The sequence below is a fragment of the Ascaphus truei genome, unplaced genomic scaffold (assembly GCF_040206685.1).
Source record: "Ascaphus truei isolate aAscTru1 unplaced genomic scaffold, aAscTru1.hap1 HAP1_SCAFFOLD_361, whole genome shotgun sequence".
Lineage (NCBI taxonomy): Eukaryota > Metazoa > Chordata > Amphibia > Anura > Ascaphidae > Ascaphus > Ascaphus truei.
The window spans coordinates 277777-340000 of NW_027456629.1; the positions used below are offsets into that span (position 1 = coordinate 277777).

The window sequence follows — 62224 nt, forward strand, 5'->3', positions numbered from 1 at the left end:
AATGAACGACCTACTGCTCAGACTACCGGACACTAAAAAAGCTATAGAAAAGGCTATACAGGACTACTTCGCAATAAATGACAACGGGCAAATCAGCGACTGTACACTATGGGCGGCGCATAAAGCTACGCTCAGAGGCAAGATAATTAGTATTGCCTCCCATAGGAAAAAGGAGAAAAACAAAAAGATAAATAAACTAAACAATAGTATTAGAGAAAACGAGGAGACCTACCAACAAAGCCCAACGGACAAAGTTAGAGCAGCGATAGATAAGGATAGATTGGAACTTAAAAATATACTGATTGAAGATACTGAAAAAGCAATGAGGTGGACAAACCAGATCTTTTATGAAAAAAGCAATAAGGCAGACAGGCAATTGGCGGCAAAACTCCGCAATAAAACAGCAAACCTCAATATATACAGCATAAAAACCAAACAAGATAGCCTAACACTCAATCCGGTTGAAATCAATAAAGAGTTTGTCCAGTACTATAGTAACTTATACAACTTGACAAACCCCGACAAAGCTAATAAGAGGCTCGAAGCAAAGTTAGACGAATATATAAAAAACACAAAACTATCCAAACTAGACGAGTCAGAATCAGCCCAACTAGGAACCCCGATAACAGCAGAGGAGGTCACAGCAGCCATTAAATCCCTCAAGAACTCCAAAGCCCCGGGCCCAGACGGGTTTACTAATTTCTATTACAAGAAATTCGAACACACGTTGAAGCCATATCTGATCCGCTGGTTCAATAAGATCCTAGACGGAGAAGCACCACCAAAAGAGTCCCTAAAGGCCTCTATCATTGTAATACCAAAGGAAGGAAAGGACCCGACGTTATGCTCCAGTTATAGGCCCATCTCTCTGATAAACACAGACATAAAACTATTCGCCAAAATTATAGCAACCAGGTTGAACAGAGTATTAAATTCCTTGGTACACCCCGATCAAGTGGGGTTTACCCCAGAACGGCAGGCCTCTGATAACATCAGGAGAGTGATCAACATTATCCACAACAGTAACAAAAACCAACGCCCTACCCTGATTCCAGGGTTAGATGCTGAGAAAGCTTTTGACCGGGTGGCCTGGCCCTTTATGTTCCAGGTATTCAGAGAGATGGGCCTACATGGAAACTTTATTAAAGGCATTAAGGCGCTATAGTCCAACCCAATAGCCACAGTTCGCACCTCAGGCTACACATCAGAACCATTCGCAGTTTCAAACGGTACCAGGCAAGGGTGTCCACTCTCCCCAATGCTATTCGCTCTGTGCATAGAGGTATTAGCCTCAAGAATACGAGAGAACCAAGGGATAGAGGGTGTCCCAATAGGAAACAACATATATAAAGTGTCGCTATTTGCGGACGACACTTTACTCTCCCTGACTAACCCAGATACTTCATTAAAAAACCTATTTGACACACTAGACGAATTTGGCACACTCTCAAACTTCAAAGTGAACAACACAAAATCAGAGGCTATAGGCCTGCACATACCTCCAGAACTAGAAAGCGCACTAAAGAAAAAATTCCCAATAAAATGGATGCCAGACAAGATGAGATATCTAGGAATATATATAACGAGAACATACGATGAAATGTACAGAGCAAACTACCCGAATCTTATCAAAAACTTGAAAAAAGACCTGGAATCTTGGTCAAGATACCAGATATCGTGGACGGGTAAAATAATATCAGTGAAAATGAACCTACTACCTAGAATACTTTATCTATTCCAAGTGCTCCCCATTACGGTTCCAACCTATGTAATAAGAGATTTGGAAAAAGAGATAACCAAATTTATATGGAACGGCAGAAAACCTAGGATAAAGAAAAAACTGATGGCTCTCTCCCAGGCAAGAGGAGGCCTAGGCCAACCAGACTTAACAAAGTACTATGAAGCGGATAGACTAAGTCCGCTAATCTATTGGTCCGCAGCCCCAGGGAAAAAGCCGTGGGTGGATATAGAGAGAGTGGAAGCAGGGACAAAGGAGTTAGCGTCTCTTCTATGGGTAAAAAAGGGGAACAGACAAACAGCCTATAGAGCCCACCCAGTTTTACTGCACTCTCTAGACATCTGGGATAAAAACTGCAAACACAGGCAAATCTCTTCCATCCCCTCATCCCTAACACCTATTGGAGCCAATCCCGAATTTACACCAGCTCACAACTCAAACATTTTTAAGCAATGGGATGAGAAAGGGCTCTCTAGGTTAGGAGACATGCAACAGGGAGGGAAAGTTAAATCATTCATGGGAATAAGAGAGGGATATAACATCCCAACCACACAAATATTCCAATACATACAACTGGCCCACTATGTTTCCTCAATCCAACCAAGCGACACTTGGAATAGGCCACTCACCAACTTTGAGAGCCTATACCAAAGAGGTCACTACAATAAAGGAACGATTGCCCAACTCTATCAGGTACTTTTAAAACAATATGATGACCAAACAAGCAAAAACATTCTAGACTGGGAGCACGACATAGGAAACTCCCTGGAGGAAGAGGACTGGGCAGAAATCCACGAAAGGACAGACAAAGCTTCCCAATGCTCCCTAATCAGGGAAACCAACCTGAAAGTCCTACACAGATGGTATTACACACCAGCCCGCCTCCATTCCTTTTTCCCGCTAACCTCCCCAATGTGCTGGCGCAACTGCGGCCAAATAGGCACATTTAAACATATATGGTGGACCTGCCCCAAAATCATCCTATTCTGGGGAAGAGTCAGACGCCTAATAGAAGAAACAACAGGGGTAGAGCTAACATGGGACATAGAAACAGTGCTCTTACTAAAACCGACAGAAGGACTTGAGAGAAAAATAGACTTTTTGATAACGCAGATCCTCTCCGCAGCCAAAAATCTAATAGCAAGACATTGGAAAAAGAACGACCCACCCCCGATCAATGAGGTACTGCACAAAATAAACTACATAATGACGATGGAGAGACTTACAAGCCTAATACACGACAGACATAACTCCTTCCTGACAATATGGGACCCCTGGGAGACCTACATATGGAAGAACCCAATAGGAACCATAAAATAGTAAGGAAACCAGTAATAACTACTAAAGGTTAGGTAGATCTAGACCTAGCATAGGATGTGACAAGTATCATAGAATGTTTGCTTCTTGCATGAAGCCAGTGATGGATGCTACTCCACTGCCCTATCCCCCCCCCCACCCCATAACCCTTTTATTTTCTGTACCCCCTCCCCCCCACTCCCTTCCCCCCTTTATATGTTACTATGTTTTTTGAAAAAATAAAAATATATACGTTAAAAAAAAATATATACAATTTCCACCCGATTGCCCTATCATTTCGGGCATTCAGTCTTTAACACCTCATTTATCCCAGTACATTGATAGACAGTTACAACAGTATGTTATTCAACTACCTTCATATCTAAGGGACACTACCCACATACTGCAGACCCTACAGGACATTCAGTGGCAACCTCATTATTATTTTGTAACAGCGGACATTAATTCTTTATACACAATCATAAACCATGAACAAGGATGCGAAGCCGTTTTGAATACTTTAAATAATGATCCGTCTATTTCTAGGGAACATAATGATTTTCTTATTTTAGGTATTAAATTTATACTGTCTCACAATTTCTTTTATTTTAATAAATCATATTATTTACAGGTATGTGGCACCGCCATGGGCACCAAATTTGCACCTAGCTATGCTAATTTATTTATGGGCAGCTGGGAGGAACAACATATATGGTCCGGCTGTCCATATGGTGCAAGTTTGGTGCTCTGGCGGCGCTACATCGACGATATTATTTTTATTTGGTCAGGCACATTAGCAGAGTTACACGAATTCCAAATATATATGAATAACAACAATAATAATCTCAAATTTACATTTGTCACTAGCCCCACTAAAATAGAATACCTAGATTTGGAAATAACAGTTGTAGATAATTGTATTCACACTAGCACATATTTTAAACCTGTACAATCTAATAATTACCTTCACGCACAAAGTCATCATAACCCTACATGGGTCAGAAATATACCGAAGGGTCAATTTATTCGATTAAAAAGAAATAGTTCACATTTTAGACACGTTCAATTCTTAAGCAGAGGATCTTAAAAACAAATTCATTGAAAGGAAGTATTCCCCACAGGATTTAGAAAAAGTGATCACTGAAGTTGCAGCGATGGACAGAACCAGTCTTTTGAAATATAAAAAGAAAAATATTAATAAAACAACCAATCTGGCATTTATAACTCAGTTTAACCAAATGGCACCCAATATACATAAGATTTTCAAAAAGTATTGGCCGATACTAAAAAAGATAAAGAATTAGAAGGTATATTACCAGAACATCTCATACTATATTCACCAAAGCCCCTAATATAGGACAAAGACTGGCACCAAGCTGTCCATCGCTGCAACCTATTCATCATAAGATTGCCCCCTGTGGGGGATACTTCACCTGCAATAGATGTACTGCTTGTAAGTACAGTATAAGAAAATCAGAATTTACATCCAATAACACTTAAAAAAATTATAAAATAAAACAACACATCACGTGTAATAGTTTTTTCGTTATTTATTTGCTTGAATGTCCATGTGGTCTGCAGTATGTGGGTATGACCACCAGATCTGTCAAAAGACGTCTGTATGAACATATATATAATATTAAAACTGGTTTAGCAACACACAGTGTGTCGAATCATTTTCTTCAAAAAAAATATCAAACCAACAATGTCACGATACTTGGATTTCCAGAGTTACAAAGAGTGAAGGATTGCTTAAAAATGTAAGCCAGTCATTTTATTGACCCTAGGAATGCTGAAATTGGTTATCGATGACAGAAGAAAGAATCGATTGAGTAGATTATCCATTATTTGTCAATGTAATAATCTATGTCACCATTGAGGCCATATGTTACCACTGTGACAATGATTGGATTTCTAGGTTAATGTACATTAGTCATGTAATGTAGGATTTATTGTATGCAAATGTTTACCCAAAAATCCACACCAAATTCAAAATGACATTAAATTGTAATATGCATTTTGGGATACAGTACTAGTGCTTGTCCATTTGTGCATGTGGGATTGGGGATCAATGGGGAACATGGGGATACTTACACCGGCTATTTTCCGGGGCTGATTAATTCATTATTTACCATAGTGCTTAATAACTGCAAATGGCATCAACTGATTAGTGACGACAAGCTAGTCATGAGCAAGACATTTGGGGTTACTGAAAAGAGGAAGACGCCCTTAATCCAGGCAGGTGTAACAAATTTAAACTTTTCATAAACCATTGCTGGCTAATGTTTGATATAATATGCACATCTGGAGCATAGAGATTTTGACCATTCCTGTGTGGGTGACTAAAGCTAGTTGTTTCCCCAGTGTGGATGTATATGGCATGCGAGTGGGACTTTAACCCCTTAATGACATCACAAGTTTTAACTGCGAAGGTAACATAGAGGTTAATACCTCCCAGTCAAACTATCCACCCACCCTTATGAACGGAAACCTTCATCCACCCCCTATATAGCCCCCCAAATTGTCCACTGATATTTAACCCCTTAATAATCTAAGCAGTGAGCCACTAAGGTCAAGAAGCTGGATGTGAATATTTAGTTTAACACCTACTTTTCAAGACCAGGGACCTAGAACTAGAAAGCAATATGTCTCAGCTGCAAAGACTCCAGGCTTAAATACTTTGTAGAAAACATACCCTTTTTTTTAAAGTCCTCCCATAAATCCCATCTCACCAGTGTGTGTGGTGCGACAAACTGGCAGGAGGCATAAACTTTGGCAGGGGAGGGGTTAAGTGACTCTCGGCAGGGACTGTGACCAGAGAGGGATTTAGTGACGCTCTGCAGGGCCTATGGAAGGGGAGGGGTTTGCCTGTGTGTTTGCGGTACTCTGTGTTCATGGTCTGTGTACATGCGTGTGTATGTAGGGGCCGGTGTGCGTATATATGTAGGTGTCTGCATGTTTGTGTGTGTGCATATACAGGCAAGAAACGTTGAGACATAATCCCCTTGAGAGAGATCGTAGGTAAGTTACTGTCACGGGAGACCAGGCATTTTCACTTTATGCTGGGATCATATCACTGAACAAAACCAAATAGTAAAACAAATTGTCATGTATTCTATTGAAAGTACAAATACAAACCAGCGCCCACAGGGATTGATAATGTCCAATGAGTCCAAAAGAGGGGGGGGGGGGAAAGTCCAGTAGGTCCAAAGGAATGTGAAATCTCCAATCAATGGGTCTGTGACATGTGGACAGAAACAGAAGAAATTATCACAGTGTATACGGTTAAACAGAGACTACATGAAACAATTAAAACAAAGTACAAACAACATGAAATACATATAACACAGAAGCTGAAAAATAAAACTATTTATTCAAACAAAGGAGCCTGCTGCAGTGGGTCATCAAGGGGTTAAAACCCAAAACCCTACTTACAGCAGGGCTAGATACAACGAGCGTGTGCAACCAAACAGGAACGGATGCCAGGTGCAGAGAAAGTCCTCCTTAGGCGCTTAGGTGTGTGGGGTGGTGACTCAGACTCCCTCCGATGTGAATCTCAACACCGGATTGGCTGCTGGGTTTCTTATAGTGTTTCAACTTCATTCATGAAATACTCCAGCCAATCCGAGCATGGTAGAAATCCTTACCAGCCAATCAGAGCGTTGCCAGTCTATCTAAGCCGGGAAAGCATGGATCGGATTCTGACAAGGGAATGCGCCAACTTGGCACCTCTGCCACTTGTCAGTCAGAAGCCACCCACTGAGTTAGGGTCCTCACAGTCTGAAAAGTACAGGGAAAGGGGGGAAAGGAAAATGAACAGGGCGCTTCTTAGGAGTGAATGTGAAAACAGTGTTAAAAGGAATGGATAATACATCACAAATGTGAATCACTTATAAACAATTAGGAAATACCCTTCACCAGTCAGTGATGAATAACTATTAAAAATACATATTGTGATGAGCAGCTGAACGTCCTCAAATAGGACTGTTCCAAGTCCCAAGATGTACAGTTTCTTTTCTTCTGGGGGAGGAGCGCAGTCTGACTTGGGGCAAATGGTGGTCTGGGACCGCCATTCATCCCAGGACGTGGGCACTTGAGCATAACTCCGGTGCCCAAATGGCTTTCACACCGTGGGAACCTCTGAGGCTTTCATGCCCCGACCCCGAGCAGACGATGGCACCAAGCTTGGTAGCCAATGGTCTCTCTGATCCATGGACCTGGAAGTCCCCAGCTCATACAGTATACTGTGTAAAAGCATAATATAAGCATTTAAACATACCTGCTTAATAAAATATACCTTACACTTTTATTCCATCTAAGTCCTTTGGTTATGAGGGGTAGAATGAGACTCTTTACGTTTATTCCCACAAGCCATATCCCTCACGCACTATGGGCTATTAAACATTATGAAACAGAAATATTTTTCGCACTTTCCCCACCCCCTGAGAGATGTGTGGCTATGGTGTGTATATGGTGCAATACATGTGATGCACATGAGATCTGAGTCTCTGCTACGGGGAACCTGGGGTATACCTGAGTTGATGTTCGGTCGGTAGCGCTTCCACCTGTACAGGATTCTGTGATGTAGAATAACCCCGCTACAGGACCCGCATACCCTCCAATGTTATCCTCCCCCACCCAAGGTGTGAGTGACAGCGCTGCCCCACTATAGTGTTTGAGTTGGTGCACTGATGCATTGGGTACCTGCCGGGTGATGCCACACCCGGGTGCGCTGATGCCACGATGCTGGGATCCACGGATCCGATGCTGATACTCTCTTTGTTCGGTGGCTCCCTCATGGATTGTACCACTGTAAACAATGTCTTTATTAATGTAGGGCGATCTGTGTCCTGAACCACAGGCCGCCGCCACCGTGCGGCATCTCTGTAAGGAATCCACTCCTGGCTTTGATTATAACTTTTGCAGACTTCTGCAGTTGCAAAAGTTTCCTCTGGCAATCTATGGCACATGTGTTGCTTCTCATTGCAGCTTCTGCCCTGTGTTACATCATTGGAGGAATACTCACACACCCTCCTCCTGTGATTGGATCTCCGCCCTTTATATCCTGGGCGTTGGCACTGAAAAAGTGCCAAGCATAATTTTCTACCAGGACGTTACTGTCTCTGCCACAAACCGCCCCAGGCCTCTCTCCTAGCGTTCTTACCTTCCAAGTTCCTGAGTATCCAGAGGCCTGTTCTTTCTCCTGTGCTGTAGCATGTTGCCAGAACAGGTACCTGCTGCATTCCCTCCTAGCAGTGGCTACCCTTCCTTGCCTGCGGCCTGCTGCTATCCCCTTGCAGTGGCCTGCCTTGGACTTCTGCGCTGAAGCGTTGGTTCTCCCCGACGCTGCCCTGCGGTGAACTTTGGCCAGCCTGCTGTCTCCTTCTGCTGAGATCGGCATCATGGGCCGAGGCCGCTTCTCGCGCAGAAGCCACTCCCGCGCTCACGCTCCTAAGCTGAAGCGGGGAACTCCTGTCTGCTTGTTGCCGATTCCTTGCTACGACTACGACCACCCGGATGTCTTCTATCCTGACCCTGCTTCGGCCATCGATTGTCCTGTCTTCTCCTACCCCGACTTTGGCTTCAATAACGACGATGCTGCCTTCTCCAATCCTGACCCTGCGATGTACGACTATGAACGGCGCACTCCGGATCAGTCTGCGCGGACTAAGGTCGGTGATAATGTAACCCCACCTCAGCCCCGCGGTCCGGTCCCGGTTTGTGGCGAGCATCGGCGTAACAATCTCCCTGTGTCTGTAAGACTAATATTGCTAAGCAGGGCAGGGTCCCTATCTGAGGTGCAAGTCCCTATCGCAGCCACAAATTATGTGGGAGTCGGGGGCCTAGCTGGGGCATAATAGGGGGTATCTAGCATAGTGCAGATGCCACTGTCATCTGCACATGTAGGGATGTGTTAGTTTGCCTTCCCTTTGCTGCAGCGCGTCTCCAGAGGGAGTGTTGTAAGGTTCCGAGGCAGCCCGACAGTATAGGGCGCCGCCATGTTGTTGCGCAATAGTAAGGGGCACTGTCAGAGCAGAGAGAGGTCGCGCATGCGCAGTGCAAGCACGCGAACGGCTGGCCAATAAGAGAGAGGCTCAGCCAGTAACTACAACACCCAGGAGCCTTAGCGGAGTCACCTGACACCAGGGAGCAAATGGGATGGCCGGATTCGCGGGAGGCAGGAAAGGGAAGCGTGGGGGAGAGACCACGCTAGCCAGAGGGCACCGGAGGAGCAAGGGAAGAAGTGGTGTGGGTGCAGGGGATCCGTGACCCACCTGCATAGGTTAGATCTTCCCTGTAGGCCCTAAGAGATTCCCTGAGTCACCATAGGTTGTGGTGCTGCAGGGACACCCTGTAGTGATAGCAACATCATCCCTTACTGTATACCAGATAGGGACAAAGTGTGCAGAGCTGCGATTGCTGCTAGTCGTCTGGGACCAGGCGGTTGAGCATCGTGACATCGGAAAGACTGCGCTGGATCGGCGGATCCTTTTTGAAGCTATTAGCGGTCACCACATTGACCGGAAGGTATTTACTAAAAGTGCACCAACACCGGTCAACAGGTGCTGATCCTGCCTTAGGGAACACTTTTTGAGGACACTAAGTGGAGTAGCCAAAGGACTGAGCCTAAATACATATTACAGTACATGGACACGGTGTGGGGGCACGCGGTGATGGGACAGAGACATTACTCCTTACGAGAGTGGCCGAGCCACTAGCCTTATAAGAATAGTATAAGATATGAATGTATGATATGTGTTCTCGCTACGATTAAGTAATAAGGGTTTACTCTTGCGTTCCAGTAAACAGTTCCAAGCATATGTGTGTTGCTATTGTTCTTACCAGGGGAATCTTATGCAATGGGGATCCTGGGTAAGTGGAGGCGCTGCCAATAAGATACTTAGTACCCCAGGCTCCCAGTTAGCGGAGGCTCATCTCCTGGAGCCCATAGGTGTGTGCAGTACCCGTAGTCACTCTAGAGCGTAGGAAAGAGGGCTACATTTGGAGGCGCTGCTGAGATCTCAGACCTGGGGTGCCCTATATATTTTTTCCCAACTGTGCTCTGTTGTTTTTTTCTCCTCCATGTTTGTGCCCTCACAGCCCGAGGTGCGTAAGTGGGCCCAGCGGTACCAGATTCCCTTTGCCTGTGCCATTGCCATTGGACACGTCCCTGCCGCTACCTCCCTGGGCACGGTGACTGATCAAGTAAGGAAACTTCCGTTCCTGGACACTGCCCGAGTGGTAGACCATTATTGATATATGACATATATACATATATGACGGGGAGCATAACTGGCGTAAAATATTATTCGCTACAGACCGGGACATATGCCCCGAAGCCATTCGCTCCATATTAATCCTGCCCAATGCTCCAGGCATTCATTGCTCGCTAGTACAGGTGGGCGTAGCCAAACCCCTGGCTGTATCCACGTCACAGAAGGAGTACCCTGGCCCGTCAAGCACAGCAACGACCAATCCCTTCCGTACCCCTGAGAGCAGTATGAACCCTCACTGGCCCGCTGCAATGGGTTTAGGCGCTTCTTTCACCCCCTCCACCATTCGGCCGTCGCTAAGTAGAAGCAGTATGTCTAGACTTGATGCCTATGCCCCTGCCGGGAATAGCATGCCTGATAATGTGTCCCTTCCTGTGCTAGCAGAAGCCATACATCAATCCACACAGTCTCATCAATACCGGAAGCTAAAGGCATTTTCTGGCGACAAACCAACCCCTCTGGGAGAAGTCGGCTTTGATGAATGGTTGGATCATGCTGAACAGGTACTCCATGAATGGTCCTGCACTGATGCCGTATGGAGGCAGCGCATAATCGAATGCCTGCGACCCCCAGCTTCCCACATGGTGCACTGTTACCGGGACGACCACCCTGATGCCGATACAGCCGGCATCATTCACGCCCTCACCAAAGCCTATGGGATTTCAGTGGATGCGTTTGCCCTGATGGCCAAGTTTCACGCTTTGACTCAGAAGGAGGGAGAGATGGTATCTGATTTTCTTAGGCGTCTGCACTTGGATCTGTGGACCCTGGTGAGGAGGCAGGTAGTGCAGAAGGTGGATGCCGACGGACTGCGAACCACGCAACTGCTGAGGGGACTTCTTCCGCTGCATCCGTTGTCCGTACGAGTCAGTGGTTGTCTGGTGCCGGGACAAGCCCTGATATTCGATGACCTGATGGACCGAGTGCAGGCACATGAGACCGTGCTGTTGGGACGTGATTTGACCCCGGGAAAGAAGACGGGAGTGGTTGCCAAAGAAGCTAAAAAGTCATAGGCTTAAGTTGAAGCGGCTGGGGATGTGAACCCGAAGAAAGAGGACTTTGAGGAACTTACGGCTGCCCGGGCATGCACTGCTTTGGGACGAACCTCCCCGAACTTCCGAGATAGCCCCTCCCACAGCCACCTTCAGTGTTACGCCTGTGGAAAGATGGGGCACTTCTGAGAGCACTGTCCCTCACCCCGAAGAACGGCGTCACGACCAGCCAAGTCTATGTTGTGTACTCCTCAAGCCAGTGAAGCGGCGGGCCAATCTCCGATGAACAGCCGATTTGGACCAGCAGCCATCGTCAAGGTGGTTATTGAAGGTATCTATGCCTCCGCGCTCATGAACACTGGATCCCAGGTGACCATAGTGTATCGACCCTTCTACGACCAACATCTGCATCGGTTGCCGCTACTATCTGCCGACTCCCTGAGGTTGAGAGGGCTAAGCCATGAAGACTACCCTATCGATGGAGTGGTGAAAGTACACCTGGATATTCCCCAGTTGAAAACCGGCAAGCATCACCCCATGGAGGTGGAAGCGTTAGTGTGCCCGGAACCCCGGGATCATCCCAGCTCCCCTATAATCATGGGAACCAATACGGACATTGTACAAGCTGTGATCCGCATGTACTTGCAGGAAGCAGGTGAACTACCGTTATTGGCTCTAGCTGCATGCCCCGCGTTACAAGAGGCCTGCGGTAGGATTGCAACTTAAGAAGAACACGGGATGTTGTATAATCAGGAGTGCGGGTTGACCGAGATTTCTCCCGGGAAGGAAGAATGATGGTTGCAATGTGCCAATATCCCGCCAGACATCCGGAGGATCGACTATTCTCATTGGAGAGCACGGTACTTGAAGACCAGCGACTCGGCTACAAGGTGTTGGCCTCAGTAAAGAAGTGGACTGGAAAAATCCCGTCCCGAACTCGGGTATATGTGAGAAACCTTTCCCCTTACCTCATGTGCATTGATCACCGGCAGCCGCTGGGTCGAATCTTTCCGGTGACCCCTGAGAAGAGGGCCGAAGGTAGCTGCCCGGTCGCCACCGTTCAGGCCGTAACTCCACAGTTGGCGTTTGATTTTGGAGACTCGCCGTTGACAGAGGAATGGAAGGAGAGACTGCAGACCAAGTTGGAAACTCGGCGGGGGGTGTTTTCCATAAGTGATATGGACGTGGGGTGCACTCGCAGTGCCCGCCATACCATTCGACTGAATTACACAACGCCGTTCCGCGAACGGTCCCGACGCATAGCATCTCGAGATGTGGAAGAGGTGAGGAGGCTACTAGCCGAAATGGAGGAGTCCGATATCGTTCAAGTATCCCAAAGCCCCTACGCCTCGCCTATCGTAGTAGTACGCAAGAAGAATGGGACCGTACGTCTATGCGTGGACTACAGGACATTGAAAAATCGCACTGTACCTGATCAGTACACCCTTCCGCGAATCGAGGACCTCCTGAATGCCTTGTCCGGGAGTAAGTGGTTCAGCGTACTGGATTTGAGGCCAGGGTACTACCAGGTACCCATGGACTTGGAGGATCAAGAAAAAACGGCTTTCATCTGCCCGTAAGGTTTCTACCAGTTCACGCGTATGCCTCAAGGGATATGTGGAGCACCGGCCACCTTACAGCGGCTGATGGAGAAGACACTGGGGGACATGAACCCGCGAGAATGCCTGGTGTACCTGGACGACATCATAGTGTTTGGGAAGACACTGGAGGAGCATGAGGAGCGGCTGTTGAAGGTGTTGGATCGACTACGCCATGAAGGACTTAAACTGTCCCTGGACAAATGCAAGTTCTGCCACACATCCGTGACATATGTGGGCCATATCGTATCGGCAGAAGGGATATCCACCGATACGGGAAAGATAGAGGCGGTGGTGAATTGGCCAAGACCCAACAACGTCCAGGAACTACCGTCCTTCCTGGGGTTTTGCGGGTACTACCGCCGGTTTGTGGAAGGTTACTCCAGTAAAGCTAAGGTCCTGAATAACCTCTTAAAGATTTACCCTGGAGACACCGGAAGGAAAGCTACCTCTGCACAAACACCCTTTGAGGATAAATGGACCCCTGCTTGTGAACAGGCATTCTTGGGATTAAAGACCAATCTAACGCAAGCCCCAGTGCTGGCCTATGCCGATCCAGACCGGGAATATGTCCTGCATGTGGATGCCAGTTTCAGCAGCTTAGGGGCAGTGTTGCATCAGAAACATGACACCGGATTCAGACCCGTGGCGTATGCTAGTCGAAGATTGACCCTAAGCGAACAGAATTACCCGGTCCACAAGTTGGAGTTTCTAGCCCTCAAGTGGGCTGTAGTGGATAAGTTACATGACTATCTGTATGGTGTCCAGTTCGAAGTCAGGACTGACAACAATCCTATGACTTACATCAATACGTCTGCAAAACTAGATGCGACCGGTCATTGTTGGCTAGCGGCCCTGGCAAACTATCGGTTCAACCTCAAGTACAAACCTGGACCCACCAACATAGGGGCAGATGCACTGTCTCGGAGACCTGGACTTCACCCTACTGCCGATGAAGAAGAGTGGGAGGAAATTCCGGGGCCGGGCATACGTGCCCTGTGTTCTCTTGCTGCAGTGGTCAGCGATCGGGTAGCGTTCTCAGAATTAAGGATAGCAGACTCGCTAGGGTGTCAGTCCAAAGCAGTTCCTAGAACGTACCAACATCCCGAAGGAATGAATATCACAGAGAATAAGATTATTTCATGGAAAGAATTGGTACAGTATCAAATTCAAGATCCATTGGTTGAACTAGCTCGCCAAGTCTTGCAACAGGAGAATCCTTCCATACTTAAGCAAGCTCCCCTAGACCTAGTGAATTTATTAATGAAGGAGTTCGGTAAATTAGAACTGGTCAACTGCCTATTGTACAGGGTCGTACCGTACCACAATCATCCCGACCGGCGAGTTATCCCTGCCCCAGATCCTTAGAGACATGGTACTTCAGGCACTGCATGATGATCATGGTCATCTTGGCGTTGACAAAACGTTTGGGTTACTTCGTGATCGATTCTATTGGCCGAAAATGAGAGAATCGGTTTAGATACATTGCCGGCAGTGCACTCGTTGTATACAGAGGAAGACACTCCCCACCCGGGCAGCCCCCATGGCCCATTTGAAAAGCTTCGGACCCATGGATTTGGTGTGCATGGATTTCTTGTGTATTGAGCCTGACACACAAGGTATCGGGAATGTCCTGGTGATTACAGACCACTATACAAGAAACGCTCAAGCTTTTCCTACCAAGGACCAACGGGCGGTGACAGTGGCTAAAGTGCTGTGGGAGAAATACTTTATTCATTATGGGTTACCGAATAGATTGCATTCTGATCAGGGAAGGGACCAAGTCACGGACTACCCCGTATCATCCGGAAGGGGATGCTACGCCCGAATGTTTCAATCGCACGCTACTCGACATGTTGGGCACTTTGAAAGGCTCTCAGAAGACTGAGTGGAGCAAGCACGTAGAGACGTTGGTGCATGCCTACAACTGTACTCGACATGAGTCTACAGGTTATACCCCGTACTTCTTAATGTTTGGACAAGAGGCTAGGCTGCCCGTGGATGTGTGACTATGGATATCTACCGATGGGGTACCCAATAGGACGCATTTTCGATATGTGCAAAGGTTACAAGATAGTTTGCAGCAGGCTTACAATTTGGTTGAGAAGGCAGCGGCGCAATTAAATGCGAGTCATAAAAGGCACTATGATCACAAGGTGCGACATAAAGAAATCCGCCCCGGGGATACAGTTCTCCTCCGTAACTTGGGCATTCCTGGAAAGCACAAACTGGCCGATCGGTGGAAGGATGGGGTGTATGAAGTGGAATCACAGATGCCTGGCCTCCCGGTATACCGCATCAAGGACTCCGAAGGCCGGGTAAAGGTATGGCATAGAAACCATCTCCTTCCTATACCTCAAGTAGGGGATAACGAATTGGAAGTGCCCACGGTTTCACTCGATGGAGAAACTGATAGTACAGAGGATGGCCCAGAGACTGTAATAAATGCCACCTCTTAGAATCCTATGGAAGGAACCTCTCAAAGGGGCCTTCCGACCGCGGGGGCATCTCCCGAAGGAGCTACGGGTAAGGAGCCCCTTGGTCCAACAACAGATACGCTGACTCCAGTGTGCCAGCCATTAGACCCACAGAGCCCATGCTTTGTGCCCCAAAAAGACTGTGTAGACATGTTGAGCCCTTCAAGGGCAGAGTTTGACTTGCCAAATGAGAATTGTTACTCTCCAGAGGAAGTAATAGAAGAGCAAATTCGCAGAAGCCAAAGAACTATTCAACCTCCAATGAGGATGGCTTACGATCAATTTGGGGCACCCCATTATGAGGCTCAGCAGTGGGCTCGCCACAAAGTGAGATCTGTAATTGGCATGTTCAGTGAAATGTATAACCTCATGTAGAGTATACAGAATAAGCTTTACCAAAATGTGTAAATATGTATGGTTACGTTCCCAAGCGGGTACGTTGGATTCTGCGAGGGGGAGAATGTAGGGATGTGTTAGTTTGCCTTCCCTTTGCTGCAGCGCGTCTCCAGAGAGAGTGTTGTAAGGTTCCGCGGCGGCCTGACAGTATAGGGCACCGCTATGTTGTTGCGCAATAGTAAGGGGCACTGTCAGAGCAGAGAGAGGTCGCGCATGCGCAGTGCAAGCGCGCAAACGGCTGGCCAATAAGAGAGAGGCTCAGCCAGTAACTACAACTCCCAGGAGCCTTAGCGGAGTCACCTGACACCAGGGAGCGAATGGGAGGGCCGGATTCGCGGGAGGCAGGAAAGGGAAGCTTGGGGGAGAGACCACGCTAGCCAGAGGGCACCGGAGGAGCAAGGGAAGAGGTAGTGTGGGTGCAGGGGATCCGTGACCCACCTGCATAGGCCCTGTAGTCCCTAAGAGATTCCCTGAGTCACCGTAGGTCGTGGTGCTGCAGGGACACCCTGTAGTGATAGCAACATCATCCCTTACTGTATACCAGATAGGGACAAAGTGTGCAGAGCTGCGATTGCTGCTAGTCGTCTGGGACCAGTCGGTTGAGCATCGTGACATCGGAAAGACTGCGCTGGATCAGCGGATCCTTTTTGAAGCTATTAGCGGTCACCACAGTGACGGAAGGTATTTACTAAAAGTGCACCAACACCGGTCAACAGGCGCTGATCCCGCCTTAGGGAACACTCTTTGGGGACACTAAGTGGAGTGGCCAAAGGACTGAGCCTAAATACATATTACAGTACATGGACACGGTGTGGGGCACGCGGTGATGGGACAGAGACATTACTCCTTATGAGAGTGGCCAAGCCACTAGCCTTATAAGAATAGTATAAGATATGAATGTATGATACTGTATATGTTCTCGCTATGATTAAGTAATAAGGGTTTACTCTTGCGTTCCAGTAAAACAGTTCCAAGCATATGTGTGTTGCTATTGTTCTTACCCAGGGGAATCTTATGCAATGGGGATCCTGGGTAAGTGGAGGCGCTGCCAATAAGATACTTAGTACCCCAGGCTCCCAGTTAGCGGAGGCTCAGATCTCCTGGAGCCCACAGGTGTGTGCAGTACCCGTAGTTACTCTAGAGCATAGGAAAGAGGGCTACACACATATAACTTACTCCTTCCTTGTCCCAACTCCAACTGCCACTCTTCTAACTGTCAGCTCAGACTTCAAGCACACCCAACGTTCCAATCTCCCCTCAGGAGATTCTAGCAGCCCTATTGGCTGTACTGTGTCATGTGTTGTGCAGCCCCTGGGGCTGCTGGCACCTTAGCATGCGCAAACCTTTTGTGCGCATGCAAGCGCACAAACAAAATGGCGGCACCCTTATCGACTACCCGCCTGCAGTGGAGGTGAGGAGAGCTAAAATTAGGACTTGGCTACGCCCATTTCTTCTAAGTCCCAAAGTAGAATGAAAAGACGCTTAGGTTCATTCCCAGGGCTGTAGCTCAATCCCTTATGGAAAAACAAACTTAGAATGAAAAACAAAACGCTTAGCTTCATTCTCACGGCTGTATCTCATTCCCTTTCTAAAAACTGGACTTCGGTTTCAAAAAAAACCCTTGCAACCTCATAAATGGTTGGAGTATCCCCCAGAACCTCTATACTGGTTCTGGGGAACCAGGCATTTAACTGGGGAGCACTTTGTTACTGGGGGGACCCCGGTACCATTCTGGGGATACCTTATACACCTATGCCCTGCTTACCTTTCTGGTCTGTGCTGGAGCAGGGAGTCCTAGCGGTGAGTCGTGGAAGCATTTTCAAGGGGAGATTTTGCCAGAGCAATGTGTCTCAATGTATCCGAGAATCCATCCTGATTCCCGGGTAAATTATTGGGGTATCCTGCAACTCTGGAACCCTGCTCCCTAGATACATGCTGACAACAATTTCTCTGTAAACCCCCCCTTGAAACTCATAGCCTAGCAATCTTTTTGCTTGCACCCCTGGAAAGGTAAAACACACATAAATTCTTTATTGTTGCACAATTACATACCTTGCATTTACAATAAACAGGTACAAGAGCTGAGAGGTAACCAAATATGGCTCAGATGTAACCAGCCGGGCATAATACCTTTATTGATGGCCTGGTTACCCCCTCACTATCCCAGTTACCTCTTTTACCTATGTTTTTATGGGTTAAATATCACAGTCTCCTGGTTGCAAGATCAGCGCAAACCTAGTACAACCCTTTCCATAAATTTGAATCAGGTGCCCTGATGTTGTAGTTGAGAAAAGGGAGATGTACAGATGTAGCAAACCTTACCGCACAGCGCCAAGCCACGGGACCGTAACTTTGATGGCCCCGGTGACAGCAAATTATTGCTATGGGGGGATCTGATCGGGAACCATGAACCCCCCACCCGCACCCTCAAGACAATAAGTCGGCAACATCCTCATCATGGTCTTCCGACTGCAAAACTACAGAAAAAATTGCACCATACTGTATGTATAAAGAATACAAAATCTATTGCTTTCTATGGGAGTTAAAGTTAAAAAATAAAATAAAAGGGAAATTGATGTATTAGTGATAGAAATTACTCTCCACTTTTATGCAACGAGCTTTAAAAGAAGAAATACCTCTTACTGTTTTTTTTCTTGTCTTTTTCTCTTTCATATAGCAGTTGTGTCAACAATGGATACATTTTTAATACATGCAAGAGGAGGAATCAAAAGAAAGCAAGCAGAGCAAGAAGGAGAAAACTCATCCATGAATGAACCAACAAGCCAGTGAGAAAATGAGAAAATGTGTTTCAAATGGGTTTTCAATAGCACACTGGTTGATGGCAAAGACAAACCCCAATGTGTCATCTGTCTGATATTGTTTGCTGCAGACAGTATGATACCAAAAACAAAATCAAATGAAAATACATTTGGAAACAAAACATGTCAATTGTTTGAACAAGTCTCAAGATATTTTGAGTGAAAATTGTCTGAGCTTCTAAAAGAAAAAACATTTGATTGTGAACTTAACTTCTTTGCCAAAAAAGCACTGCTTCCATCCTATAGTTGCATAAATAATTGTGCAAAAAAAAAAAAGCCACATGACATCAGAGCAGTGGACATTGTCCGGACTGTGATTGGTGAAGATTCAGTAAAACAGCTACAAAGCATCTCACTGTCAAACAATGGCACCTGTAGCAGAATATCGAGGTCAACAATTACATATATTAACAGTCACAATATTTGCATTGCAGTTGGGTGAAGCTGCTGATTCAGTAAATGATTGCCAATGTAATTGTTTATGTTCACTATTGATGGGAAAGTCAGTTTTCTGAAAACGTGCTATTTTGTCAAACAATAATTATCGACCATTGTATCCAGCTTTTTATTATGGTTGATTATTATCTCAAGGAACACACGCTTTCTTATAATAACTGTGTTGGGCTTTGTTCAGATGGAGCTCCTGCGATGACTGTACAGTACGAGGGACTGCAAGCCTTTGCAAGGAAAGGTTCCCGAAAAGTGGTTTGTTTTCATATACGATCAAACAAGAAGCATTTGAATCCAAAGAATGTAATTCTGAATTTCATAAAGGGCTGCACAATACTATACAAATGTTGAATTTTGGGAAGAACACCCATGTAAGATAACTATTTACTTAATTTTGTTACGATTTGGGTGCTTATGATGTTGGAAAGGGAGAACACAGGGAAGGAAGGAAGGGAAGGAAGGGAAAAGGAGGGATAATCATGGACACATGATACATAAAGCTTGATACATAAATTCTTACTAGAATTCCCTCCTACTCTCTGTACGTTCTCCCTACCTACCAATTAGATTGTAAGCTCCTCGGAGCAGGGACTCCTCTTCCTTAATGTTACTTTTATGTCTGAAGCACTTATTCCCATGATCTGTTATTTATATTATTTGTTATTTATATTATATGTATCACTACTGTGAAGCACTATGTACATTTATGGCGCTATATAAATAAAGACATACAAAAAAAGAAAAACTAGATAAAATGTGTGAGGTGTCTAAAAGGTAGGAAGGAAGTGAAGTGACTAGAGGTTGAAGAAAGTGATTAACGTATTGTGATAAGTGCTCCCCCAGTGAACCAATACTAGAAATAATTTGTCTACCTGGGGGGGGGGGGTGGAGAAGGGACTTGTGAACTTTAAGGAGGTGATGGAATATGGGTAGAACCGGATGAGTACTATGTAGGTATTCATTTTCTTGTACAGAGAGTACTTGAAGGATCCTGCCAAACTCTAATAGTTCATATAATTCCAGGAATTGGAATTGGACATGGTTCTTCATTATTTGATATTACGTTGTGGACATTGGGTCTTATGGATACAGTCTGTAGATCACCATGGTTAGGTATGGGTCTTTGTGCTTGAAAAATCTTTTGAGAGTTATCTTCCTAGTGAACCGGTGAAGATCCACTATAGTGGAGAATAAATCAAAATTTCTATCCGGTGCAAATGTAAGTCCCAAATTCAACACACTCAGTTCAGATTGACAGTGTGTATTTAGAGATATTTAGAATGTTTGTGTCTTCTAATCTTCTAATTTCAATGCCTCATCTTTTTTGCAGGGGCCACCCACCAGCTTATTCCTGGATCTTCTTCTCCGTCTGTGTCGTTTTTTGACTGCTGGCGTCCAGATGTATTCATGGCATATGTCTGTGTTCTACCTGGTAGAAGAATTTCTTCATTGGAAGATGCTCCGGATTCAGTACCTGAGAAGGACACACTTGGAGGGATATGTTCAGAGTCTGAAATATCTGATTCTATATTTTTTCCTGTGTGTGCATCTGTGCATGACACTAGATATAGAATTCATACATAGTATTATTTAAGGTATTATACCATTGCAGACTATTGTACTATGATAATGATACCATAGTCTGCATATCAAACTATTTCATTATATTTGTATATATATGTGACTAACGAGTTTAAGTCCAATGTGTTGAAATTTGCATAATTTTCCAATTAGGTGCAACACATTAGTCAATTAGTAGAAGGGAGGTATAAATAACACCCTCCCTTCATGCTTGTTACACTCCTTGAGAAAGGGCAAACTTGCCTGAAACGCGTGGGAGGAGGTCTTCTAGTCATGTCTTGTTAGTATCTGCTTTATGTAGTTTAATAAATTGATTTTACCATCCTACCTGGTGAGTCTGCTGGCATCGATCTTCTATCTTCTTGTCTACATCCGAATCGTGGCCGCGCAAATGAAGTACGTCCTTCACCCCTGGAGGGGAAAGTGCAGTCGTGAGCAGAGGGGACGGACCATCGTGAGTATCCACTCCATCCGTTAGCTGTCGCATCTGCAGCCGCTCGCCATAGATTGAGAACAGGACTGCACACAGCCGCAACCCCATACATCCATTAGACTTTTTTCCTTGCCCTACTTATCAACCATATACAGGCTAATAGCCATAAGGTGTTTATCCTGGAGTCGCCAGTCGGTTCTTCTTGGTCTGCATATCCACACCGCCTGGACTTGGATTTACACCTGGATACTTATATCATCTATCTTCACAGACTCACCAGTGTTCCAGCAGGTAATATTAACCCTGGATTTTATTTCATCGATGTGATACTTTTAAGTGTTTCTTTTTTGACTCCTTGTTCTTCTACACTGTTGCTGGACTCAATACTCAATTGACATCACATTATACTTTGAAAATTATTCAGTATGGATATACCTACAGTGTCTCCACAAGATTTAAATTCTCATTTTGCCTTTAATTGTTTTAATTTGGCAGCTAGCACCAAAAAAGCTGAGTCTTTTTTTGATCAGGACTGTAATATTCTATGTGAGGATATACAAGATCTTAAAGCGCAATTTTTTCGTTTAGAAAAATGTATATCGCATGATTTAAAATTATGGTGGGACATTGTTACACTGGAGAATTACCAGATGAATAAAAGGATCCCTCGAGGTCTCCGAATGACAAAAGCTCCATCATTTGGATTTGAAACACACGAATTTGAGAAACAATGGAACCTAATTTTGGACCAGTGTTCCTTTAAATTAATTGAATTAATTATTCAACACAAATCCAAAAAGAAAATCACTGCACACAAGCATGTTATAGATCTACAATCTCAATTGCAGGCTTTCACCCATATAGACCGGTTCAAAGATATGGACAAATTACTAGCACAGAGAATTAAAAATCTAGAAAAAAGTATAATGCTGGCCAAACAAACCAAATATGAAAGGGACAAAATTGATTATCAGAAAAAAACAAATTTATCTTTGGCAGAAACCACATACGAGCAAAACAACCTTTAAGAAAAATCCACAGAATATGAATCACAATAGTAATAAGAAAATTACTTCTAAACCCAAATCAATACTCAGGAAAAATTCAAAATCAGATGCACACACAGGAAAAAATATAGAATCAGATATTTCAGACTCTGAACATATCCCTCCAAGTGTGTCCTTCTCAGGTACTGAATCCGGAGCATCTTCCAATGAAGAAATTCTTCTACCACGGAGAACACAGACATATGCCATGAATACATCTGGACGCCAGCAGTCAAAAAACAACACCGACGGAGAAGAAGATCCAGGAATAAGCTGGTGGGTGGCCCCTGCAAAAAAGATGAGGCACTGAAATTAGAAGACACAAACATTCTAAATATCTCTAAATACACACTGTCACAATCTGAACTGAGTGTGTTGAATTTGGGACTTACATTTGCACCGGATAGAAATTTTGATTTATTCTCCACTATAGTGGATCTTCACCGGTTCACTAGGAAGTTAACTCTCAAAAGTTTTTTCAAGCACAAAGACAGTTCAATACCCATACCTAACCATGGTGATCTACAGACAGTATCAATGAGACCCAATGTCCACAACGTAATATCAAATAATGAAGAACCATGTCCAATTCCAATTTTTGATATTAAGAAGCAGTTCACATTTCGTGATAATTGTCATATACAGGACTTGATAGAGCTGTTGAATGATCAACCAGAGACTGGATATGATTCACAAAACTTTCTGGGTAGCCAATCGTCAGGTTTCAAAAACAAATCTAAGTTTCATCCCATGTATTTCACAGGTCATGCAATCAATGTGTTTCAATCAGCCGTGGAACGGGATCTACTACTGCTCTCCCAAGGTATTACCACAACCAATAATGTTGTTCATAGTTCAAACAATCTGAACTTCACACAAAGACAAGCTATTCAATCTTTAAAAGAAAATAATCTTATTGTGGTTAAGAATGCCGATAAAGGGGGAGCAGTGGTGGTCCTAGACTATGCTTACTATGTAGAAGAGGCCTTACGCCAACTCCATGATGACAAATCCTATACCAAGTTACATACAGTATGGATCCAACTCAGGGTTTCCTATTGGAATTATATGAACTATTAGAGTTTGGCAGGATCCTTCAAGTACTCTCTGTACAAGAATATGAATATCTACATAGTACTCACCCGGTTCTACCCATATTCCATCACCTCCCTAAAGTTCACAAGTCCCTTCTCCACCGCACAGGTAGACCCATTATTTCTAGTATTGGTTCACTGGGGGAGCACTTTTCACAATACGTTAATCACTTTCTTCAACCTCTAGTCACTTCACTTCCTTCCTACCTTTTAGACACCTCACACGTTTTATCTAGTTTTTCTGATTTTACTTGGTCACCATCACATCTTTGGGTCACGTTAGATGTGTCTTCGCTTTACACTATTATTTCACATGAACATGGTCTACCTGCTGCACGACACTTTTTGGAATCTGATGCCACACTTGCTCCAGCTCAGATCACCTTTTTGCTGAATGCCATCAGATTCCTCCTCACTCACAATTATTTTATGTTGGATGGGGGTTTCTATCTCCAAACATGTGGGACCGCCATGGGATCATCATTTGCGCCTTCCTATGCCAATCTCTTCATGGGGTGGTGGGAAAATACCCATGTGTTTGGAGATAGGAACCCCCTATCGACATCACATTATCACATATCACCGTTATATAGATTATCTCATTATAGTTTGGTCTGACACAGTCTCACAACTGTATGCCTTCTTCACTTATCTCAACACCAACACTTATAATCTGTCATTCACATATCACTTTCACCATCACCGCATACAATTCTTGGACTTGTGTCTGTATGTAGGTATGGATAGTCGAGTATATACCAACATATACCGGAAGCCCAACTCTAGGAATACACTTTTGCACGCATCTAGTTGCCATAGCCCAAATCTACTTAAAGGATTACCCTATGGACAGTTCCTTCATTTACGTAGGAACTGTTCTACGATGGAACACTTTGACAATAGTTCCTATGATCTCATTAAAAGATTTTTAGATAGAGGCTATGACCCACTATCAGTGCAATGGGCATATACTAAGGCCAGAAATAAACCTAGGGATGATATTATCAATACTGATCTCTCCAGCTTTGCTCATACAAAACAGAGCAATACATTTAAACAGAATGACATAAATCAATGTGAACCACCATTCTTTATCACTCATATAGCCGTCAAGCTATGAACATCAAATCAATAATTAGGAAACACTGGGCCATTCTCAATACAGATGTTCTCTTAAAGGACATGGTATCTATGGACCCAAAATTTGTCTTTCAAAAAGCACACACACTGGGCAGCCTAGTTTCACCAAGTATGATCTCAGACAAGAACAAATACAACAAAAACATTTTTTCTATTCCCAGATCTAATAGGGTGTTTTAAATGCGGGAAATGTAAAATATGTCAATATGTCCAAAAATGTAAAAGTTTCACTAACACTGAACAAACTAAAGAATACAGAATCCTTTCATTTGTGACGTGTAACACGGATCATGTAATATACATGATCACCTGCGGATGCAATAAACGATATGTGGGTCTAACAACCCGCTTATTTAAAATAAGGATGTTAGAACATATTAGACATATTAATAATTTGGACATTACACGTCCCATGTCTAATCACTTTATGGAATGCCAGTCAGGTAGTCTCAGAAATGTAAAATGTGTAATTCTTGAACATATTAGACCCCACAAACGAGGTGGAGATAGATCCAGGGCTCTTTACCAACGTGAAACGTTCTAGATCTTCACCATCGACACATAAATACCTAAAGGCCTCAATACAGAATGGGACCTGAAGGTTTTTCTGTGATCTTACACTAGGGTTACTAATGGGTATTACTGTATTCCATGTTCCTTCCTTACAACCCTCACACACTCCCCCCCCTCCCACACACCCCTCCCTTACCACTCCAACCACCACCTCCCCTGCCCCCCCCTCCCCTGTGCTCCCTTCCTTCCCTGTGTTCTTTCTTTCCAACATCATAAGCATTATACAATATATTAATGGAATTATATATTCATTATACTTCTACTGTTGTATCTGTATTTGTCATTTATGTGGAGCATTTGTAAGGTGATATCCTGTATAGAGAGATATTTATATATATATATACATATATATATATATATATATATATATATATATATATATATATATATATATATATATATATATATATATATATATATATATATATATATATATATATATATATGTACATAATATATGCCTTGCCCTAATCAAGTGGTTTTGATTGGTTAGCATTATATACTTACTTAATAATCAACAATGATGTTTCCACATGTATTATTCTATGTAATTTGTGGACACTACATATGTAGAATTCATACATATTATGATTTAAGATATTATACCATTGCAGACTATTGTACTATGATAATTATACCATAGTCTGCATATCAAACTATTTTATTATATTTGTATATATATATGTGACTAACGAGTTTGAGTCCAATGTGTTGAAATTTGCATAATTTTCCAATTAGGTGCAACACATTAGTCAATTAGTAGAAGGGAGGTATAAATAACACCCTCCCTTCATGCTTGTTACACTCCTTGAGAAAGGGCAAACTTGCCCGAAACGCGTGGGAGTTGGTCTCCTAGTCATGTCTTGTTAGTATCTGTTTTATGTAGTTTAATAAATTGATTTTACCATCCTACCTGGTGAGTCTGACATCTATAGGAGCCGCGCTGGCATCGATCTTCTATCTTCTTGTCTTAAATCTAGGCAAGGTCCAGATATGACGATTCTAAAAACAAGTTACAAAGTCATTGGCTTTGCACAAAAACATGCGCTGTGGATGCAAAGAGTGAACAATAATGTGCTTGATATGTTGGCAATCTGTGTGCAAATAATCGTCAAACGAGAAAGCAGGAGGTTAAAAATGTAATTCAGTGCCACATCAATGCATTTTAAAATAAGTAATATTTTGGAGCTATTGACACTACCTAACACAAATGGATTCACAACGTATTCTTGATTGGTACTTAAAATGAAATGTCAACAGTAGTAGAAAAGCAGCTGAATTCCCACTTATCTGACAATTCTGTTAAAATACTATTTCAAAATACCCAAGATATTTCTGAATTCTTTATAAAATTTGGAAGAGAAGAAGCATCAGTTAAGCAACATTTAAACAAAATAGCATTATTTCCTGGCATTACTTCTCTCTCCTCTCTCTTGTCTGGATAAGTGTAACGCCAATAATGTGACATTATGTTCATGTTTTTGCATATAATTAGCTTTGAGCATATAATGCTAGTACAGTGAACATAACATTTGTTCCTGTTTTAACAACGTTTTGTGGATCTAGTCCTAAATGGGCAACTTTATAACACTATAAGCAGTAAACGATTTTACTGTAAATCTGTTCCTTGGACACTTTAGAGGGCTCTTACTTGATTCAACGCCAGACAGTACTTTCTCAGATATAGAGCATGTTAAAGATGTTTGTTTGGTTGCCACTATGCCTCATCCAGTTCCGGCTTGATGGTGGTGCTATCGACGCCACTGCACCGAGCCCGCGGTTACAGAGGCCCTGCGCTCTTCCCCACAACAATTAAACTGATTGCTGGTGCAGAGCGTGAGGCCTGTATAATACTTTTACCTTCTCCTCCCCCATCACTTCCTGCTGGGGCCCTCATCATGCAGCCGTGATGTCAAATGGCGTTGCGTTGCCATGATAATGGGACATCATGTCGTCATGGCAATGCGACGGCATGTGACGTCGAGGCGCCATGATGAGGGACCCTGCAGGAAGGAAAAGGTAAAAGGCTCCGCCCTACATGTCTGCACCGAGTCCCGCAATATTCCCAGCCGACCCTGGCCATATACTTTCCTCCCAAGCTCAGCCCATTAACTGGTTTATTTAGGTATCTTCTTAGCCTCATCATTTTACAGGAATTTCCTGCACGTGCCCTGCATATATGCACTGCAGTCATAGGGCAAATGTGTAGTGGGAGTCAAAAAAGTCACTACCTGTCAGGACCCACGTAAAGGGACTGCTTACTACCAGTCAGCCCCTTAGCAGTCAGCTGTGCTGATTGCATCACATAACTTTTCATGGCCTATAAGAAGGCACCAGCCCTGTCCTTTGCTTCACAACAAGTTTGCTTGCCTGGAGGCAGGTGATCCTGTTCAACTACTACTTGGAAGCTCCCTGATGATTATTCCCAACACCTGGTACTGAATCTGGCTAGACCTCTTTCACTGCTGCCTGCTCCCTGCTCTGACCTTTGGCTTGATTGACCATTCTTCTGTTTGCTGCCTGCCCCGACCTGGGTTCGCCAGACTGCCCCACCTGCATGCTCCAGCCTGGACTCTCTGTTGCCATCGCACCGCAGAGCTGGCTCCAGCTACATGCAACAACCCCTGATGAATTTGCTCTACGTACTCTCCATGTAAATTTCCCTTATTTAACCTTATGGTACCTAGCAGTATGCAAGTCTGTTTGTTTCTGTTAGTTTTCATTTTGTTATGGTGATTTATTTTTGTTTTTCCATGACTAAGAATCCTACAGTAAGCGTCGCAAACAGCTTTTCTGATGCTAAATTGAAGCACAGAAATGCTAGGTTTGCTTGTTTGGACCTTTTGTACTAACCTGAAGTTTCTGAATCTGCACCATCGGCATAGTCTGTTTTTCTTGTTTTTGGCACACAGAAATGGCCAGCACTAGGTATACAGATATGCAGATAGTACGTACTAAAAAATTATGTTTCTATGTGCCCCCCCCCCAAAGCGTCAAGATCTACGTGTGTGAATAATAAAATGTCTTTTTATATTGTTGGCACAGAATGAAGTTGCTATGTATTGACCAACAATGTATTAGATGCTGCACGGATATTTTATTGTATACTGTGTAGGTTAATAAACTGTATTATTTCCATGGCATGGCTATTATAAATATTATTACACTAACAATTATAGTTACTAACACTAGTTATAATTCAAAAGATACACATAATTCTGTTTGAATTTAAATTGGATTCATCAGGTAGTCAACATGATGCAATGTGTCAAACTTTATTTCAATCATCGAACTATGGGACACATGCATCAAGTCTACATAAAGATTATCACACCCGTTCCAGTGTTCACTCCAATTAAATTAAATGGACGTTAACACCAATATACATTACGCCTTCATACACAGGAGGCATTTTTTATTGAAGGTTTGATCTACTGAATATTGACTCCATTTTGATGGAGTTTGATATATCTAGGCCTACGAGCCACTGACTTGAACTACCACTGACTTGAATATCCACTTTGCAGTTACATGAATAAGGGCATAAATGAAGGAATACATTGAAACAAATGTAGCATCCTTATCCAACACCCCCCCCCTCCCCGTCCCCTCCTACGGGGGACCTGCTCTTCTGGGATAAGTGCCACATGTTCCCAGTGTGGTTGTGCATACCTGTAGGCTCACAGCAGATGGAGTGTTCTTTAGATGGTATAGGGAGGTTCAACAGGACAGGTTCTTAGCTCAGATCTTCCAGGGAAGTGCCTCCATCTTGCAGGGCTTGCAGGGGTTTGTAACCCTGCCCCTTAACAGGGCAGGTCCAGGTACTGACAGGCATCGCACCACTGGCATGTGTTCCAGTCAGTACCATTCCAGGCATGACACTCCTAACTGCCGTTAGGCCTGCACCTGGATAGGATAACATTGTATCCTATCCAGTCTGCAACTAATATGCTAGGTGTCTATGCAGGAGTTTAACCCCAACACTGCCTGTTCCTATCAGGACTTATAATGTTAGGACAAAAGAAAAGGGTATAGCCAGGGGCACTAGACTGCACAAATATATTTAAAGCAGCAATCCTCCCGAAGCCTATATGAGTTTAGCTCTTCCAATGTTAGTATCTTGCCCCCCCCCCGTGCATGTCCTATTTATTTAATTATTTTTTAAACCTACCAGACACATTATTTCAATCACATATCTCCTGAATGGAGCACCAGATTAAAAAAAAAATGGAAGAGCAAGTAAAGATCTATCAAAGTAAGTAAAATTTAAATGTGAAAAAAAGGACATTTAAATTAGACTCCTCCTTTAAAGTATTTCATTTTAAGAACAATGTTTATTATAAATAAGCAAATGTATTGTCAATAAGGATTAATTACAAACAACTATGTAAAAGTAACATGATAGGTCTTCATCAAGCACGTAAAGTAAGGAAACACATGGTTATGATTCTCCCCATTTTCTCCAATCTGTTCCCAAACTGTGCAACAACTATAATGCCACATTACACCATTTTGTGTTTATTTGCTGTACATCAGAGAACAGCAGACACCCCAGCAGCAGTTCAATAAATAGGCACAACACTATTGGCAAGGTTAGTAGCTTTCACCGTAGAAGGTCCACCTTGAGAACATGTACAGTAGAGTAGGGGGTAGAATGGAAGAGCCCAGAATGTCTCATCATAGGTGCAGAGGGAGGAGACCAACTGGGAACAAGTACAATTTGGATGGACCTTTTGGCATAGAAAATGTGGGCGTAAAAATGTTCCACAGGGAACAGAAAAACACCCACAACTACAACATAAATAGTTTATGTAGTTTATGAGGAATGTAATAGTTTTTAAGGTATAGCTTTTTGTGGCTTTAGCACGCACCACAAGATATATTGTTTTGAAAAGGGTACATATAGTACCAAAGCTCCCTGGTGCTAAAACAGCAGCCATTTTATCCTAGGGAGAAATTCTAATAAAAATAATGGGGTTTTAGTTGATATATCTTGTGCTACTGTTTTGTATCATCATTGTAGCTAGGAGATATGTCTGGCATATGATCCCATAATTGCTATCTACAAGTAGAGAATATATTACTGTGGAAAGCAAATAAATATGCCTTATTTTAAAAATATGTGAAAAAAAAAAAAAAAATATCCAAAATATATATACATTTCTCTGCTTTAAAACATAGAAGCATGTGCTATATCTCCCAAAACCAACACATCTGCATCCCATTTTGTTTATTCTTTTTATTTGCTGAAACAATAATCCTCTCTAAAAGAATATTTCCTTGTGGAGCAGTGGTGAAATTTACATCATTTATCAGTCTGTCATCTCTATGTTCAAATATCAGTACAAAAGTACAAATGAGAAACAAGCACAATGCTGTTAGGAATGACTCAGGTGCTTCAAATTCTATTGAACACATAAATAGCATAGGACCTGTACAAAGCATTAATAAAAAGAAGCCTCCTCCTGACATTCCATGGTGTCCTTGAACAAGGAACAAGCACTTACACACAATACATGTTTTAGTTGCATTTGTTAATCCAGTAATATATTTTTTCCAAACAATGGCAATGATTGATGCGAGACAACTGTTTAGCTAGGGGCCCACGTCATATGAAAGTGCAATGCGCTGTATTCCTGCAACAAATGTGTTACGAAGTACTAAAAACGGGTCTGTGTTTAGTATATACTGTACTAAGAGAAGTTAGCAATTACATACATTGACAGCATTTCATACCCAGAAAGCTAGGAAATTAATCTGACAAACGGCATATACTGTAGGTACCTATGGTTATAGGATAAATTGGAAGCAGCAACACTTGTCTAAAAATGTCATATTATTAAGAAGGACATTTTTCACAGAAGAGACTTTGGTATGATTCACCATTTTATTACTTTTCTTCAGGTTTCTGCACAGCGCACAATGTAAAAATAAAGCCTTGTTGAACAATAAAAAAACTATTATATATTGAGAGACTGAAACTTATATATTTTTCCCTTGAAGGCTTATCTGAGAGATCAAAATTCTAAATCACTTCACTGCACGAAGTGGAAGTCAATCTTTCTCTACTGCTGTGACACTTATTTTCACTAACAACTTTTCTTCTCTACAGGAACATCCTCACCTGCTGTAACTGGCCGTATTCTAAAATGTTATTTCATTAGCACCGGCTGTCATCTATATCTCTTCGCTTTTGACTGAAATCCTCATTTATAGCATTGTATAATGGAAATTACAGGGCACTAGTAAAATGTCAAATCATTTACAAATGGGGAGGTGTACATTATGTATCTGAGCATGTTTGACTGTGAGTCTACTGGAGACATGTGAGAGTACATAATAATTATTACTATTATGAATAAGCGCATCATTATTTATAAGTACAGCATATTCTGCAGAGTGTGTGTGTGTGTACAAAATAGCAAATGATACTAATACAAAAACATGTTGGGGAAAAAAAATCTGCCCATCTAGTCTGACAATGCCCCAAGGAGCTAATCAGTTGAGGTAAATCATAAACTTTCTCAGTACCTCTCACATTATGGTCCAATAGAGGATACATACTTTTGAGTGCTGTCATTCTGTTTCTCGCAGAATACAATTTGTCAAAATGTGTGGTACAGTGTGCATGCTAAGATGGCCATTTACAGTTGTACTTCTCCCCTTCTGCTGCTCCACTATGCAAATCCCTACACTGGCTTCCCATATGATCTAGAATGACATTTTAAACCCTAGTTCTGACTTGCAAAGCTTTCAATGACACTGACCCCACCTTACATCTCAGCCCTCATCCCACAAACAATCCCTAAACGCACCATATGTTCTTCCCACGACATCCACCTCTCCTCCTGTCTTATTATGTCCCTTCACATCCCATCTCTAAGAGTCCTCTGGTGCTGCCCCCTCTCTCTGGAATTCCCTACCACGACCAAAAAGACTCTTCGTTCAGCTTTTAAACATTTAAAAACTCTCAAAATCACCTTTTGAAGGAAGCCTATTTGGCATTCTCCTAACATCCACCTCCCAACCATATTGGTAACAGCAGAGCGGCTGAACCAAACTCCATGCTATCTAACACCCCCTAAAATCCACACCTCTAAAGCTCAATAGATCCAGCGGTGCGGCTGAACCATACCCCAGCCTGAGGCACACTCCAATTCCACAATGTGCCGCCACTTTATCTTTTGTTTCTACATTACCCCTTATTCCCTCTAGATTGAAAGCTCTCAACAGCAGGGTCCTCATTACCTTCTGTATCTGTTTGTGCTTGATTGTCATTCTGTTTATGCAATTGATGTCACTCTGTTCCCCCACTGTACCGCGCTGCGGCATATGTTGGTGCTTTACAAATAAACAATAATAATGTAGCCACTATTATTGCACCTACTGGCACCAGCATGTTAACAGCATGACAGCGCCGTCCCTTTCTCATCATTGAGCGTTCATGGGGTGACCACTACTTGTTTTATTTACTATCCAATAGTATCAGTACTAAAAATGTATTTCTAGTCACAAACTATTGGTTCTACTGCCTATTTAAAGACCACTTTGTATAACCCTTTCTACTTTATAAGCATAAATATTGTGTTATGGATTAGAATAGCTTTACCCCAATGGTACCCCATTTATTTGCCATTTACCCCAATGGTAAATAAATGTAAAAAATGTCACGTACAGAACCACTACTTTAATTAGGTCTGTTCATCCACTGCACAGTTATGGACAGTTCATCCCCTGAATAGATCTGCATCACAGAGCAGTCTCTTACAACATACAGTAAATAGGTACAGGCCTATATTTATTTAACAGTCCTTTCATATGACACCTTCTAGCAGTGGAAGACAACTTGCAGCCCATTGACTTGAAAATATGTCCTTACTGTATGTGCACTGCATAATAATCATGTGTGTGTGTATATTTGTATTTAGTATAGAATATCAAGGCTCACCAGAAAAAATACCTCAGCTGAACTTAAGAATAACTGAAATTTACTCAATATTGAAGGAAGCTGACATTTTGTTCCTGCAGAATCTTCCATCACCATAAAAAATTGTTAGTGCAGTGTTTATCTACCACTTTCTGTGTTTTCTGGGAGATCCTCCGGACTATTGATGTGTTCAGTAAGAAAATTACAAAAAACAGTTAAACAGTGATAAGAGTATAACGCAATATGTACTCACACGGGCCTGTGCGGTACTGGGTAGTACTATTGGTATCTTTATTTTCTTTCTCTCCTTCTTGCTAGTCAGTCATGCTCCTTCTCCCTCTGTACATCATGGATAAACCACTCATGGCGCCTGTTGTGGAAGACCGCGCCACACAGATGAATAAAAATACGTTTATTTGGCAAAGAATGTTAGACAACAATTCGCTAAAAAAACTGCTCAGGGACGCCGACGTTAACCTCCCGCTCTCCGGTGCAGTGTGCTCCTGTTCGCCGCGTCCGGTCTACAGGACTGTTCACTGTCAGTGCAGGCGCAAGCTACGGTGTCCTCGAGTAGACACACAACTTCTGGTCCAGGTATCTGCACACACAACGCGTGTTTCGGATAATTGAATCCTTCGTCAGGTGTGGCAGCCATCTTGTTCCACCTCGCGCATGCGCAGGAGTCAGCATAGGGGCGGACATTACACCCAGGGCTCCGCAAGGGAACTACAGCTCCCAGCAGCTCCAGGGGCTATTAGTCAGGTGATGCACCACAGCCAATAGGGTTGCTAGGATCTTGGCAGCGAGATAGATACATTTGGCGCGCTGAGTGGGACCACGCCAGAAGGAGCCAGAACAGAGAAGGGGAACGTAGGGTCTGAGTGTCAGTGGCACTCAGATTAGGCCAGGGTCCCAGGTATGCCCCACTCAAGTGAGCTTGTTGTTGCTTCAGGGAAGGCCCTACATAGAGACGCTTCCCCATTTACTGGGTAGTGTCAAGGACACAGAGGAAGACGCCGCGCGGTGATTTCTCCCTTTGGTCTGGGATCAGACCACCTATAAACACAGACTCTTAAAGGTGGGACCCTCCTACCGGAGACCACCCAGCGCCGAGGTGGACGCCATCGTGGACGGTGACATCGCTGGATCAGCGGATCCCCATCGTTAAGTCGGCCGCACTGAGTACTGGAGTACTCGGCAGGTACTGCACCGACACACTTTATTCGAGCAAATACCCGGTATGTACCTGGCAGATACCTGGAATGCGCCACTCCTCACCTCTGACAAGCCCCGTTGCATTTGCCTTCCCAGCCTGGGTTCATGCCTGGCTGATGGGCGGCTGATCTGTTAAATGATAATGATTAGGATTTAATAGGCTGCAATGCTTCGCGTGTCTACCAGATGGCATAAATTCATGAATTGTAATGCAGTATTTATATATATACTGTGCAGTATTGCAGCCAGCGGGAATAAAATGCTTCAATCCCTGCTTGGAAAATAACTCAATGCACTCGGGCAGAAAACAGTCACAAACCTCAATACACCCGGGTATACCCGAATTCGTGGGACTAGCCAAGCTCGAATAAATTGTGTCGCCAGTGTACCTCACAAAGTGCACCAACAACTCACGGGGTAGCACTACTTCCTACACTTTTGGGTGGGTCTGAACATTGCGGAAAAGGACATCATGGTATTGGTGCCTAGCACCTAATGTACTTTGGGGACACTCATTGGTGTACTGAGTTGGGGGTTGTTATACTGTGTGGTACAGGGTACTGTTGATGGTGTATAGTAAAGGTTGTTATTATATATACAGACGTGTGTGTGTGTGTATTACTGATATTGTTCCTGGGAGGGGCTTATCCTGCTGCGTCAGGATTCCTTTCAGGTGGAGGCGCTGCATCGAGATGGATATCCATGCACCCTAGGCTCCCAGTGGCAGAGGCTCCGGCCTTCTGTGAGCCAACAGGTAACGGCAGTACCGGTAGTCTCTTTAGTAAGGGGGAAAGAGGGCTACATATGCTAAAAGTCAATAAATGTCCTCTTTGATTAAAGTTACACCAATCAGACAATTCCTGCAATTCAAGAGAAATTGTAGTGATGTCCAGACTTTTGAAATAAGATTACGAGAGATGACACAGCGACTTAAAGCTAGAGGCTGATCAAATTAATCTATTAATAGAGGTTAATTGCAAGCAAAACATTTCATGTTCTGATCTTCTATTTTCGATGAGGTCTTATAAGATTCATCACAGGTTATTTAACACATTGGAATGACTTGTGTAGGATATTAGCTAAACAGGGTTATTTAGGATCTGAAGGCAGTCTTACGTGATTATACACAAATGATAGGTACACAGTCTACATATCTCAAAGACATTCTTTTTAAGTCATTTTGGTAAGACGCCTTCAGAAACTTGATGGTTAGGCAATCATAAAAATATTCCTAAAGGGAATTTTCCCTGTGGTGTATATGTAATGGACCCGATGCAAATTTAAAAAGTATACTGTTAAAGCTTTTTATTGCAAATAAATAGGTCTTAATTATGTTGCAGTATGTCCTTGTAACTTGATCTACAGTATGTAGGAAAAACCAGAAGACAATTTAAATTCAGGGCAATAGAACATGTGAATGCAATTTTGAAGAATGATTAATGAATTTAAATTGCTAAACATTTCAATGAGTCACCAATGATCTCCTAAACATTTTAGAATCTCTGGCATTGAACATGATAATATTGGTATTTGACAAGGCAATTGAGATTGGACTTCAACATACAGATCAATGTGGATTCTCTTTGCAATAAATACCCTCTCTTTCAGTAGCTTTAATGAAGAACTGTGTTTTCTATGTGTAGCTAAGCCTCCTTAGGCTACTAATTATCTGGCCCCTCTAGCACTGTAAGTCCCAGTAAAGAGTGGGCATGGTTGTATTGTTATATGTGTGCTACCTAATAAAGTTCAGGAGTATCCTGGTATTACAAGGGGGTGGGGGGCTATGACTTATAGGAGGCCATCTTACAAGCCACTCTTCTGGAAAGGAGGGGGTTTCCATCTAGAGTTTAGAGTAAGTGTTTTTGGGAGTTAGTTCTGTGCTGCACTCCCTGCTATGAGGACGCAGCAGTAAGCCTCTCCTGGATAGGAGGGGCCTGGGGCCTTAACCTGTTAGGGGGTAAGGTATGTTGAGGAGGGGTGCTCAAGGCCTCAAGCCTGGGGTACTGCCTTCAGGAAAAGAAGCCTGTATGCTGTACTTAGCCCAATAAACCTCAGTTATATCAACTCTGGTGTGATGTTTGATGTGTTAATTATCAAGAAGAGTTGCCCCTGAGCTGCACCAGGATCCTCCTGGACCGCTGGACCATCCCTGATAACCTGTTCTCATGTCTAACCTATACCACCGCAGAGATCTCTGTTCAATCTAACAGGTATGCACCAGCACCAGAATACACCAGTAGCTACATAATCTCACATAGGGTGGGGGAAAAGGTGCTACAAATGGAGGCACTGCTGAGATAGAATCAGGACTGACTTTTGCAGCAAGGAGGAAAAGAAGGAACTCTCCAATGTACATGCAAGTGAACCTCTGTTTGAGCAGCTGCAGCCATGCTAACACAGCACCCGAAAAGGGACCCGTATCACGTGCTTTATCAATGTAAAATGGTGGTTCCCGCCAAAAACAGCAGACCACTTGGCAGCTTGTGCAAAGTTGCAAGACTCTGTTGCAAATTGCTGGGTTGGTGCAAAGCCTAGCCGTGCCATCCTGGCAGAATTATCCACGATTGGCCCGAAAGCCAAGTCACACCCTTTTCTCCACAGCCCTACTATTGCATTACCAGAGGGAGGAGCTGAAGGCATATCTATCGCTTCGAGCCGCGGATGTGGGGAGTTAGCCACAGTCGCAGGTAGTAGTATTGCTGCACAGACGCACTCCTACTCGCTCCCTCCCAAATAGCTGCGACGATGGATGAGAAAAAAGGCACTCACTTAGTTCTCCACGGAGTGCTGCTTTTACTGCCCCACGATGGGGAGAACTCACTCCGGTTGGTCTGCCCATTGTGTGAACGGGTGGGCATGCACTGGGATCCACTTCCCGGTGCTCTGAATGCCACGCACCGTACCTTCGCCTCCAGGGCCCTGGAGCGGAGACATCTAAGACCCTGCAGAACTCTGGGGGACTTCCCGATATCCACGGGTTTCTCCAAAGACTGATAGAGATGGCTAGACAGTCGTCCAAGAGCTGCCAGCCCGATTTCTGGATAATGCTTCAGCACCTGCTCGATTCCGAAATCCGGTATGGGAGCCGCAGTTCCCAAAGTATGGACGCTGAGCAGGCTCCCTTGGAGCCCTGGGAACTGACTTCAGACCCTGAGGAGTTAATTGTGACAACCGATACAGGGCCCGGTCCCCTCTACCTATTTCCCCGGTAATGGCTGTGGCCCCCTCTTGTGTGACGGTTACCCCAATTGTGATGGTTAAAGTGTCTGAAGGGGCGGAACCTCTACCGTGGTGGGACCCACTATTTAGGGGATATGTGCCGCATCTAAAACTGACCCAGTTTGAGCTGGAAAGGGGTTCCCAGACCGATCATTGGTGGAAGGAGAGCCAGTTCTATGCCGAGCAGGAGGCAGAAATTATGCGGGTGCGCTGTACAAAAATGGAGGCAAGCCTTTTCTCAAAACCAGAGGGAGAGGAATCAGTTAGTGAGCCTCTATGGAAAGGATCCATCTACTGGGTATTGCCAGGTCAGGCCTACGGGCATAATTTAACCAAGAGTAGTCACACTGATAGTGTGTTGGTTCAAAAGTTTAGACTGGAAGGGTATGATTATCCCTACCTTCCTGAATCTCTACTGCGAACAGCTGAAGTTTACCGGGATGAGTGGGTGTGCGCAGCCATAATAGATTACATGAAGGTGCAGGCCAACAATAGTATGCACAACAGGGAAGACAGAACCTGCTATTTAATGAAAGTTGGCAGGTAGGCCGCAGGGTCCACTTTGATAGAGTGGAGAATATTGGAGGTCTGGGCGCAAGCGCTGCTATTCAGTGACGGTATCGGATAGTAAAGGGAATCTTATGCTCAAGCCAGACCCAGCTCACTATTACAGATGGTCTTAAAGTACTGTTATGCTATGTTGTAATGTTGACTGCCATTTTATTTTCATTGTATAAATATGTGGTGGATGTTATACCCTCATGCGGGTCGTGCGGGATTTCAAAACTAGAGGGAGAATGTAGCCAAGCCTCCTTAGGCTACTATTTCTTTGGCCCCTTTAGCACTGTAAGTCCCAGTAAAGAGTGGGCAGTGGTGGGAACAAATCCTGCAGGGCCTGGTTATCTTGTTATATGTGTGTTACTTAATAAAGTTCAGGAGTAGCCTTGTATTACAAGGGGGGCCTATGACTGCTAGGAGGCCGACTAACAAGCCACTCCCCTGGGAAGGAGGGGGTTTCCCTCTAGAGTTTAGAGTAAGTGTTTCAGGGAGTTAGTTCTGTGCTGCACTCCCTCCTATGAGGACCCAGTAGTGAGCCTCTCCTGGATAGGTGTGAGCTGAGGCCTTGCCCTGTTAGGGGGTAAGTTATGATGAGGAAGGGTGCTCAAGGCCTCAAGCCTGGGGTACTGTATTCAGGGAAAGAAGCCTGTATGTTGTACTGAACCCAATAAACCCCAGTTATATCATCTATGGTGTGATGTTTGAAGTGTGAACTATCAAGAAGAGTTGTCTCTGAGGTTCAACCTGGCTGCACCAGGATCCTCCTGGGCTGGAGGCGCTTCGCTGACCAATGGACCATCCCTGATTGCCTATCCTGATGTCTCCCTATATCACCGCAGAAATCTCAGGGGCCTTCTGTTCTACCTCACAGGTATGCACCAGCACCAGAATACACCAATACCTACATCATCTCACATAGGGTGGGGGAAAAGGTGCTACATATGTTTTTTGTAATCTATTATATTTTTTCTTCTAGTATTTTATAAATGTGTATAAATGTATTACTTTGTTCAACTTCTAATTCAACAGAGTTTAAAGTTTGAGCTTGGTCACATTTGATTGTCATTACACAGAAGAATCTCCCTGCGAGGATGCCAAACATGCATTAGTACCATGTGCCTGAAACATACCTTACCATGACAGTTAAACTGTATATGAATGATTCGCCATGTCTTATTCAGAACTGGAGCAAGCTGCATGGTTACGGGATTGTGAGTAATAAAAATCTGTCAATTGGTTACAGTACATAGAGGCAGAAGAGAGTAAATACAGTAGACTTTGTATAAAGGAACAAATTATATGAGAGATCACTTCCGATATAGGGGCCTATGCAGTAAACGGCGATAAGCCCCATCTCGCCAGTTTTTTGGCAAATATGCCTACTGCGATTCAGTAAGTGCCGAAAAGCTGGCGAGATAAGGAAAATGTGCCGGTTTTTTTTGGCGGAAATTTAAACTCGCCGCGCGCTTGGCGAGAAGCCCTACCCTCGCCAGTTTTCTAAGTCGCTGTATGCTAGTAGCGCCGATCAGCATCTCGGCGCTGATCGTCGCTCTAGAATGGGGAAATGTTCTCCAAAACGCCCCGCCACAAAAAAGTTGGCAAGAAGCTGGGGCTGAGCGGCTATAAGGGACTTAGAAAAAATCAGGCCCTTTTCCTGCCTCGGATTGATGCCGGGGGTCTCCGGAGCTGATACCCATTAATACCAGCACCGGAGACCCCCAGCATGCATCCGAGCCAGGAAAAATGCACTTACAGTCACTTCATTACCTTAGAGGCTAACCGCAAAGGCAATGAAGGGGTTAAGTAACATTAGCATGTTTATTGGGTTTCAATTGCCCCCAATAAACATCGCAGTACACAACACACCCACCCCCTGTGCCCCCAACAACTCCTATACCCCCTTATATACATTACATCTATTATTATTTTAGGCACAGGAATGATACTAGAGGCCGGCGGTGGCCCTCGGGTGTTCCCGCAGGTGTCTGGGGGTCACCGCTTGGCAGCAGTACCAATTCTGTGCCACAAAAAATAAATAACAATTACATATATAATTTTAAATAAATGACCTCCCATCCCCCCGTAGCACCAAAAACACATAAAGTAAAGTAATGGGCAAAATAACTATTAAACATACAAACATACAGTTATCGCTCAATACCCAAACATACAGATTAGTATTAGGCTCCAGGTGCGTAGGGAGAAATTGAGGCACAAACAAAAATGGTGAACAGAGTCACCTAGATCCCTGTTAGCACGCACTCATGGTGCACAAGTATATTAGCAAGGATGAATATCCACTGATTTAACAAGTGTCCCACTACCCCAATGAGGGTATAACAATAATGACAGACGAGAAGTCTGTGTAAAAACAGAAAATAACAAAACTTTAATGTTGACAAGTAGTCACGCCGAAACAAGTGTAAGTATGTACAGGTGAATTAAAAGAGGAATAAAAAATGATCCCATGAGGGGAGGGTGCCAGGTAAGAAACTGGTGGTGAGATCAATCAGCTTAATAGCTATAGGGGCTATGCACTAAGCAGTGATAAGTCATTTTAAGAGCGCAAAGTGCTCTTAGTACGTGAAGTTCCGCCGAGTGCTATTCACTAAGCCGCGCAAACAGGCACTTTGCGCTCTAAAACTGAATTATTCCTGGAAATTTTTCAAAGTCCAACTTTGCTCGTACGATGAGCTGTTTGTGCTGAATCCTGCCCTTCTGCATGATTCACTAAGCAACGCAAACTTATCGTACGTATAAAGAAAAAATAAAGTTGGACTCAGTAATAATATATGCGCCTGGATGAAAACTGGTTAAAGGACAGACAACAGAGGGTTGTCATAAATGGAACTTTTTCAGGTTGGGCTAAAGTCGTGAGTGGAGTACCTCAGGGATCGGTACTGGGACCCCTGCTTTTTAACTTGTTTATTAATGACCTTGAGGTTGGCATCGAGAGCAAAGTCTCCATCTTTGCTGATGATACTAAATTGTGTAAGGTAATAAAATCAGAGCAGGATGTAATTTCTCTTCAGAAGGACTTGGAGAGACAGGAAACGTGGGCAGGTAAATGGCAGATGAGGTTTAATACAGATAAATGTAAGGTTATGCATTTGGGATACAAGAATAAAAAGGCCACTTACAAATTAAATGGAGATATATTGGGGGAATCCTTGATGGAGAAGGATTTAGGAGTGCTTGTAGACAACAGGCTTAGCAATAGTGCCCAATGTCATGCAGTAGCTGCAAAGGCAAACAAGATCTTATCTTGCATCAAACGGGCAATGGATGGAAGGGAAGTAAACATAATTATGCCCCTTTACAAAGTATTAGTAAGACCACACCTTGAATATGGAATACAATTTTGGGCACCAATCCTAAGAAAATACATTATGGAACTAGAGAGAGTGCAGAGAAGAGCCACCAAATTAATAAAGGGGATGGACATTCTAGCTTATGAGGAGAGGCTAGCTAAATTAGATTTATTTACATTAGAAAAGAGGCGTCTAAGAGGGGATATGATAACTATATACAAATATATTCAGGGACAATACAAATAGCTTTTAAAAGAACTTTTCATCCCACGGGCAGTACAAAGGACTCGGGGCCATCCCTTAAGGTTGGAGGAAAGGAAATTTCACCAGCAACAAAGGAAAGGGTTCTTTACAGTAAGGGCAGTTAAAATGTGGAAATCATTACCCATGGAGACTGTGATGGCAGATACAATAGATTTGTTCAAAAAAAGGTTGGACATATTTTTAGATGGGAAAGGTATACAGGGATATACCAAATAAGTATACATGGGAAGGATGTTGATCCAGGGAGTAATCCGATTGCCAATTCTTGTAGCCAGGAAGGAATTAATTTTCCCCCTTAATTGGGTTTTTTGTTTGCTTTCCTCTGGATCAATAAGTAAGTATAGATATAGGATAAAGTATCTGTTGTCTAAATTTAGCATAGGTTGAACTTGATGGACAGAAGTCTTTTTTCAACCTCATCTACTATGTAACTATGTAACTATGTATGTGAAAGTTGCGCGGAATAAAGCTCACCAGCTAAAGGCAGGTGATAAAAAAAGCAGGACTTAGAAAAAATTCTTTGTTTACCTTTTTGCAGAAGCAAAACCCATACAACAAGCCGGTGGGTGTCCCCGGCTGACTCCGCGGCCGTCCCGGGGTACCCGCGGGCCAGAGGTACCAATGTTGTGCCTACAAAAATACTAAACATTATTTCTAACTAAATACACCCCCCTAACACATACAGTACAATAAGGTGCAAAATAACTATTATCCAGATATGGATAATAGATTATTTGCCCATTATTAAACACTGCATTAGCATACCTAAATAAAGTAAATAAAAACAGTAGGCAGCTAATCCAATGAATACAAGCAATAACAACATCAACAATGAATTAATTAAACCATTAACCAATGAAACCAATTAATCCCTGAACCAACTCAAAATGAATAGTAACACTAACCAATCAAACCAATGAATTACTACAACATTTATGAATGTAAACATTAAAAGACAAAGAAATACATTCAAACAATATCTGAAATAACCATAAAACGCATTAGCTAACATAATACAACATTAACTACAAACGAACACTAGTCGCAAACATTTTATTATCATTAAGCAGGAAAAAAACAAATAATCACATCCACATAAGAAAGTGACATTAAAAAAACCAACAGCAATACCAAGCCACAAATGCCCCCAAATATTGTCATAATAATGTATTCATCTGTTTACCTTTTTGCAGGCGCAAAACCCATACAACAGGCTGGCGGGTGTCCCCGGCTGACCCCGCGGGGTCCCCGAGGGAGGCAGTGGGTCGCGCGGGTGTCCCCGGCTGACCCCGCGGCTGTCCCGGGGTCCCCGCAGGAGTCCCGGGGTACCCGTGGGCCAGCGGTACCAATGTTGGGCCTACAAAAATACTAAACATTATTTCTAACTAAATACACCCCCCTAACACATACAGTACAATAATGTGCAAAATAACTATTATCCAGATATGGATAATAGATTATTTGCCCATTATTAAACACTGCATTAGCATACCTAAATAAAGTAAATAAAAACAGTAGCCAGCTAATCCAATGAATACAAGCAGTAACAACATCAACAATGAATTAATTAAACCATTAACCAATGAAACCAATTAATTCCTAAACCAACTCAAAATGAATAGTAACACTAACCAATCAAACCAATGAATTACTACAACATTAATGAATGTAAACATTAAAAGACAGATGTAGCCAGGTCCCCCAGGTTAACCTTATCTCCGCATGCTGGAAGGTTGGAGCGTGTAGGGAGTGCTCCGGTACATCGGAGGCTCCTTGGCAACCCGAGAAGTAGGGCGCCACCATATTGGTGTTCGCACATGCGCGGTGAGCCCGTGGAGGTGGTGAGGGAGCAGAGGTCGCGCATGCGCAGCACGAGATTGCAAAGCCCGCGAAAGAGGAGCGGCTCCTATAGGGTGGAGCGCACAGGACTACGAATCCCAGCAGCCATAGCGAGACCAGGTGATGCCAGGGAGCCAATAGGGTGGCGGGCATAACGGGAGGAAGGGTTTAGAGGTTGCGCAGGGGAGCACGCCGGGCAGAACCGAGCGGGAGGAGGAAAGGGAAAGGCGCTCAGTGTGTAGGGAGGCCGACAGCCCCTTCACTAGGCCCCATCCCCCTGGCCCAGTTAGGCCCTGAGTTCACGTAGAGTGGAGCGGAAGTAGGGACAGGCCCTCAGATAGGAGACAGTTCCCTTTAGTATCTGCGGGAGAGTTATACACCCAGAGACTGATGCAATATCAACCCAGAGGTTTGGGCTCAGACCTCGGCCGCACAGCAGCCCACCGGGTGGGATCGCCCCGGAGGGTGCTCCTGGAATTCCTGCGACGTCTGATCCTTTGTGAAGTTCCTTGGCAGGCCCGAGCGCTGGAGCGCTTGGCAGGTAACATCAGCAAGTGCACAACTATACATATATATCAGGATAGTGGATGCGCAGTCACACACATATACCTCACTTTGGGGGTGGGTGAATATTGAGTGTGGGAACTGGACACGGTGTGGGTGCACGGTGAAGGGGTCGCATCCTGCGAGACGCAGTAACATAGTGTCTCCTCTAGGGAGGGACACCTGTTGATTACATGCAAGGTTGCGGTTGCGTTAGTAAAGTCATTGGTTATTTTATATGCTGTGTGTGTGGAGTAATACATTATTGTCCTGCGAGGCACAACTCCTACTCTACTGGGAGCCATCGCAGGTGGAGGCGCTGCACTAAGTAAGAGGTTATCAGTATTCACACGAGGTGCCCCAGGCTCTCCGTGGCGGAGGCTTAGGCCCCGCGAGCCAACAGGTTGCACAGCATTGGTAGCGAACTGTTTTCAATAGGAAGCAGGGCTACACAAAGAAATACATTCAAACAATATCTGAAATAACCATAAAATGCATTAGCTAACATAATACAACATTAACTACAAACGAACACCAATCGCAAACATGAGAGAAAATTTTGGAAAATTTGGCAGTTGAAATTGATAAACTACAGGGTGAACTAAAACTCTTTAGTGACACTGAGGAATTTTGTGACTTAGTTTCAGATACAGATTGTAAATTAGAGAAATTTGAAGCAGAATTAATATCATCTAAGGAAGGGAAATTTGAAAGAGACCTCACAGATTATGCAACAAATAAACAAAGAAACTGGGCAAAAAAACGGGAGGGGAATGAGAATATGAAATCTGGTAGGTATAGGCCATATACAGTAAGGGAACAGAATCGTAATATTAATGTTAGTGGCAAACAGCCTCTTGATTCACCAAGATATATCCCAACCGACAAACATAGAAAACCCATAGCTATGTCTGAGAATATAAGTAGGTTTGAGGATAACAAGTCTCATAAAGTTTTAGGAACCATAAGGCATCCACAATCAAGGGGAGCCTTCCATTTATCAACACCAAAAGGTCTGGGATCAGACTCCACAAGACCGACCTCTGATACTTTTAGAATTACTGAAGTCTCGCACATTGAGCCTAATCTGGGAGCCAAACCCAAAATCAGGTTGGGAATTGTGGATAGCTCTAGAAATTCAACAGCGGTATCTTTTTTAGAGAGAGACCAAAAGGGAAGAAAACAGTTGCCCCTAGATGCAAAATATCTGAAAGAGAAGGAGTTGAAAGATCTGAAGGAGAAAGAAAGAGCACTTCAGGAGAAACGGAAGCAGTTACTGATCCAAACCCAGAAAGACCTAAGAAAACTCGAAAGAGAGGTAGCAGAGGGGGAAAGGAAATTCAAAGAAAAAGACAGTGCAAACTAGATAGGTTAAGCAAACAGGGAAGTATTTTCAACCTATCCAAGGTTATTTTAACTTCTGACCAAAGTAAAGTACTTGAGAGGGGTTTGACCTTTGCACCCACCAGTGGACCAGTATTGTTCGATTTGTTCATTGATTTACATAGATTCACAAGAAAACTAACGCTTAAACGCCATTTTCTGAAAAATGGAACAACTCCAGTTCCTATCTATGATAGCATGGCACAAACGAGAGAAGAGGAATACGTAAAATCTATGGTTGCACTATTTGAAGAAAACGAGGGGCCAGAGGAAGCAGCTTCACTTTTTAATTCAATGACTAAACCTTATGAAATTTCTCACACACATTTTAAACCGAAATCTAATTTTTATCCCTCTTATTCAAAAGGACATAATGTAGAAGTTTTTTATGATCTGGTTTTTAAGGATTTAGAGTATTTATGCGAACATCCACCGAAAACAAAGTTTAACTTATCACCAAAAGAATTAAAAGCAGTCGAGGATCTGAAAGGAAATAGTGGAATAGTTATCCGTCAAGCCGACAAAGGGGGTGGAATTGTCATCCAAGACAAAGAAGAGTATGTTGCGGAAGCCCTAAGGATACTAGGAGATAGGGAATCCTATTCACTTCTAGTGGGGGACCCCCTCACTAAATTTCAGATCAACCTTCTAAAACACTTGAAGGAAGGTTTGGCGAATAATGTTCTTAATACAGCAGAATTCAAGTTTTTAAACATCGAGCAACCCAGCACTCCTGTACTATATCATTTGCCGAAAATTCATAAGAGCCTCATCAATCCACCAGGCCGGCCGATTATTTCAGGCATAAACTCGCTAACATCAGCTTTGTCGGAATTTGTGGATTCTTTTCTACAGAAACATGTGAGAGAACTTAAATCCCATACAAAAGATACACAACACATTTTACAACTTTTAAAAAATGTTCTATGGGCTGATGATCTTGTATGGGTTACATGCGATGTTACAGCATTGTATACAAGCATTTTACACGAAAAAGGTCTAGAGGCTGTGGACTATTTTTTAAAACAGGACCCTTTTATGCATGCTGACCAAAGAGCTTTTATCTTAAAAAGTATTGAATTCATTTTAAAGAATAACTATTTTTTATTTGAAGGCAAATTTTATATTCAAAACATTGGAACTGCAATGGGGACAAAATTTGCCCCCAGTTTTGCTAATTTGTTCATGGGGAAATGGGAGGATGACAATATATGGAAAAATAATCCCTTCCATAAAAATATATTTTTTTATAAACGCTTCATAGACGACCTGTTAATTATTTGGAAGGGCACTGAAGTGGAGCTTTTACAATTTTATAAGTATATTAATGATAACAGTGTCAATCTACAGTTCACCCATGAGCATAACCCTTCCAGAATCAATTTTTTGGATTTAACCTTATTTAATGAAGGGGACAAAATCTTAACAAAAACCTTTTTTAAGACGGTGGACTCCAATAGCTATTTAGATCAAAAAAGTAATCATTCAAAGACCTGGCTAAATAACATCCCCTACGGGCAGCTATTGAGAGTGCGCAGAAATTGTACAAGGAATTCAGATTTTGAAGAACAATCCACTGTTCTTGTTAACAAATTTCTAGCGAAAGGTTACCAAAAAGACAAATTAGAAGCACTAGTATCCAAGGTAAAGGAATATAATCAAAATGCATTGATTACAGGAAAATCCAAAAAAAGTGAGGATGTAAATATTGATCCACGTAATGTAGGCAGCTGTTCATTTATTACAAGATTTAATAGGGCATCAAATGAAATAAAAAAGATTTTAACTAAGCATTGGGGGATTTTACAAAATGATCCAATTTTAGGTAAAGTCCTGAAAAACAAACCAGAGATCGTGTTCAGGCGGGCAAGGAACCTGAAAAACGTCCTAGCTCCAACAATTTTAAGGAAATTAGAACCAGACATGAGGGAAACCCCAATACCAAATACAAATATGTGGTTACCAGCACCCCCCCAAGGATGTTACAAATGTGGAAGAAATAACTGCTTGACCTGCAAACACATAACTAATAAAAGTATCGAATTTAAATCAAAGACCACAGGAGAAGTTTTTAAAATTAAGCATTTTATCAACTGCAATACAGATTTTATTATTTACTTGCTTACCTGCCCCTGTGGTCCCCACTATATAGGAAGAACCAAGCGAAGTCTTAAAGAAAGGTTCACTGAACATAGACGAAACATCCTAAAAGGCTTCACAGGTCATGGAGTTTCACGCCATTTTTTAATTAAACACAATATGTGTACAGAAGGTTTAACAGTCACGGGTATAGAACACATTGGAAAAACAAATATGAGAGGGGATAGACTTTTAAAATTGAGAAAACAAGAGACGTATTGGATTTTTAAACTACAGACACTAAGCCCCAAAGGTCTAAATGAGGACTTAGATCTCCTTGCCTTTCAATGAAGGTGTGGGGTTTTTATATATCTTATAATATAGTTTTAAACACAGATTTTTAAAACTATATTTATATTTTTAACATATGTTTTTATTAATCCAATACGTCCCCCTCCATCTAGGTTCTCCAAATGTTATTTTAGTGTAATGTGGGTTTTTTTTTTTTTTTTTTTTTTTTTTTTTTTCTACCCAGGTGATCCATACTCTTCTTGTATGGGATGCAATTTAATCATGCATTTAAGGCTATTCTGTTGAACATCACAGGACTCACCGATTGGGTATCCAATTAAGTAAGGGAGTTCATCATTTAAGTGTACTCTTGGAGTGTTGTATAGTATTTTTAGCACATTTTTATTATATGCCATTTATTGATTTATATACTTGTGGCAAATTTGAGGAATATCCCAAGATGTAATGTTGAAATGTTAAATTGAGTTAATGAATTCAGGATTTACATTTACTCTTTATGTGTTGTTTAGTGTTTGCATATTTGTTATGTAGTATAAACAGTGGGACTTTGTAATGTTTAATAATAATGTATCAATTCATTCAAATGTTATGTTGTTGTATTGTAATTTTTCTTTATACACCTTGTTTTTTTGTGACATGAACCATTACATGGGGGTTGTGCTGAAATGCACTGTTGTACTGAGGGTGTGAGATTGTCATTGGAAGCCAATTAGGCTAATTGATGACCGCTGTCTAGATGGGTATTTATAGTCCACTCTAAACACCCCCATGGTATCCCTGATGAAAGCACGTCACGTGCTGAAACGCGTAGGAGGAGGAGTCTAGAGGGGTTGCAGCTCTTGTGCATCCCTGTCTCATTGCCCCAGTCCTGGTGGTCTAACGTGGAGTCCCTTGGAGAGTGTACTGCGGAGGCTGTGGAACTTTGAAGCTGTGTGAGGTGTGTGAAATTCGGCTCTCAGCCCCTGTGTGCTGCGGCAGCTCCAGGCACAGCCGGGAAGGGTTGGTGCGTCACGTCCGGCCGTGACGTCATACCCGGAAACCCGGCGCCCTGTGAGTAGTTCCATCCCTGGTGTGCAAGCCCAGGAGAGCTGTACAGCGGAGTTTCTGCAGCGAGGCTGTGAAGGACGAAACAAAAGGAGCCACCAGCGCAAAGAGTTTGAAGTCTGGGTGAGCTTTTTCCATATTTGATGCCTACGGCACCTTCCCATTTCTACACACTTCATTACCTGCACAGTTGGTAGCGCTTTCCATCCCAGCTACCACTCTGGATTTATACCTCTCAAAGGTCACTCTTGCCCGAGTCTGTCACATCAGACAGGGGCATTAACTTGCACTTACATCACCTGGACAATCTCCAACTGGCAGAGACTTGTGTTACTCATTTTATATATTATATTTTTGTGTATTCAATCATGCTATTTTATGCTATTGTTTTATATGTGGTTTATACATAAAATTGGCTGCTGAGCCTGATCCCAACTAATATAGCGCTTCCCTGGTTGTTTTCTTTATTGTCCTTATTCAGCAAGGTTTGGGTACCTTGCATTGGAAGCTGCTTATGTGTTTGGATCATTTTGGTTCCGTCTGCCATTTTTTGTGCTATAACCACAATTAACCCCTCTCACTCCTAATGGTTCATGTCACATAACCTATTAATGGTATAAAAGTATATGTATTCATAGGATTTAACTACTCACATCATCAAGGTGTATTTTCGTTTCCATTCAATTTATAATTAAATTTTTTTTTTTTTTTTTTTCCCCTTTTTTTCCCCCCTTTTTTTTTTTTTTTTATCACACTTGGATTTATTTAATAATCCATTTTACGGTGAGTGGTTTCAGGAACAGATCACCAGGCGCACTAATTTTTCTTTTGTTTGCTTGCACAGCATTGGTAGCGAACTGTTTTCAATAGGAAGCAGGGCTACACAAAGAAATACATTCAAACAATATCTGAAATAACCATAAAATGCATTAGCTAACATAATACAACATTAACTACAAACGAACACCAATCGCAAACATTTTATTACCATTAAGCAGGAAAAAAACAAACAATCACTTCCACATAAGAAACTGACATTAAAAAAAACAACAGCAATACCAAGCCACAAATGCCCCCCAAATATTGTCATAATAATGTATTCATCTGTACCCTAAAGTGGTACAGATTAATATATTATCAGTCAATGTGCCTCCCCCCGAAAATTCAAAAAACACATCCAATGAAGAAACCGGTCAAAAGAGACATTTACAAACATTCAATATAATACTTACCATTAGAAGCGGTGGCCCTCCGACTCCCGGGATAACATGAAGCTCACGTACCTTGAAGGCCTCCAACAGCATCCGATGCCATCCGCCATGAAGATCCGGATCAGGTACCCAAATCTACTTTTTTCTTTCTTTAATCACCTTCTTCTATCTACATCTGTCACCATTTCTTGATCTTCTTTATCTTCTATCTTCATCTGTCAATCCAAAAAAGCCCATGGTAAATCCCAACCGATGTTGTCGTCTTCTTGGGCTCAAATGAGGCGTCACGGCCTTAAATGGGCTTGTGACGTCACATTTAGCCTCAAAATGGTTAACAGCCACCTGATTGGCTGTTCAAACCATGTTCCGACTTAAAACATTTTTTTTGACATGACGTCACTTAAAGGGAATGATGCCAGCCAATCAGAATGGTTGTGCTTCATTTGCCTTTAAGATGACATGACGAAGCCGGCGTCACATGGTATTTCAGCCAATCAGATCGTGGGAACCCATTCCATACTCTGATTGGCTGAAATACCATGTGACGCCGGCCATCTTGGATTTAGTGAAGTCATCTTAAAGGCAAATGAAGCACAGCCATTCTGATTTGCTGGCATCATTCCCTTTAAGTGACGTCATGTAAAAAAAAAAAAAATGTTAACGTCAGAACATGGTTTGAACAGCCAATCAGGTAGCTGTTAACCATTTTGAGGCTAAATGTGATGTCACAAGCACTATTTATGCAGAATCTCCATGCAAATGTCACAGGCGGCTTATTTTTTCTATCAGCCAGCGTACGGGAAGTTTCAGTGTGCTAGCAGAGGGAAAAAACATTGAACGCACGATAAGCCAGTTTTGGGCACGTCCAATAGAAAATGAGCTGAGGGCCTTAGTGAATCGCGCCGTCTGCTTCATTTTTTATCGGACGTGATCATTTTTTTCAGGCCGGCGCGAAAGCACGGAGTTTAGTGCATAGCCCCCTATATTATGATTCCCATAGCATCACTACCAATTACTCAAAATAATGTGGTGGTGCGGTATATACAATTGATATAGCCCTGCTAAGGTGTACACTCCACTATCTGAATGCACATGTGGTATATAATCAGTTGCAGCAACAGCAGAGGTAGGTATAGTAACGTGTGCGGTTTATAACCGCATGCACACTATGGGGGCTATGCACTAAGCTCCGTTAAGTCACTTTTAGACCGCAAAGTGCTCTTAGAACGTGCTTTTGCGCTCAACCCGATGCACTAAGCAACGCAAACAGGCACTTTGCGATCTAAAAATGACTTTTTTCAAGAATTTTTTCTAAGTCCAACTTTGCTCGTTCGCAACTTTGTTTGCGTTAAATTCTGCCCTTAAGCGGGATGCCCTAAGCAACGCAACCTTAGCGTACACGAAAGTTGCGTTGATCAGAACACGCCAGGTCAGAGTAGACGCAAAGAAATCTGGACTTAGAAAAAATTCTTGCTTTTTATTTTTGCATGCGCAAAACCCATACAGCAGGTCGGCGGGTGTCCCCGGCTGACTCCGCGGGGTGTCCGGGGGTCCCCGGCTCACCAAGCGGGGGTCCCTGCGGGAGTGCGGGGGTCCCTGTGGGAGTCTGTGGTCCCCGCGACCGTCCCGGGGTTTCCGCGGGAGTCCCGGGGTACCCGCGGGCCTTTGGTACCAATGTTGCACCTCCAAAAATAATAAAAAAGAATTATAACTACATACACCCCCCTAACACATACTATACAGTAATGGCCAAAATTACTATTATCCAAATATAGATAATAATGCATTTGGCTATTTTAAATACATATAACATTCAATAAATACAGTCAAAACATATTACACTTACCTTTTACAGGCACCGAAGATGAAGGCCGTCTTCATCCTTATATTCTTTCTGCCCATGCCCCTCCGGTGCTTCAAAACATGCACAACAATCACAATAGTCAATGTAATGTCCCCTAACCCCTTAATCACCATAGCGGTTATTAACCGCTACAGTCATTAAGGGGTTAACCCACCCTCACCCATCACTCGGGAGGCCTACATACCCTCCCCCACTAACCCCCCACCCCGTGAGGCCTAACCACCCTCACCCACTACCCACAAGGGAGGCCTACCCACATACCCTTGGGGCCAATACACCCTCCCCACCCACCCCCCCAACACATACAGTACAATAATGTGCAAAATAACTATTATCCAGATATGGATAATATATTATTTGCCCATTATGAAACACATAAAACATGCATAAATCAAAACATGAATTTTTAATCTTAAAATCACCACATTGCATGTTACAATAAATCCAGCATCTATTGTAAATATAAGGCAACAAATCAGCAGCTCCACAAATGTATATGAAATGTCACACAATTGCATTGAGTGTGTACATGATGCAATTAATCTGTGCATCATGTAACACTATGCAAAATATATGTAACAATAAAATACACTATGAAAAATGTCCCCTAACCACCAATGCCATCATGAAAATCAATTAGAAACTAAGCAACATCAATACAATTAGCATCAATAAATTAATCCATTTCCTCAAACAATTAAAATACAATACAAATCAATTATACAATTCCCTATTCAATTCCTAAAGCCAAACCATTGCCAAAACAATTCTAATTTAAAGTAACCACCATCATTCTAATCTAACTACCATAAAGAAGCCATAACTAAATACAAATTACATTATTCACAACAATGACAAAATACAGCTGCTAAATACATTATCCATACATTAAAAGAACCTAAACATGAGCCAAACAATCAATTATTATCCCTGTATGTCTATCTATACAGATATATAAACATAACATACAGGGACAATAATAGAGCATAAAATACAAAGCATTTACATACAAAATTCACATACAATACACCCATTCAGTGTCCGTGAGTGTATGTATATACATAGATACATTAACAGGCATTAAATGGGACTGAAAAAATAAAAGACATGAATCAAAAATCATAAAAACCTGTAAAAGTAAAAATAATAAACTTTTCTTTTGTTTACTCACCATTAGATGTCCACTCAGCGAAATCCATGTAGAGGGAGGGGGGTTGGCCCGGTATTAAAGGGGTTGCACCCCATATGGCTACCCCCTGACCTCACCAGGGAGGAAAGGGGTTAACTGGACTGCGGTCCAGGAATGTGGCTTACACCTTGTCATGTCAGGAAACTGTATGTTCCCCTGTTCCCATGTTTCATTATAATCCTGTATTTTAATGTTTTAAAGTGCATTTCTGTATCTCCAGTTCTGGAGGTCGCAGAGAGTTGATATTTGGCCAATATGTGGAGTCACTGTATGCATTAAGAACTGGCAAATTTCGACCCACTGAGTCCACCAGAATGGAACTTATTAATATGTGTAGATATTAAAGTGTATATGTATGGTATTTTGAATCTGCCCTGAAAATGCAGACTCCATCTGCTATGCTACTAGATCATGAAGGGCAGCCGGCTGATTGAGCCTAAGCACTGTGATCAAAAGTTAACTGCCTGATTGTTTACACTAAGTACTAATCAACAGATCAAGTACTAATCAACAGACTCTGCCACTCTAATTGTTACGTGAGGGTGGAGAATCATCAAACTGGAGTGGTTTGTAAGTGTTATGTCTACACCTACAAACAATGCAGATACTTCATTTGATAGACTGGTCGTCGCCCCTGATTTAATTATGGGGCTACCCATAGAGTCCCAGTACGCATGGGCTAACTAGCTGGGGGGCATGGGTTAATCTGTGTCTCCACGTTAGGGATTGTATACAGATAATTGTTCACCAATAGTCTGTATTCAATGTTAAGAATAGGGTTACACAGGTATATAAACTGTGTCAACCCTACAGTTTTCAGTTGTGCTTCTGATTCCACCTGGAATGTCACCGGATTGCTGGAGAATTGCTAGCTGATACTTCTCCATCCCCCAACCCTAAGTAAGTGTTACCTTCTTGTCTGTTAATTGTACTATATTGCTGTGTTCACCTTCTTTAAGGAATAAATTATATTTTATTATATCTAAGCCTCGTTCAGTTCAACCCAGATATTTGGTGTTCATTATATCTTGTCATAAGCTACCGTGACAAGCTCTATAATTAACTGGTGGCAAGCGGTGGGATTGAACTGAACCTATATTACAGTGTTCTGTGGGACCCTGTAATATAGTGGGAACTCGAAGGGAATTGCGAGATCCTGGGACTAAAGATATTGAAAACACAGTAGTGCAACAGTTAACATAAGTTGTAACACCACCTCACTGCTGCGACCGTGAACCATGAGCGAGGCTGAAGGCTCATCCAACATGAGGACCCGAGCTCAGCTGAAAGACAAGTGCCCTGAATATGGACTGCCCTATGAGAACCAGGAGGTCGCAGACATGGTTGATGCAATCGGTGACTATGAAGCCCGGCTTGCAGAGCCTCAGGATACGGCTCAGCTTGCCCTTATACAGCCACCCGGAGATCAGGGAAGGAACCCAGTGCCGGGGCGGCGGAATTTCGGGGAGGGAACGAGTGCACCTCCCGGGAGCAGTGCAACAGGAGGGCTACTGGTTGCTGCGGCTACCAGTGCATTCACCCCTAAAATGTTGGCACTGATTACTGCGTGGGGTGACAGAAGGACACCGGAGGAGCGGCTGCAGTTTATCACTATGGCAGTGAACAGACCCGCTTATTGCCCCCTGTCCAACCCAACACAGATGAACTCAAACTGGATCAGCACAGTCTCACCAAGTTCGTGGAAGGTACTGATCAGATAGACAGTTTTCTAAAGAACTTTGAGACAGTGCCGGCGGTACAAAGTGCTTCCCCAGCATAGGGTTGCATGTTTGGATCCCTTACTGTCCGGCTTGGCTAAGCAGACGATGATGGCGCTTCCAGATGAGTATGCTGATGACTATGACCACCTGAAAGAACTGTTACTGTTTCAGTACGGTTTTACCCCTGAAGCCTACCGGGGTAAATTCCGGCAGGAAGAGAGGTAGCCCCAGGAGTCCTATGTTACCTACGTGACCCGCATGGCTTTGTATGGGATACGCTGGGTGGAGGGCTATGAGGCACGGACTTACCAACGCCTGCTGGACCTCATCTTTCAGGAGCAGCTCATGCAGCAGTGCCCGCCGGCGGTGAGGGCTTGGGTGTACGACAAGAAGCCCAAGACTTACCAGGAGGCGGCAAGGCTTGCAGACCACTATGTGGCCAGCCGAGCCCTGATGACCGCCAAAACAGTAGCCAAGGCGGCGGAGGCATCGGCACTGGCCAGAAAGTATGCCAATACCCCCCAATGGGCTCAGAGGCCGCCTGCGGGCAACAGTCCACCGAAGGAGGGGGAGCTCCGGCACGAGCGCCGGTGCTACAACTGCAACCGCCCTGGTCACATCAGACCAGATTGCCCGGAACCCCTGCGTTCCGGCGGACCCCATCAGGCCGGGAGCAGAGGACATCTCAGCGCAGGCCTGCAGCAGATGGACGGCCAGAGCAGACATCTCACCCCGGTCACAGTCGGTGACCGGCAAGCAGTCGGCTTGCTGGATTCAGGAGCTGCAGTGACCCTGGTCCGACCTGATATGGTCCGGCCAAAGGAATTGATCCCAGGCCCTGGGATACAGATCACTGTGGCTGACAGAGAGCCACGTTTCTTGCAAGTGGCCAGGATCTTTTTAGATTGGGGGGAGAGCCAGGGTGTGCGGGAGGTGGGGTTTTTACCCGGTTTGGATGCCGATATTCTACTTGGCAACGACCTGGGACCGATGACCTGCACCTATGACCGAGTGCCCAAGCCCGCTGCAGTGGCGGCGGCTACCCGGAGCCAGACAGGGGTAATGGCGGCGGCGCCAGTCCCCCAGCCTTTGGGACCAACGTTAGCGGAGGGCACAGAGGAGCCCGGGGAGGTAAGCCAGGATCAGTTGCAACCACAGACTGACTTACTGTTCCCCCTCACCCTTCCCCATTCTCCGGACAATTACATGACTGGGGGGTGGCCAGAATTAGGAGCCCAGTTATGGAGGCAGTGAGCACTGCCTATGGGATAAGGGACTCCTGTATAGAGAAGAAGGGAACCCAGGGATAGAGGAGGGATTGACCAGTAAGCGACAGCTAGTAGTGCCCCAGGGGTACCGACAGCAACTGTTACGGGTAGCTCACTCTATTCCATTAGCGGGACATCAGGGGGTCAACAGAACGCGAGCACGGTTATTACAGCGTTACTACTGGCCGGGGGCATCTCGAGATGTGGGCACTTTCTGCCACTCTTGTGATGCCTGCCAGCGAGTGGGTAAGGCGGGTGACCGTGTGAAGGCACCCCTGAAACACCTACCGATAATAGGGGAAACCTTCCAGAAAGTAGCGATGGACCTTGTAGGACCCCTTATGATTCCTAGCAGGTCAGGGAAGAGCTACATCCTCACGGTGGTGGATTTTGCCACCTGGTACCCTGAGGCGGTAGCGCTTGGCACCATAGATGCCAAGACAGTGGCAGCAGCTTTGCTGAACATTTTTTCTAGGTTAGGTTTCCCTAGTGAGATCCTAACCGATCAGGGGTCGCAGTTCATGAGTGAACTGTTACATTGTCTCTGGGATGCATGCGGTGTACAGCACCGGCGCACAACCCTTACCATCCCCAGACAAACGGATTATGTGAGAAGTTTAACGGTACCCTGAAGCAGATGCTTCGGACCTTTATAGAGGCGGAGGGGAAAGAATGGGAGATTCATTTACAGCACTTGCTGTTTGCCTATCGAGAGGTACTGCAGGAATCTACAGGCTTCTCCCCCTTCGAGCTACTATATGGCCGCAGGGTACGTGGACCTCTGGACCTATTCCGTGAGGGATGGGAAGGGGAGGCTACTGCTACTGATGCTTCCGTGATCCAGTATGTAGTAGATCTCCGAGACCGGTTAGAGATGCTCATGGGGGTGGCCCAGGACCACCTCAGGGCCGCTCAGACCAAGCAAAAGCAATGGTATGACCGGAATGCCCGTAGCAGGGAATTCATCCCAAGACAGCAGGTGCTTGTTCTCAAACCCACTCGGGAAAACAAGTTGATGGCTGCCTGGTCGGCACCGTACCCGGTCATCCGAAAGGTGAATGAGCGGCATAAGACATATCACGTTAATATGCTGAAAGAATACAGAGCACCGAGTATGGGAGCAGTAATGGCCATTTGTAGCCCACTGCTGGAGGATCCGGCGAGCAATGCTCTGCCTGATCTCCTAGGGGAGGCTAGGCAGGGAAACACTGTGGAGCAGGTAGAGATAGGTGCACAGTTGAGTGCTAGGCAGCAGGTAGAAGCCAGGGACATGCTAGCTAAGTTTAGGGCCCTCTTCACTTACATGCCAGGGACCACACATCTCACAAAACACCCAGTGCACACAGGGGATCTGCAGCCTCTGCATAAGCACGCTTATAGAGTGTCAGCAGAGGTCAAGACCAGTATGGAGAGGGAGATAGAGGAGATGCTGGCTCTAGGGGTAATTACTCCGTCCCAGAGTCCTTGGGCAAGCCAGGTAGTTCTAGTCCCTAAGAAAGACAAGACCACTCGGTTTTGTGTGGACTACCACTTGCTCAAACTGGGACGGTGTCAGATGCCTACCCCATGCCCCGCATGGATGAGTTACTGGATGAACTCGCGGGGTCAAAGTATCTGACCACTATGGATTTGAGCAAAGGCTATTGGCAAATCCCACTGACCCTGGAGGCTAGGGAGAAGTCAGCATTCATCACTCCAAGTGGCCTCTATGAGTTTTTGGTGATGCCATTTGGGATGAAGAATGCAACGGCTACCTTCCAACGCCTTGTCAATAGGTTATTGGAAGGGATGTAGAGCTATGCCAGGGCTTACTTAGATGACATTGCTGTCTTTAGTAATTCCTGGGACTCCCACTTAGGACATGTAGCTGCGGTGCTGGATAGGATCAGGGAGGCTGGGCTTACCTTGAAACCCACTAAGTGTATGGTAGGGATGGCAGAGGTCCTGTACTTAGGGCACAGGGTGGGTGGAGGGCACCTCAAACCAGAGCCAGCCAAGGTAGAAGCCATAGTTCAGTGGCCTGTTCCAAAAACCAAGAAACAGGTCATGGCATTTTTGGGCACCGCAGGGTACTATAGGAAGTTTGTCCCACAGTACAGCGCCGTGGCCAAACCCCTGATTGATTTGACTAAGAAGCAACTGCCTGTGCCTATCACCTGGACTCCTGCCTGTGAAACTGCTTTCCAGGCACTGAAAACTGCGCTTGCATTGGGGCTGTGTTGAGCCAAGTGGGGGACGACGGTATAGAGCACCCTGTGGTGTACCTCAGCCGAAAACTACTCCCCAGAGAGGTGGCCTATGCTATCATTGAGAAAGAGTGCTTGGCCATTGTGTGGGTACTCAAAAAACTCCAGCCATACGTGTATGGAAGGGCTTTCACGGTCCTCACAGACCACAACCCCCTGAGTTGGCTGCAGAGGGCATCAGGGGAGAATGCCAAGTTGCTAAGGTGGAGCTTGGCTTTACAAGAATTCGAGTTTACTATTCAGCACACAAAGGGTAGTGAAAACAGCAATGCGGATGGACTTTCACATCAGGACTATCCCTCTGAGACTGAGTTCGTTAAGGGTGCCAGCAATGCCCCACTCCCCGTTAGGGCCAGTGGGCCACAGGTCACCCATTAAGAAGGGGAGGTGTAGAGGGAGAGGGGGGTTGGCCTAGTCTTAAAGGGGTTGCACCCCATATGGCCACCCCCTGACCTCACCAGGGAGGCAAGGGGTTAACTGGACTGCGGTCCAGGAATGTGGCTTACACCTTGTCATGTCAGGAAACTGTATGTTCCCCTGTTCCCATGTTTCATTATAATCCTGTATTTTAATGTTTTAAAGTGCATTTCTGTATCTCCAGTTCTGGAGGTCGCAGAGAGTTGATATTTGGCCAATATGTGGAGTCACTGTAGGCATTAAGAACTGCAAATTTCGACCCACTGAGCCCACCAGAATGGAACTTATTAATATGTGTAGATATTAAAGTGTATATGTATGGTATTTCGGATCTGCCCTGAAAATGCAGACTCCATCTGCTATGCTAATAGGTCATGAAGGGCAGCCGGCTGATTGAGACTAAGCACTGTGATCAAAAGTTAACTGCCTGATTGTTTACACTAAGTACTAATCAACAGACTCTGCCACTCTAATTGTTACCTGAGGGTGGGGAATCATCAAACTGGAGTGGTTTGTAAGTGTTATGTCTACACCTACAAACAATGCAGATACTTAATTTGATAGACCGGTCATCTCCCCTGATTTAATTACAGTTTTTAGTTCTTCTTCTGATACCATCTTGAATGTCACCAGATTGCTGGAGAAGTGCTAGCTGATACTTCTCCATCCCCCAACCCTAAGTAAGTGTTACCTTCTTGTCTGTTAATTGTACTATATTGCTGTGTTCACCTTTTTAAAGGAATAAATTATATTTTATTATATCTAAGCCTCGTTCAGTTCAACCCAGATATTTGGTGTTCATTATATCTTGTGATAAGTTACCGTGACAATCCAAGCTAGCAGGAAGCACAGGAACCAATCCACAGGTAAGCCATAAAATAAAAAACCATAACAAATCCACGTCTGTGTCTTCCTTCTTCTTTGGGGTCTTTTGGGGTCTTCTTCCGTCTTCTTACGCCACGCCCTTCTTCTCTTCTTAGGAGGGGAGATGTTCCTTCCTCGGCGACTAGCTTCAAAATGAGGCGACATAGGCTTTTATAGGCATATGACATCACATTTTGGTCAAATGTTTCACACGGTCCTGATTGGGCCGTGAAAAACATGTGATTTGGCCGAGCAAAAAAAAAATGATGACGTCATTTAAAGGCAACGAAAGCACAGCCAATCAGAATGGCTTTGCTTCAATTGCCTTTAAGATGACGTCATTAAAAGAAACATGGCCGGCCTCACATGGTACGGTAGCCAATCAGAGCGTGGGAATTACATCCCAACTCTGATTGGCTCTAGTACCATGTGACAGGCTTTTAAAGACGTCTACTCTGACCTGGCGTGTTCTGATCAACGCAACTTTCGTGTACGCTAAGGTTGCGTTGCTTAGGGCATCCCGCTTAAGGGCAGAATTTAACGCAAACAAAGTTGCGAACGAGCAAAGTTGGACTTAGAAAAAATTCTTGAAAAAAGTCATTTTTAGATCGCAAAGTGCCTGTTTGTGTTGCTTAGTGCATCGGGTTGAGCTCAAAAGCACGTTCTAAGAGCACTTTGCGGTCTAAAAGTGACTTAACGGAGCTTAGTGCATAGCCCCCATAGTGTGCATGCGGTTATAAACCGCACACGTTACTATACCTACCTCTGCTGTTGCTGCAACTGATTATATACCACATGTGCATTCAGATAGTGGAGCGTACACCTTAGCAGGGCTATATCAATTGTACTGTATATACCGCACCACCACATTATTTTGAGTAATTGGTAGTGATGCTATGGGAATCATAATATAGGGGGCTATGCACTAAACTCCGTGCTTTCGCGCCGGCCTGAAAAAAATTATCACGTCCGATAAAAAATGAAGCAGACGGCGCGATTCACTAAGGCCCTCAGCTCATTTTCTATTGGACGTGCCCAAAACAGCTACCTGATTGGCTGTTCAAACCATGTTCTGACGTTAACATTTTTTTTTTTTACACACAACCACACACACACACACTCAGTCACAGAGTCACACACACACACACACACACACGCACGCACGCACGCACGCACGCACGCACGCACGCACGCACACACACACACACACACACACACACACAGTCACACAAACACACACACACACTCAGTCAGTCAGACACACACACAGAGACACAGACACACTCAGTCACACACTTGGTCACACACACACACTCAGTCACACACACACACTCAAGAAATGGAGCAGCGGGACATCGGAGGGCCGCGCGGGACATTGGAGGCATGAGGGGGGGCATCAGAGGCATGTGGGGGGGGTGGATCAGGCATGTGGGGGGACATTTCAGGGGCATGTGGAAGCATCGGAGGGGCATGTGGGAATATGGGAGATGGTGGGTGGGCAGGTGACGGTGAAGGTGGGTGTGTGTCTGTACACACACACTCAGTCACAGAGTCACACACACACTCAGTCACAGAGTCACACACACACAGTCACAGAGTCACACACACACAAATAATAAAAAATATTTATAATAATAAAAACCCATAACAAATCCACGTCTGTGTCTTCTTTCTTCTTTGGGGTATTTTGGGGTCTTCTGGGATCTTCTTCCGTCTTCTTCCATCTTCTTATGCCACGCCCTTCTTCTCAGGAGGGGAGATGTTCCCTCCTCGGCGACTAGCTTCAAAATGAGGCGACATAGGCTTTTATAGGCCTATGACGTCACATTTTGGTCAAATGTTTCACACGGTCCTGATTGGGCCGTGAAAAATATGTGATTTGGCCGAGCAAAAAAAAAATGATGACGTCATTTAAAGGCAACGAAAGCACAGCCAATCAGAATGGCTTTGCTTCAATTGCCTTTAAGATTACATAATTAAAAGAAACATGGCCGGTCTCACATGGTCGGTCTCTGATTGGCTCTAGTAGACCATGTGACAGAGGCTTGGGGGAGAACGGATGTGACGTCTTTAAAAGCCTGTCACATGGTACTAGAGCCAATCAGAGTTGGGATGTATTTCCCACGCTCTGATTGGCTACCGTACCATGTGAGGCCGGCCATGTTTATTTTAATGACGTCATCTTAAAGGCAATTGAAGCAAATTCAATTTGCGCGCGCCCCTCTGATGTCCCACTGCTTCGTTGTCCCGCGCGCCTCTGATGTCCCACTGCTTCGTTGTCCCGCGCGCCCCTCTGATGTCCCACTGCTTCATTGTCCCGCGCGCCCCTCTGATGTCCCACTGCTCCGTTGTCCCGCGCGGCCCTGCAATGTTCCGCTGCTCCGTTGTCCCGCGCGGCCCTACGATGTCCTGCTGCTCCATTTCTTGAGTGTGTGTGTGTGACTGACTGACTGTGTGTGTGTGTGTGTGACTGACTGAGTGTGTGTGACTGACTGTGTGTGTCTGACTGAGTGTGTGTGTGTGTGTGTGTGTGTGACTGAGTGTGTGTGTGTATGACTGACTGTGTGTGTCTGACTGACTGACTGACTGTGTGTGTGTGTGTGTGTGTGTGTGTGTGTGTGTGTGTGTGTGTGTGTGTGTGTGTGTGTGTGTGTGTGTGTGTGTGTGTGTGTGTGTGTGTGTGTGACTGACTGTGTGTGACTGACTGTGTGTGTGACTGACTGTGTGTGTGACTCTGTGACTGAGTGTGTCTGACTGAGCGGGTGTGTGTGTGTGTGTTTGTGTGTGTGTATGACTGACTGTGTGTGTATGACTGACTGACTGACTGACTGAGTGTGTGTGTG

General features: G+C 44.0%; 1 long non-coding RNA gene across 1 annotated transcript; it reads right to left on the minus strand.

The window, feature by feature from the left end:
• Positions 1-22226: 22226 nt before the first annotated feature.
• On the minus strand, positions 22227-59555 carry LOC142483747 (uncharacterized). Its single transcript, XR_012797458.1, has 3 exons — positions 59340-59555; positions 25821-25909; positions 22227-22387 (listed from the first exon to the last, which is right to left on the minus strand). It is a non-coding gene; the product is annotated as an uncharacterized LOC142483747 (long non-coding RNA).
• Positions 59556-62224: the final 2669 nt, after the last annotated feature.